General features: G+C 35.6%; 6 protein-coding genes and 1 long non-coding RNA gene across 13 annotated transcripts; 5 read left to right on the forward strand and 2 right to left on the reverse strand.

The window, feature by feature from the left end:
• The first annotated feature begins 9,340 nt into the window (after window positions 1–9,340).
• On the forward strand, window positions 9,341–36,715 carry LOC140964206 (uncharacterized). 3 transcript variants are annotated; one of them, XM_073423780.1, is made up of 35 exons: window positions 9,341–9,548; window positions 9,655–9,743; window positions 9,883–10,652; window positions 11,089–11,378; window positions 11,791–11,899; window positions 12,101–12,196; window positions 12,311–12,373; window positions 12,472–12,531; window positions 14,054–14,122; window positions 16,205–16,289; window positions 16,422–16,474; window positions 16,546–16,644; window positions 16,713–17,945; window positions 18,314–19,294; window positions 19,366–19,701; window positions 21,032–21,290; window positions 21,395–21,617; window positions 21,733–22,123; window positions 22,941–23,090; window positions 23,208–23,429; window positions 23,923–24,144; window positions 25,768–26,425; window positions 27,199–27,467; window positions 27,550–27,897; window positions 28,168–28,580; window positions 29,040–29,466; window positions 29,772–31,070; window positions 31,242–31,502; window positions 31,583–31,873; window positions 31,965–32,435; window positions 32,664–33,095; window positions 34,144–34,422; window positions 35,023–35,574; window positions 35,654–35,863; window positions 36,019–36,715. In XM_073423780.1, exons 2-35 carry the CDS (start codon window positions 9,686–9,688, stop codon window positions 36,136–36,138), a joined length of 11,799 nt encoding a protein of 3,932 aa, XP_073279881.1. In that variant the 5' UTR covers window positions 9,341–9,548; window positions 9,655–9,685; the 3' UTR covers window positions 36,139–36,715. The 3 variants fall into 3 exon arrangements, with proteins under 3 accessions (XP_073279881.1, XP_073279882.1, XP_073279883.1); XM_073423781.1 differs by having other exon boundaries at window positions 9,341–9,743; window positions 11,089–11,214; window positions 11,293–11,378; window positions 36,019–36,713; XM_073423782.1 differs by lacking the exons at window positions 9,341–9,548; window positions 9,655–9,743; window positions 9,883–10,652; ... (4 more) ...; window positions 12,472–12,531; window positions 16,205–16,289 and having other exon boundaries at window positions 14,101–14,122; window positions 36,019–36,706.
• A 658-nt stretch (window positions 36,716–37,373) lies between these two features.
• On the forward strand, window positions 37,374–38,536 carry LOC140964210 (uncharacterized). Its single transcript, XR_012172843.1, has 2 exons — window positions 37,374–37,451; window positions 38,303–38,536. It is a non-coding gene; the product is annotated as an uncharacterized lncRNA (long non-coding RNA).
• A 1,217-nt stretch (window positions 38,537–39,753) lies between these two features.
• Window positions 39,754–40,849, forward strand: LOC140964209 (thaumatin-like protein 1b). Its single transcript, XM_073423786.1, has one exon. The coding sequence runs from the start codon at window positions 40,118–40,120 to the stop codon at window positions 40,847–40,849; it is 732 nt and encodes a 243-aa protein (XP_073279887.1). The 5' UTR covers window positions 39,754–40,117.
• LOC140964207 (calmodulin-lysine N-methyltransferase) lies at window positions 40,805–45,320 on the reverse strand. Of its 4 annotated transcripts, XR_012172842.1 has the most exons (9): window positions 45,115–45,290; window positions 44,854–45,043; window positions 44,511–44,590; window positions 43,537–43,597; window positions 43,340–43,455; window positions 42,776–42,908; window positions 42,237–42,498; window positions 41,178–41,296; window positions 40,805–40,858 (listed from the first exon to the last, which is right to left on the reverse strand). XR_012172842.1 is itself a non-coding variant. In XM_073423785.1 (8 exons), exons 1-8 carry the CDS (start codon window positions 45,206–45,208, stop codon window positions 41,576–41,578), a joined length of 996 nt encoding a protein of 331 aa, XP_073279886.1. In that variant the 5' UTR covers window positions 45,209–45,320. The 4 variants fall into 4 exon arrangements, 3 of the variants coding, with proteins under 3 accessions (XP_073279886.1, XP_073279884.1, XP_073279885.1); XM_073423785.1 differs by lacking the exons at window positions 40,805–40,858; window positions 41,178–41,296 and adding an exon at window positions 41,576–41,647 and having other exon boundaries at window positions 44,854–45,031; window positions 45,115–45,320; XM_073423783.1 differs by lacking the exons at window positions 40,805–40,858; window positions 41,178–41,296 and adding an exon at window positions 41,576–41,647 and having other exon boundaries at window positions 45,115–45,291.
• Window positions 45,321–45,854: 534 nt separating this feature from the next.
• Window positions 45,855–49,932, reverse strand: LOC140964491 (oligopeptide transporter 7-like). Its single transcript, XM_073424328.1, has 6 exons — window positions 49,742–49,932; window positions 49,072–49,651; window positions 48,077–48,646; window positions 47,132–47,387; window positions 46,856–47,038; window positions 45,855–46,655 (listed from the first exon to the last, which is right to left on the reverse strand). Exons 1-6 carry the CDS (start codon window positions 49,785–49,787, stop codon window positions 46,041–46,043), a joined length of 2,250 nt encoding a protein of 749 aa, XP_073280429.1. The 5' UTR covers window positions 49,788–49,932; the 3' UTR covers window positions 45,855–46,040.
• A 2,338-nt stretch (window positions 49,933–52,270) lies between these two features.
• LOC140964356 (26S proteasome non-ATPase regulatory subunit 4 homolog) lies at window positions 52,271–56,831 on the forward strand. Of its 2 annotated transcripts, none has more exons than XM_073424053.1 (10): window positions 52,271–52,426; window positions 52,529–52,642; window positions 52,790–52,895; window positions 53,323–53,437; window positions 53,536–53,745; window positions 53,821–54,130; window positions 54,705–54,828; window positions 55,604–55,707; window positions 55,836–55,904; window positions 56,553–56,831. In XM_073424053.1, the coding sequence occupies exons 1-10, from the start codon at window positions 52,415–52,417 to the stop codon at window positions 56,595–56,597; spliced, it is 1,209 nt and encodes a 402-aa protein (XP_073280154.1). In that variant the 5' UTR covers window positions 52,271–52,414; the 3' UTR covers window positions 56,598–56,831. The 2 variants fall into 2 exon arrangements, with proteins under 2 accessions (XP_073280154.1, XP_073280155.1); XM_073424054.1 differs by having other exon boundaries at window positions 56,559–56,831.
• Window positions 56,832–61,662: 4,831 nt separating this feature from the next.
• On the forward strand, window positions 61,663–64,543 carry LOC140964355 (protein EARLY-RESPONSIVE TO DEHYDRATION 7, chloroplastic-like). The gene is made up of 4 exons (XM_073424052.1): window positions 61,663–62,683; window positions 62,900–63,066; window positions 64,091–64,175; window positions 64,244–64,543. The coding sequence occupies exons 1-4, from the start codon at window positions 61,779–61,781 to the stop codon at window positions 64,428–64,430; spliced, it is 1,344 nt and encodes a 447-aa protein (XP_073280153.1). The 5' UTR covers window positions 61,663–61,778; the 3' UTR covers window positions 64,431–64,543.
• The last annotated feature ends 2,018 nt before the right edge of the window (window positions 64,544–66,561 follow it).

The raw sequence follows: 66,561 nt of genomic DNA on the forward strand, positions 1-66,561 counted from the left end.
ACTATTCCATATGTCAAAGTACAATGGTCCAATCACACCGAAAAAGAAGCTACTTGGGAGTTGGAAGGAATGATGCGAGAACAATATCCGAATCTCTTTGAAGATCGAGTATAGCCAAGTTTCGAGGACGAAACTCCTCATAAGGTGGGAAGGATGTGAAGACCAAAGAATTTGAAGAGCCACATTAAGAATTTGAAGAGCCACATTTGAAGAGCCACAAAGCCAAGCCTTTAAACCACATTTTCAAGCCATGAATTCAAGGAGGAATTTGAAGAGACATAACAACATGTTAATGGTGTTTAAGGCCATCAAGAAGGCCATAAACATGGATGTAATGGCCTTGAATGAGAGCTTTTTCACCTCCCTTCCATGAGCCTATAAATACCATGCATGATGACCAAAAAGAAGGCACAAAACATTCACAACATTCTGAAAATTTCAGCAACTCATTCTTGTCCATTTTCGAAGCATCGCAGTAGCATAATTCTTGTCCGGTTCGACGCAGTCCAGCAGCTTTCGTGTTCGAATTTTAGTTGTCTTTCCCTCAAATCTTTGAAGATTATCATCAAGTAAGTGGGTTTTTGTTATACTTTTACGTACACTTGCATTTCATGAGTGTATTACTTGATATATATATCGACATACTTGTTCTTCGTAAGTATGTCCACATTTGCTCAAAAAAAATAAATTAAGTATGTTTCTTGAAATTCGATCGGCATGATATATTCGTTCCTATTTGTTATGAAAATCTTTGAACAACTTGTTGATTGATATTCGTTATAATATTTGAAAGCATGTTTGAAATCTTTGAAATGCACTGTAATGATTCGAATTAGAAATGGCAAGGAAATTCCGATATTTGATATGTTTTGTTTAAGGCCCTGATGCGGTGGGTTATAATAACCGTTCTTTTGGCCTCGCCCCTTAGAGGAGTAACATATAGGGGACTGATCAGTAAACCATGAAAAAGGAGATGATTTTCAGTGCTATGTTTGTATCTTGTTCATATTCGATTCAACATGCTTAAGATTGAGATTATAATAATGTATTCGTATAATTATAACCTTGATATTCGTTATGCCCGATCGGCCCCCATTTACTGAGTATTTCCCAAGTACTCACCCCTTACATTCCCACCTCCAGATAAGAACGAGAAACAAATCGAAGATAAAGAACAAGAATACTTTTGGGGATGGTGATGAAGTCAATCCAATTCAAGACCAGTCTTATCATTGTCTCTTAGTTATATTATCGTGTTATACGCTTCCGCATTTCGTTTTAATCGCATTGTAAAGACGATTATTGATTTATGTAATAGACTGGCTTTTGGCTATTTGATGTACTACGTGGCTTGTTGTTATACGGTTTTAAATTGTTAAACAACGCCGATGACACGTCTCGATTTCGGGGCGTGACACATCTTGGTTGCGATCTTCGAAGCTTTTTAAATCTCTGGCACGCAATTCCCAAATACAAGTAAAATAAACCATGCATCATGCATATGATGATTCTACGTTCAAAATGCATACGAATTAAATTGTATATAGTTTGGTTGTATAAAATTATCATATACTTCTGCCTTTCTGTTTATCTTTCAGCATTTTTGTGCCATTTCTCTTTTTCTTCAACGGTTGGGGGATTGATTGTTTATTATTCATTCGTCTAATACATAAAATAGCATTTTACCTCAAATGATATTGAGTTATTATCATAAAAAAATGATGGTTCGATACCAATGACTTATAGCGACAAGATTTAAGTTGAGATCACGAGATCTTAAGTTTGTACCGAATTTTAAATGATGTTATATTGGAAATGGAGTCAATACATAGGGTAGTGTTGTATGAGGTTTCCAAACATCTAATGATGAACCTCATGTGTTTCATATTTGTTTGGATTTTGCTGTTTATTTACAATTCTTTCGCAACATGCATTGGCCATTTTCTATGGGCCTAAGTTTTTTAAAACCTTGCAGAAGATAGGAACATAACTTGGACTGATACATTTTTATATCACCAATTTCACCTCTTTTTAATACCAAATAAATTAAGTAAATACTATTTTTAATTATAAATATATCGATTTCGATTCCTATTTTTGTGGATCTCGTGCGTATGAATGTTTTTAAATTCTTTTTCACGTAATTTCTTTTTAATTTTTTTATTTGATAAAGTTCTGGTATCATTTATATACATGGATTTTAAAGTAGTCCAAAGAAATCCGGATTAAAAAATGAATAATTTATATTTACAAATGATAATCATTTTAATTCGCTACCTGGAATATTTATTTGGTTAGATGTACAATCATTATCACAATTTTCAGCTAATTTTCAATGCCAAATGGAAAATATTTTGTTGTTGTTGATCATATTTTTCAGCAAGAATCTTATAAGGAAATTGATTATTCTAATCTATTTCAAAGTCATAATTTTAAAAATGACATTCTTTATTACATAATTTGCATTATGTCTTATATAATTTAAAAATCCTAAAATACCCTTTTTCTATGACCACACATGTTCCGTTTTCTTGATTCATTTATTTAATTATCTATTTTTTAAAGAATTGATTTAACATTTGTTCTGTTTTATTTAATTTATAAGATATTAATTTTTTTTAATATTACTTACTTATATCAATAAATATATTGTAATAAAATTGTGAATGGTTAGTTTGAATTAGTGCATACGAAAACACCAAAGTTATAATATTTTAATTACGATTGTTGCTCATGAAAATAATCAAGTCAAATATTAAAAAAAAATTTAAAATCAAAATTACAGCAATCAATTCTAGGCAATATATTCTAATGATTTGACATAAACAAAATTAGTAACAAACTGATTTTGTCATAACCCATATATCTACTCACACAGCAATATCAATATAAAATCAATTTTTTCTACGTAAAAGTTAAGTGGAAAAAAAGAAATTCATACTTGCTTAAAGAAATATGATTGATTTATTTCACGGCCACCTCTATACGCACGAAATTGATGAGATAATAAAATAAAGAGTTTGAGATGAATAAATTGATAGTTAATAGGATTTAAAAGATAGGGGATATCTTTGTAATTTGATATGATAAAAAGATTATTTTGGTAAATTAATTTAATTGAAGACTAAAATTGATTATAGCAATTGTGTGAAGTCTATTTAGGTAAATCTCTCTATTCGATTCTTCTTAAAAATAAATATCCAATTAACCCAGATGCATGACGAATATTAAATCGAAGAAGCTAAAATTTAATTGAGCGGATGGAATCGAAATTATCAAATAAAAGTTTATATATATAATTTTTTAACTCCAATATTAATCATTTACCACCAACACTCAAACCCGTGAATCCGCACATGTTTACGTATACGCCATCGATCCAGAAAATAAAAGGAACGGATAAAAAAGAAAACGTACAGACCATTAAACAATTGATCATGCATGAATGCATGATTCAGCCACTCAAACCTCCTTCACATAACCGGCAACTTCTGAGCATCGGCCCACCGGCGGTGCCCGTCCTAGCTGGTGGCCGCCGACTTCTTCAGAAACTCGATGCAGTCGGCCACGGCTTCGCTGTGGTGCAGGTCGTCCGGGTAGTAGCCAAAATCAGACGGCTGAGCTGATGAACGGCCAGAGTTATCATGTGTGTGTGTTGTGGCGCCGCCCTTTGATAGAGCCGAGAACATGATGAACCGAAACACGGCCTCCCTAATCCGGTCCAGCAGTGACAATGGCGAAAGCGGCCGGCCGGGTTTGCCAGCCGCGGATCTCAGCCTTGGCTTACAGAATGGATTTTTGATCATGATCGTTTAATCATGTGTAGTTGACACTGTGTTTTATGATTGATCTTGTATTTAGTTTGTTCTGTGGCTGTGGTTTAATAATCCTTATTAATTTGTTTTTATTATCTTTATTATAAAGAAAACGGTACATGAATTGGAATTAGACCAAAACTCATGTTGCGATACTCATCTCCGACCTGACTCGATCCGATCCAACTCATAAAATATATTACGTTTTATGTCAAATTTTTTATTTTTTATAATAAATATGAATCGGTTCGACTCGTTTAACGGATATAGACCCGTTAAATCGTGATACCTATTTTTGGAATTAATAGAGAAATATATATCGTCTCACGCCTATTGTGATATTAATTAAATTATTTTAATGAATTATTATGACTATATTATTTAATGTGAAATGTGGGGATGCATATGAGGCGAATCCAATGAGATAAACACGTGAAGTTGTTCATTTTGATTAAATAATTCATATTTTATATGTCTCGTATATAAATGTGTCTCGAAATAAATATATATACTTTTTCATATTAAAAAAACATATTACATAATATATTCTTACACCGACGATTTCCCAATTGTTCCCGGTTACTAAGCTGCAGTTGGTTTATAGTAGGAATAATATTACTAATATTTTAATTAAAATATGACAATAAATAATAAGGATGATGTAAAAGTTAATAATTTATTTTTTAATATTTATTGTAATTTGTTTTTTTTTCACTCTGCAGTTTTTATTCTCATTATTAATGATATTATTTTTTTGAATTAATAACTGAATTCTTATTATTTTGTGTTCACAATTCTAACAATTGTATTATATTTTTAAAATGTGTGCATTTATATTTTATTATATTAACTTTTATTTTTAACATTGAACTTTTCATCCAACCACAAATTTTCATCTCTCTCTTGAGGCTGTAGCGTTAGGTGCCGCTCGGTTTGAAACATAAGATAAATAAATGATATATAATTGAACAGATAAAAAACTGAAATATAAGGATAAAAAATATTATGTTATAAAATTTATGGTGTTTGATATGATTTTAATATAGTGGATTAATTTTGTATGCTATCTCAAAATGATCAAAATACCCTCAATAATATTTCATTTTTATATCGATTATTTTTTTATAACTCGATAATAATAATAATATTTTTAAAACAAATAAAAATAAATAAAACAATGAGCAGTGAATCGTCAATCGAGGTTCACGTTCTAATAATTCTGTTATAATTTTTAAATGTGTATATTTATATTTTATTGTATTATATTATATTTAATTTTTTAACATTGAAATTTTCATTTAGCCACAAATTTCCATTTTCTCTCTCGAAGCAGTAGCTTAAAAGAAAAGAAAAACAATGATAGAAAGTTTGACTTTATTTTAAAATTCAATTTTAAGGGATATAAAATTAAAAATACACGGCCAAGAGAAGATGAGTTATCTTCGTCTTTGTGTGTACGATACGGACTGCATGCGGGTAAATGAAATAATGGTTGTTTACTAATTAATTTGCCTCTTTCATAGTACCATTCAACAATATAATTGTTATAATCTCCATCTTTCATTTTTATATAGCATGTCAACTTTTGTTTGTTTATTTTTTCAAAATGATTATGATATAAAATCGTTACAATAATTTATTTACAATCAAACAACATTCTGAACATAAACTTTTACTTCCTCGATCTCACTTCTAATTGATGTAATAAAAAAAATGTTATTACCCGATTGGAGAAAATTTGGGTAGTCGTGGATATCTAAGTGACCGGCTGATACTCGAACGAATCCAAAAAATGGACTTTGTGTATTGTTAACTGCATCACAAAGTAGAGTGAGTGGTGTCAAGAGTTGTCCGGTGAAGACGCTCTGACGCTCAAGTCAGTATTTACACAATAAAAGTTCCACATAACAGAGCATTTGACTGGTGGTAGAGATTTTACTTAAAAAATAAGGTGTCTTGAGTTATTTGCATATTTTTGAGGATTTTTGCGGCTTTAAACTCTTCGGGCCTAGTTGAATTTATGGGCCTTAATAAAAAGCTCTAATAAATAATTAAAAATATATTAAATCCAATTTAGTACGCTAAATAATAAGCCCAACGTAGCTGATAAATAATAATTGGGTTATAGCCTATCATAAGCTCCTACTCTCGAGTGGTGTCAACAAGCTTGGAGTAGTCGAGAGTAGATGTTCTTGGAGGACTGTATCCTATAGTTCCATTATGAATTAACAGTAAAGTTGGAGAATGATTCAAGAAAAGTTGGAGAAAGATTCAAGAGAGCTCTGATAGTATAGTTTCAATAAGCTTTATTAGTATAGTTTCAGAAGGATTCTATTGATTGCAACATTTATAAATTGACCGAGAAGAGTATAATTCTTATTGGGTAGTGTCGATCACAAGTAGCAAATGCACTACCTCGGATGGTGGTCCCGGTAGAGGCAACGTCAGTTGTAGGTAAGCGAGGCACTGCCAGTGATAGCGGCGTCGTGGGCGGTGATGCTCGAGGAAAAAATTTGACCATGGATGGCAGCAGGGGAGGTTGTTTTGTTCGGGGGTTGTGGCGTGGGGAGAGTTGTGTCGCGGGTGGCACTACAATTGCATGTGGGCGGAGGAGATTCTATCAGTATGATTTTTTTTGAATTTTTTTATAATCATTATAACTTGATTTTTTTTATATAGTTACCATGACTTATTTGATTTATTTTTTTTACAACCGTAATGATTTTTCGTATTGTTTATAGCGCTATGATGTATTCGATTTATTTTTTACACTCGTTATTACTTTTTGAATTTCTTGTAGTCTATATGATATGTTGATTTTTCTTATAGTCACTATGATTTCTTTCCAAATTTTCGCTACTATTTTTTTGATTTTTCATAGTCACCATCGTTATGACATTTTGAAATTTTTATAGTTGTTATGACTTGATTTTTTTATAGTTATCATGACTTCTTTGATTTATTTTTTTATAGTCATTGTGCTTTTTTAAATTTTTTTATATAATCTCTATGATTTGTTGAATTTTTTATAGTCTCTATGTTTTGTTGAATTTTTTATATTCACTATGTCTTACTAAATTTTTTTATAGCAGCTATATCTTGCTAAATTTTTTATAATGACTGCGATTTCTTCGATTTTTTTATTGTCTCTATGACTTTTTTTGTTGTTTATAGTGGTTGACTTCTTTAATTTATATTTTTTTAGTCGTTATGACTTGTTGAATTTCTTATAGTGTCTATGACTTGTTGAATTTTTTTTATTTTATAGTGGATATGATTTCTCGCCAAAAATTTTTTATAGTCGTGACGACTTCTTTGATTTTTTGTAGTGGCTATGACTTTTTAATTTTTACAGTCGCTAAGACTTCTTCAATTGGTCGCTATGATTTATTGGATTTTTTTTATAGCAGCTATGATTTCTTCGATCTATTTTTTACAGTCAATATGACTTGTATTTTTTTATAGTTTACACGACTTCTTATATTTAATTTTTTTTATTTTCGTTGTGACTTCTATTTATTTTTTATAGTCGCTTTGACTACTTCAATTTTTTTTATAGCCGTTATAACTTCTTGGTGGAATTTGTGAATAGTAACATTAATGCTTAACTTGGAATACTTAGGAGTAGATCATATTCCTAATTTTTTGATTCAAAGGAAAGTCTCGATCTCACCATGTAGGTGGTGAGGTTGACTTAAAGTTCAATGGTTCAATTATCTTGTAGGGCTGGCCAAACCTCTCATGCATGTTTAATTTTTACATATTATCTGTATTTATGATGTCTTAGTCAAACATTCGTTCAAAAGAGATATATTTTCACATGATAAAAAATACTTCGAGTAATAAGTTTTGTAAACTTTGAAACGAAGATTAAAACTTGAATGATTCCCACCTGCAAAACAAGAAAATTGAAAGTAATAAAATATTCTAGGAGTCGGTATCTTTAGGTTTTGAATTTCTTAGGTTGTCATGACTTTTAGCCGTATGTTCTATTTCATCTTATTTTTCTCTCTCATTTTGTTTTTCTCAAGTAATGTAGTTCAATAGCTTTCTCAATGCATATGTATTTTTCGGCCCTCTCCAACAACTCTTCCAAGGTGTTCGAGGATTATCCCGTTATCGATTCCTTAAACCTCTCGCGCGAAGGTTTTGTTTCATTATTTCAGCCAATAGCTCGTGGTTAACATGGAGAACTTCATAGACAACTAGTGTGAATTGTTCTACGTATTTTCGTAGGCTCTTACCTTCGTTCTTAATTATTGTCAATAAATAAATAAGCTGTTGTCTGCATATATTTCTTGTTAATTGAAAATTGACAGAGAAAATGTTGACAGAGTTGTTGTAGGCTATCAATGGTTCCCGGAGGTAGTTTGTTGAACACGAGAGTTCACAACCTGACAAAGTAGTTAGAAAAATCTTATAGTAGGTGACATCACTTATGTCATATAAATATGTTTTTGCATGAAATTTTTTAAGGTGATCTTATGGATCACTTGTTCTATCAAAGTTCGACAAGTTTGCCATTTTTATTCTAGTGGGCAGTGACTCTACCAAGTTAGAAACAGTAAAAAGAATACGTTCAGCGGGGTCAAATTTCTGAAAGGTTCCATCCTCATTCAAAGTACGAGATCTTTGGTCGTGAGTGGCATGCATGGGCCTTGATCACCGTAAAAGGGCGCAATGTGCACGACTATTAGCTTTGTCTTCCATATGTGTTATCTTCTTCTTGGCATTACTGGGCACGACACGATAGCTTTCATTTTAACTATGTTTTCTTTGATGTGTCTTTTTTAGAGTCACGCGTTGATGACTTCCTGCTTGGGGTTATTTTGTTAAAGCTATTATGCTTATGAGATGCGACAAACTAGTCCATTATTTTTGGTTGCAAAGCATGCATATATCTTCTTTATTAGCGCCATCAATGCATCTTGGGAGTTGGGTTAAACACAACCTCGATTGTTGTCAAGAAACATGACATTCTTTGTGATCAACATCTTGAGAGGTGTGTGAACGAGTATGCATTCTCAAATGATGCGATAACTTTTCTCACTGACGACGCCAAACCGATATAGCCAAAAAAATTATATTACTTAATTGGAGAAAATCCAGGTAGTCCATGGAGATTCAAATTCTAGCTCTTCCAGAGTGGTATCTCACTGAGTGGACGGATAATACTCGAACGAGTCCAAAAGACGAACGTTGTTGGTTGTCACTTGCATCACAAATCAATTTGAGTGGCGCCGTATGTTGTCTAATGCTCCGACTAAGTCAGTATTTGCTGAATAAAAGTTCAAGATGACCAGAACATTTGACTGGCAACAGAAAACGTACTTTAAAAAAAATTAGATGACTCGAAATTTTTTTTTTGAAAAGTTTTGCTAGCTTTAAACTTTGTGAACCTAGTTGAATTTGTCTAATCCAGTGGACTAAAAAATAATTGTGACATAGCCCATCACTAATAATAATAAAAAACTAATAATTTCATGTTGTAACTGTTATATGCTACTACTAATGATAAAAAAAAAAAATACAAAATGCGAGTGTGCTGAAAAAACATTGACTCCATGGATGAACTCCGACGGCCTATTTAAGGAATCGAAACCTGAAATGAAATTTGGTACCATAAATTCCCGGCCGAGGGACTGTTCTGGGGGGTCTTCTTTCATGTCCCCGGAGTGATCGCTGAATCCGAAACCCTAACCCTAGACCGTAGCATTCTGGAGTCCTCAATTGGTGTTCTTCACTTTCTTGAATTTACGGCTGATCAGTTCTTCCCATTTTATAGAGCTAACGAATCATCCATCCCTCACATTTTTTTCTTTTTGATTTTAATCTATAGTTTCCAGGGTTAATTTCAGAAATCGTTCAATATGAGTCCTGTTCAGAATTTCGAGCAACACTCTCGTCACCTTATAGAACCCGACCTACGTATGCCAAGTTTCCCTTTTTTGCTTTTATCTATGCATTTACTACATGGGTTTTGCGTTTTTGTTTTCATGGACTAATTTGTGTTTTCGTTACTGATCTTTTTTTCTTTTTTTTTTGTTTTTCATAATATTTGGTGCAGCAATTCAGACACGGCTACAAATGGCAAATGAGGTGCGGGACAGTCTGGAGATATGCCACACGGGGGAGTATTTGAATTTCTTGAAATGCTATTTCCGTTCGTTTTCTGCAATCTTGTATCATATTACGAAGCCCCAGTTTGCAGATAATCCCGAACACAAACTGCGCAATATTATAATTGAAATTCTCAATCGGCTACCACACAGCGAGGTCCTGAGGCCCTTCGTTCAGGAGCTGTTGAAAGTTGCTATGCATGTGCTCACCACTGATAACGAGGAAAATGGATTAATTTGCATTAGGATTATTTTTGACTTACTTCGGAATTTCAGGCCAAGTTTAGAAACTGAAGTACAGCCCTTTCTGGATTTTGTCTGCAAGATTTACCAGAACTTTAGGGCTACTGTTATTTACTTTTTTGAGAGTGGGGCTATGATTTCACCACCACCAGCCCAACCCTCCACATCAGGCTCTTTGGGGCCATCTTTTAGTGGTGATGATGTTAAGCCAATTGAAATTTCTGATCAAATTGGTCCCTCAAATGGTTATATTGGGACTGCAGGGCAGCTTAACCCAAGCACAAGGTCTTTTAAGGTTGTCACAGAGAGTCCGCTGGTTGTCATGTTTTTGTTTCAGTTGTATGGAAGACTTGTTCAGACTAATATTCCACAACTCTTGCCATTGATGGTGATGGCAATCTCAGTTCCAGGCCCAGAGAAGGTTCCTCCCCATTTGAAGAATCATTTTATTGAGCTGAAGGGCGCACAAGTTAAGGTAAATATTGCATTGTTTTTATCCAAACTGTGCAAGTTATTATCTGAATCTCCCACCAATTCAATATATAGTTAGTTGCTTATTTTGAGATCACAATTGGTCAGATTTGGCGTCATATTAAGATTGATGGTATGTAACTTTACATGTTGCAAAGCATTTGAGGCAACTGAAACCTGCAAGGTAGTTTAAAGGGGTTGTTAACGGTATATGTCTGGTCTATTCTGAAATTCAAATTAATTTTTACCGATGATATTCAATTATTGATTTTTCTCTGTTAGAAGTTGAGGTTTAAGAAATTGCTATGTTTGCTTTTTTAAGTACGGCTTGGTTCTGATACTTATGGTCCCTCACACAATCAATGGTGCTCTCATTAGCCTCATTTTCTTTAATCTGACATGTTTTTCGAACACTCTCTTCATTAATTCTTCACGTGCAGACTGTTTCTTTCTTGACTTACCTCTTGAAAAGTTTTGCTGATTATATCAAGCAACATGAAGAAAGTATATGCAAAAGTATTGTGAATTTGCTTGTCACGTGTTCTGATTCTGTGACAATTCGGAAGGTTGGTTTTTACTTGTTCGTTTGGTTTTTCATTTTTTTATTAACTTGGAAATTGATGTATAGAAATTGTTTGCTCCAGGAATTGTTGGTAGCTCTAAAACACGTACTAGGGACTGATTTCAAAAGAGGTTTATTTCCTTTAATCGATACACTATTGGATGAGAGGTATACTTTCTACACATTGATCAGAGTCAGACTAGGCATTTTGATGACTCTACTTTCCCTCTCACCTTAGCAAGGGCATGATTTTATTTGCTAAGCTTACTGCGTTATTTACTCCTAATTAGGCATTTTGATGACTCTACTTTCCCTCTCACCTTAGCAAGGGCATGATTTTATTTGCTAAGCCTACTGCGTTATTTACTCCTAATCCATCATGTTTGTAGGATTAAGTGTTAGATCTGATTTTGCAACTAATAAATTCCGTTTCACATGCTAGCTTGTTTGGACAGCAATTGGTGGCGATGTCTTCTTTATGCTGCTTTAGATACTCATTAGCATACTTTATGTTCACATTTTCTGTTTTTTGTCTCGGTGCCTTTCTAGTAACATAAAGTTGATTTTCGGTCCACATCAGAGTTCTTGTTGGAACTGGACGGGCATGCTTTGAGACCTTACGGCCTTTGGCATATAGTCTTTTGGCAGAAATTGTTCACCATGTCAGGGGAGATCTTTCTTTGTCTCAGGTATTAATTTTTTTTACTAGTATCTAATGGTTTAACCAGGGAAAACTAATTTGTTTCTTTTCCTTCCTTTTTTAGTCTTTGATTTCGATGCAAAAAACAATTTTTGCGCAAGGTCTTCCTACTTAATTTCAACCCGTTTATTTTTACTGGGAACTTTGCATGCATGGACTTTGTTAATTCTTTTGGTTACTTGTGCTGCAGTTATCACGGATTATTTACCTGTTCTCGAGCAACATGCATGATGCCTCATTATCCCTGAGCATTCATACCACTTGTGCTCGTTTAATGTTGAATCTGGTAGATATTCAAAATCAGTCTTTTAATAGTTTAAGCGTCTTAACCATATTATTCTTCCCTATGTTGTAAGTCATACCTACAGTGAGTTTTCCATTTCTATTATGTCATTCCAAGGTGGAACCAATCTTCGAGAAAGGTGTGGATCAGACATCTATGGATGAAGCTAGAATTTTATTGGTAATTTTAGTGTCCCTTGTTATTTTCCTTGAAGGAATCTGATGTTATAGCATGTGGTGGGCATACTTTCTTTATAACTGACTTGACTTGTCTCCCAGGGCCGAATATTAGATGCATTTGTTGGGAAATTCAACACTTTCAAGCACACTATTCCTCAGGTACTTCAACTATGTTAAAGTTCATTTTTTAAGAAAAGATTTTTGGATCTTTGCCGCTGATTATACAGAACTATTTTATCCAACATTAGCTTATTTTTGGAAGAAATTCACCTATTCAGTACATCTTGGAATGCTTTCAGTGTTTTAGATCACAAAGGTTCATTTTTATCAGTTCTTAACCAGGCCAAATCATTCAGTGATACTCCTCTAAAAGGCTGGGAAAATGCAAACTGTATTTGCATCTCATGATTCTTTTGCATGGACATTTATGTTTCAGTTATGTCAGAAAACAATCACGAATTTTCCTTTTGAAAACTCTATTTAAATTTATCACAAAAGAAAAGAACATTTTAATATATTTTGGTACGTGGCCTACTGATATATTCCATTTGCTGCATGATCAAAGTAAGTATCAAATTTCAGTTTGGCCATAAAGCATTCGAATTCGAAAAAAGATTGTCAAATATGGAATCCTTTGAGAACCAAAAGGAATAATACTTCAATTTGTTAGCGTCCTGTTCTTCGGTCTTTGAATTTAGAGGTATTTACATAAGAATAATAAGAATTATTGGTTGGTCGGATTACTCAGAGAGATTTGATTTTCAGCGTCAAAAGACAAGTAATTGTTGTCCTAGTATTTCACTGCATTCTGTAATTTTCCTGCAGAAGAAATGGTGTTATAATAATCTTCAACATAATTTGGCTCGGTTACCTTTATAAAAAGGAGAGCTAACATAAGATAAGACTTGGAAGTCTTTTTCAGTATCTTCTTCTGTTCTAGAAAGGAAGATACTTCTATTCTACTCACTTTCTGTTCCTGTCTTGACACATGCTAGTATAGTTATGATCATATCAGTTTTGTTCAGTTACAAATGCAGATTTGAGGTTTACCAAGCACAAAACTCGATCGTTTACTCCTTTCTTATGATCTATTTTACTCCGAGTCTTGTTTTGTCCAAGTTGTCTTACTTGAGTTGAGACGAATAAACCAGATACTTTGAAATAATTTGTGTTTTATCATCCAATCAAAACTTGTACATTTTTGAGCTTCAATTCAGCTAGTTGAAGAGCCAGAGTCCAGCAAACTAAAGCATGAAATAATTTGAGCCTAATTTGCTATGCTGATCATAATTTCCAGAGAACTGTTGAAAAATAGAATAAAGGAGGCAAAAATGTTAGTGTGGGTCATATTCTTTTGATACTTAAATACTGCTTTTGGAACTAATATGGAGAAGTCCGATGTATGGCAATTTATATCTGTTCCAACGTTATTTAACATTGTGTAAGAATTCATTGATCACTTTGAATGATTACACACGATTTTACTATGGATTCCTAAAGATGGTGTATAAATTGCAACGATGTTCCTTTTGGATTTTCAAACTTATGACATTGTTTACTCGTCTAAATGCATCAAATATATTGGGATTAATTTTTGCTGTCTCTGGTTGCTTTTATCACAAGGCAGTTACTTGTCACCAATGACTTATTTAATTGGCACATGTTTTAATCTGAATGATAGCTATTGGAAGAGGGAGAGGAAGGAAAAATTAGGCCCACATTGAGGTCTAAACTTGAAGTGCCAGTGCAGGTAATTAACTCAATACTTTGAGTTGATCTTCCCGTCTCATCAGTACAGCTTTTTGATTTTTTTTGGATTATATTCTCCTTTTTATGTGTTTTTTTAAATCTCATAATTTATAGCTGGTTTGATTTGATGGTTGAAATGGTTGAGAAAGACTTCAAGAAAATATGGATTCTCATATTTGTCGAACAAAATACCAATCCGGGTTTGAGTTCGGGTTGGAATTCTGATTCAAGTGAACAAAGAATAAGCCTCTTTATTTCTGATTCTAAGACTAGTAGTTCTAGCGGTCGACTCGGCTCTTTCAAATTGTTTCTAATTATTGGGAAAGGGTTGTTGTCCTTCTGTTAAATCTCTTGCCTATGTTATGAAGTCTCTTGAAGCAATTATCTGTGCTAATTATTTTGTTCCCCATTTAGTGAGTAGTGACTGAAAACTTCCATAGAAATATCTCTTGTTCTAAAATTTTTTGAAATTTAACCAAAAAAAAGAATAAAAGCAGGTGGGTGGCCAACCAGATACAACCGACTGAAAATTTCAGATGTTGTATAGAAGTTGAAGAATGATTATTTCATTCCAGAATAAAACTTCCCAAGTACCAGGATGTTAGGTGTTTTGCCCGATAGTGAAATTTTTCATTCCGAATGAACCTGGCACCGGCCACAAACGACTAGGGGATGTGTGTATTGGAAACATCTCTTGTATATGATAAAAGGAAAATACTTTGTGAGTTACTATGTTTTAGAATATTGGCAAAATCCAGTTTATATTTGAAGCTTCTATCCAGAAAAAATAATTAGTAAATCCAGTTTATATTTGAAGCTCCTCAATTGTTATGAAAAAGTTTGTTGACATTCTTATAGGCTGTGAGATGAATTTGGATCTCATTTAGCTGGTTGTTGTTCATCACATTATAGAAAACTAATCAGTGGGTGTCTGTTTGCGGGGCCAATGCTTCTCTTCTTGCTTGGACATGATGGTTTGGCTAGTCTACTCAATCAAAATTTTCCATTGAGCATCTTGCTAAGTGAGGGCCTGTGAGGCGTAGCTTTGAAGTTGGTTAAGCTCCATTGATTTGGTTATTCTGCACTGTTTACCAATTTTCCATGAATTGGTAAACAGTAAAGTGGTTTTGAGAAAGTTACCGACCTCTGAGAAGATGTAAAAAAGATGACCTAGGTGTGCTCTGTGCCCTAATTGGTGCGTGTTGTGTTGGATGGAGACAGAAACTCAAAACCACATGTTGATTCATTGTACTTTCACAAGTGCATTGTGGGCTAGGGCTTTGGAAGAATTGAGATTGATTTGGGCTGTGCCAAAATCGACACAAGTTTTATTCGCTACGGATCTTGAACAACTTTTCGGTATGATGGGCAAAATATTTTGGAGAGTGGTAGTTCATGACATTTGTTGGTCGGTGTGGCTAGAGAGAAACAGAAGAATTTTTGAAGACATTGAAGACACGGGGGGAGAGTTTTTGGAAAAGATCAAGATTAAAATAGTTACTTGGATTGGATCTAATGTAGAATTTGAGAATGTTTCGATATCAGATTTACTGAGAAATTGAACTTTTGTGTATTGTTGATTTGGTTAGGATATTGTTAAGCATTTCGTCGAAAGTGGACCACTTGTCCACTTTATGTACTTGAAACCTTTTAATATTTAATAAAAGTTCTTTTTTTTAAAAATTTCCATGAAACATCCAAAGGATTTAAACATTTAAAGAGTGTGCAAAGTTGGCTTGTTTTTACCACCCCAACTTAAGAAGCTGAAACTAGACTATATTCTTAGCTGTGTGGGAGGACTTCCCCAATTTGTTTTAGTTCTTGTTAAACTAAGATGAAACGGAAGTTTTTGTGGGGACCTAATTAAATAGTAGATGGAGAGTTCTGTACAATGATAGCAGTTTTGACTTTGACTTCGGCGTTTTCAGCAGTATGATTTGTAATTTATTTTCTTTAGTTTTTTTCCTTTTAAAATAATATATTATCTTGAACAGTTATGTCAATAATATATGTGTATTTCTGATTTTGCTCTTTCATTTCTTTTAGTTTTCTTCTTGTTTCCTAATCTTTAGTAACGATGTAGCAAGCCGTCTTTAATCTGCCCATGCCTGTTGAGCATTTCAAAGAAGTCAACGATTGTAAGCATCTGATAAAGACCTTGGTTATGGGTAAAATCTTTTATCCTTTCACTATCCCGATAAAAGACCTCACACTCCATAAGTGGAATAGATTTAACATTCTTTTGGGGCAGAAAAACTCATGAATGTTTCAGGGGCTCACCTTTTTGACGCGATTTGCAGGAATGAAGACAATCATCTGGAGCATTACTCATGCGCATGTGCCACGATCACAGGTTTGCGAGTTCTCTTAGTTTTGTTATTTTCCAACGCACAGCGTTATTATGGTATTATCTAAACAATATAGGTGTCACCCTCCACCCATGGGACCACTCAGCATACGCTTGCATCTACGTCGTCAGGTTCCTCAATGTCACAGCCGTTCAGAGGGATGAGAGAAGATGAGGTATTGTTTTTAATATCACTTTTCTATGCCTAACTTAGTGTCATGAACTTATGTTTTGAGTTTGATAGGTTTGCAAAGCCTCTGGTGTTTTGAAGAGTGGTGTTCATTGTTTAGCATTGTTCAAAGAGAAGGATGAGGAGAGAGAAATGATCCATCTGTTTTCCAACATTTTGGCCATCATGGAACCACGTGATTTAATGGACATGTTTTCTCTATGCATGATGGAGCTTTTTGAATGCATGATTTCTAATAGCCAGCTAGTCCACATCTTTTCTACTCTTCTACAAGCCCCCAAAGTTTTTCGTCCATTTGCAGATGTTTTAGTTAATTTTCTTGTTAGCAGCAAACTTGATGTTATAAAACATCCCGATTCACCCGGATCAAAACTTGTTTTGCATCTCTTCCGATTTCTATTCAACGCTGTTGCAAAGGCTCCTTCGGACTGTGAGCGTATTCTTCAACCTCATGTGCCTATTATAATGGAGACTTGCATGAAAAATGCCACAGAGGTTGAGAGACCAATCGGTTATTTACAACTTCTCCGAACAATGTTTCGTGCTCTTGCGGGAGGTAAATTTGAACTTTTACTTCGGGACTTGATTCCGATGCTGCAACCATGCTTGAGTATGCTGTTGGCTATGCTTGAGGGACCTACTGCTGAGGATATGGAAGAAATTTTGTTAGAGCTTTGTTTGACCTTGCCCGCAAGGTTGAGTTCACTACTGCCTCACCTTCCTCGTCTTATGAAACCTTTGGTTATGTGTCTCAAAGGAAGTGATGACCTCATCAGTCTGGGTCTAAGGACACTTGAGTTTTGGATTGATAGCTTGAACCCTGATTTTCTGGAACCAAGTATGGCAAATGTCATTTCCGAGGTTATTCTGGCGTTATGGTCCCATTTAAAGCCTGCTCCATATCCATGGGGTGGGAAATCATTGCAACTTCTTGGGAAGTTGGGCGGTCGTAACAGACGTTTCCTCAAAGATCCTCTGGCACTTGAATGCAAGGAAAATCCAGAGCATGGGCTACGATTGATTCTCACATTTGAGCCTTCTACTCCATTTTTGGTGCCTCTTGATCGGTGTATCAATCTTGCTGTGACTGCTGTCATGCATAAGAATGCTGGCATGGATGACTTCTATCGCAAGCAAGCACTTAAGTTTCTTCGTGTATGCTTGTTTTCTCAGCTAAATTTACCTGGACTTGTTAATGACGATAGATTAACATCAAGACTGCTGTCTAGTTATCTAGGCTCTTCAGCTGATCCATCCCGGAGAAGATCTGCAACATCTGATATCAAGGTAACATAACAACACAATGATGCATTTGTTCACCTATTCATCATATCCTTTTACTTTATCCGCATGTTTCATGTTCATTATTTCTCTTTTTTTATTTTTAGTAGAAATTTAATTGTTGAATTATCATTTTCTGTGAGGTTTAGTATTGGTCCATCCAGTCTACCCTTTTTCTTAGTTGCAGTGCTCTTCACAGTGTTTCTGTCTTTTATCGGTTGGGTATTTACCTGCTCTAGTTTTCCCCACTGAGACGCCAGAGACATTCTATAATTTTCTGTTGTTTGTTGATGTGATCAATGGGATACTGTGTAAAACTTCTTTCCTGGAATTATGTTTGGTGATCCATCAGTTAAAATAATGTTTTCGTGCAGGCTGACTTAGGTGTCAAGACAAAGACCCAGCTTATGGCCGAGAAATCTGTGTTCAAAATTCTCTTGATGACTTTAATTGCCACAAGTGCAGAACCTGAGCTACATGAACCCAAGGATGAATATATTGGTCATATATGCCGTCATTTTGCTATAATATTTCATGTTGAAAGCTCAGCATCTCAGAGTATAATTTCATCCACTTCTCTTAGCAGTCCTTTGCTTTCAACGAGTACCAGCTTGAGCTCAAAGTGTAGGCATACCACTTCTCTCAAAGAATTGGATCCTACAATATTTTTAGATGCTTTGGTAGAAGTACTGGCTGATGAAAACAGGTTGCATGCTAAAGCTGCATTAAATGCATTGAATATGTTTGCTGAGACGCTGCTGCTCCTTGCAAACTTGAAACATTCCGATATAATGATGGCCAGAGGTCCTGGCACTCCTCTGATTGTCACCAGCCCCTCAATGAGCCCTGTATATGCACCTCCTCGAGGCACGCGTATTTTTGTATTTGAACAACTTCTACCAAGGCTGTTACATTGTTGTCATGGTAGCACGTGGCAAGCTCAAATGGGAGGTGTTATGGGGCTTGGTGCGTTGATAGGAAAGGTTACAATTGAAATTCTATGTCTTAATCAAGTTCGTATTGTTAGGGGTCTATTGTATGTGCTCAAAAGGCTTCCTACATATGCTACTAAAGAACAGGAAGAGACCAATCAGGTGCTTATGCAAGTTCTTCGTATGGTCAACAATGCTGATGAAGCAAACAGTGAAGCACGAAGGCAAAGTTTTCAAGGTGTTGTGGAGTATCTGGCATCAGAATTATTTAGTCCTAACTCATCTATTGATGTGAAAAAAATTGTGCAGTCATCATTGGCACTTTTGGCTAGTAGGACTGGGAGTGAGGTTACTGAGTTGCTCGAACCTTTTCACCAACCTCTTATCATGCGGCCACTGCGGTCTAAGACTGTTGATCAACAGGTGAAGTTGGTGGTTGTTGGGGATTTGATATCTTTTGTTAATATTACTAACTCATTTTATGCTACTTCCAGGTTGGCACTGTCACTGCTTTGAATTTCTGCCTTGCATTGAGGCCTCCCCTTCTTAAGTTAACACCAGAGCTCATTAACTTTTTGCAAGAAGCTTTACAAATAGCAGAGGCTGATGAAACTGTTTGGGTTGTAAAATTTATGAATCCAAAAGTGGCCACATCCTTGAATAAACTTCGCACTGCTTGTATTGAACTCCTTTGCACTGCCATGGCCTGGGCGGACTTTAAAGCTCAAAATCACTCCGAGTTGCGAGCTAAAGTAATTTCCATGTTCTTCAAATCGTTGACAAGTAGGACCCCTGAAATTGTAACCGTTGCCAAGGAAGGGCTACGCCAGGTTAATTAGACTTATTTACTCAAGTTTTACGTCTTTTTTTCTTTGACTTGAAAGTAGAGAATATTTGTGTTCGATTTGGTCACATATTTTCTTATACTCATAGGTTTTGAGTTTCCTACCCGCAATAATAATCTGTTCTGTATTGTTTCATTTATGTAACTGCTTTCATTGTTCATGTGGTTATTGTAGATCAATGCTGTGTTGAATTGTATTATAAAGGCTAGTTGTTTTCTTCAGTTCTTATTGTACTTTTCTAACATAGTTGGCACCAGCTATATAGAACCTCCTTATTGGCGTTCTATCCAGTTAAACGGGTTGAGTTTCAGTATTAATTTGTCTAGGATCCCATGCATTTTTGGATCTGGATTCTTTAGTTAGTTTTATTCTGATTTGAATATATGTGGATTTTGTTTGCCACTTCTTACTAATTCTTTTTCATTTTCTTCTTTTTTTTCACATTTTTATGTCGCACGACTGTTATTAAATGCGCAAGGTACCCAAATACACATGTTCTATGACCTCATTTGAAGACATCAACGATAGAAATTTATCGAAATGACGTGCATTGAGAGTTTGAGACAATATTTTGGGCATTAGGTGTTTGAAAAATTGTCGTATAGCATAATGTTTTAAATTTTGAAACCATAGAACAATACCAAACCAAACACTGTACTATACATCAGATTTTACATAGACTATCATGTTAGATTTTACATATGGTTCACGACTCTTTCGCCTAAGGAACATTTCACAAGCAAAATATGAAAGAAGGATGAATTGGATTTCGTTTAGAATCATTTGACCCTTAATCTGAGGCGTGGTTTGCGCCTTGATGTACCGTTAGGCTCAAGGGCTGCACCGCGCTATATCAAAAGCGTAGGTGCGTGCCTCCGGCCTGTACACTGATTTCAATTTAGCATCTTATAAGCTACTGTTGTGAAGTTAAAACAAATAAATTTATTTTGCGGTGGCTTGGAGTATGTAAAAATGTATTTTACCATTTACTTGAAATATCATGACATGATTGCTCATTCTTCAAGATTTGTGCTTATTCTTCCTATTGTTTCCTTTATTATCCAAAAGGAAAATGAATATAATTAAATTTAAACTTTTTCATAAGATTTTGGTAATAATTTTTTTTCAAGACCTATACGACGAATCTTTATTGTTAGAATTGAGTGACACTGTGCTCAAGTATTGTGCCTAATATTAATATGCAATAGCTTTCCGGCTTCGAGTGCGTGTAAGTGTTTAGTGTATATGAACTTCAATCTAATTCATCTTAATGATTTTCTTAAAATTTTTTTCTTTCAACTCTATCCTGTTTTAGGTTATTCTACAGCAACGAATGCCAAAAGAACTCCTCCAAGGCAGCTTGAGGCCAATATTAGTTAATTTGGCACATACCAAAAATCTCAGCATGCCTCTGTTGCTAGGTCTGGCTCGGTTGCTCGAACTTCTATCTAACTGGTTCAATGTTACATTGGGTGGGAAATTGTTGGAACATCTTAAGAAATGGTTAGAACCTGAGAAACTTGCCCTGTGCCAAAAGTCCTGGAAGGCTGGAGAGGAACCTAAAATAGCTGCGGGTGCGTAATAATTGTACTGCATGACCATTGATAGGCAGCCATGCTGAGCAGATATCCTTAGGATGTATTGCTGTTTAATGATATTCTTCTTCAACTTTTTGCAGCTATCATTGAGCTCTTCCACCTCCTTCCTTCTGCGGCTGGAAAATTTCTTGACGAACTTGTAACTTTGACGATTGACTTAGAAGCCTCGCTCCCTCCCGGACAGTTTTACAGTGAGATAAATAGTCCGTATCGTCTTCCACTGACAAAATTTCTTAATCGTTATGCGACAGCTGCTGTTGATTATTTTCTTGCTCGATTAAGCCAACCCAAATATTTCAGGAGGTAATGTCAAGATAGATGATTGAAATTTGCTCTATGTTTAAATTTGTTGTTGATAATTTTCATGTATTCATTATGTTATATCCATGTATTAATTGTGTTATATATTTTTATCCAGGTTGATGTACATAATAAGATCGGATGCAGGCCAACCCTTGAGAGAAGAACTTGCTAAGTCACCGGAAAAGATAATAGCTAGTGCTTTCCCCGAATTTTTGCAAAAAACTGATTTAGCAACTACTCAAGGGTCTTCCAATCCATCTAGTAACTTAATGAACAATGAAAGTCTCGTTGCCCCTACATCTGAAGAGTCTGTTCATCTTGCTATCACCTCTGGTGCAACATCAGATGCGTATTTTCAGGGTCTTGCTTTAGTTAAAACTCTGGTTAAATTGATACCTGGCTGGTTGCAGAGCAATCGTGTGGTGTTTGATACATTAGTTCTGTTGTGGAAGTCCCCGGCTAGAATTTCCCGTCTACAAAGTGAGCAGGAGTTGCACTTAATACAAGTAAGTTAAAAATGGGAGTCTGAATAGTCCATCTTGAGAGCTTATTCTCATTATCTAGAGACAAATTCCGCTCCTCTATTTCGGGTTAGATTTACTAGCATGATTGTGATATCATGTATGTATGGTTAGCCATATATGCTTTAGTCTTTCTTTTCTTTCACATATAACAGATACCCTTGAGATAAGTATATGTTATTCTAGAAAATGGTAATGGTTATTTTTATGAGTTAAACCCATCCTCCAAGACAATAGTATGAACTAACTGGCGGTTTGCATTTGTTTGCTGAGCGTTGTATAAAATGGAGGTCTTATAGAGAATACAACTTTTACTTTGACGTTCTTGTACTCTTTTCACAAGGTTTTTTGGAGCACGGGTTTTAGATAATCTTAATATGTTGAAGAAATGGCGCACCCATTGAAATTTGCCAATTGTTGGTGGTGGGAGGTTGTCTTTAACTCAAATCGAATAAGTCATTTGAATAGTGTTGGGAAAAGATTAATTTGGGAAAAGATTAAGTTTCGGGCATTTGCTGGATTGAGAAACATTTAGAGTTTAAGAATTTCTCGATTTAAGAATTAGTAAGGGACTTGAGTTATGTAACACTTTCGGATCCTAAAAATCCAAATATTGTATGTTGTTTTTTTCTAAAATAACAAATGGTGGGATATCGACACAAGCTACATTTGATAGGGGACAATAGAAATGTGAAAGCTGCTGGGAACTTCTTTTGATCTATGAGTGAATAATACCTCTTTTGATCTATGATATTTCTTACTTGCCAACTTACTGATTGTTGCAATCTTCACACATTTGCAGGTAAAAGAAAGCAAATGGCTTGTCAAATCTTTCTTGAACTACTTGCGTCATGATAGAATGGAGATCAATGTGTTATTCGATATTCTTGTCATCTTCCTGTTTCAGACTCGCATAGATTTTACTTTCTTAAAGGAGTTTTACGTTGTTGAGGTATGTTAAATGTGTAACGCAGTCCTGACGACTATTTTATAAAATCAATTAAGAGTTTGTATTGTTTTTGTTTCACTATGCCTAAAAGTTGAACTGTGGTCATCATATAATGTAAAGGTTGCTGAGGGCTATCCCCCCAACATGAAGAAAAGTATTCTACTTCACTTTCTGGACATTTTCCAACTAAAACAGTTGAGTCACGATCATTTGGTAATCGTGATGCAAATGCTCATTCTTCCAATGTTAGCTCATTCTTTTCAGCATGGTCAAACTTGGGAAGTCATTGATGCAGCCACAATCAAGACGATAGTTGACAAACTTCTTGATCCTCCAGAAGAGGTAAATGATCCTTTTTATGATATTGGTTCTTTTATATGATTTTGACTTGTTATTTTCAACTACTTCAGCCACTTTGATAATATTGTTGCTATCGTAGTCCGTAGAAGATTGAGCTTGTGCGAACTCATCCTGTCCTTTAGCATGGATGCCAGTTTGGTATATTGTTGCTATCTCATCCTGTCCGTTTAGTGTCTTTTGACTAACACTGATGAAGGTTTTATTCGGTCTTTTCACAATTCCAAGATCTGGTCTATAGATATATATTTTGTCATTTTTTCCCTGTTGCATTTTACTACCGTCGACATGCTCAAGTAAAACTGATTGCTTCTCTTATTACTCCAATGTTGACCAAGTGAGATTTTCACATTGTCTGCTAGATTTTGGTCTTAATTATGATTTGATTGTAGCTGCAGTCATCGTCCAGACAAGGATGTAAAGGTATAGATTTATTTCATTTTGAGACTGAGTGTTTCATTCATTTTTATATTTCTAGATATCTGCTGATTATGATGAGCCCTTGAGGATAGAGCTTCTGCAGCTTGCCACTCTGCTTCTCAAGTATCTTCAAAATGACCTTGTTCACCATCGAAAGGAACTCATTAAATTTGGCTGGAATCATCTCAAGCGTGAAGACAGTGCTAGTAAGCAGTGGGCATTTGTCAACGTTTGCCACTTTTTGGAGGCGTACCAAGCCCCAGAGAAAATTATATTGCAGGTGCTTCCACCAGTATATCACCATATACTTCAGTTTTTAAATAATGCCCTCCTAATGTTTTTCTGAATCATATAATTACATGGTTGAATAGTAAAAGAACCAAAACATCTGACTTCTGAATATGGATGCTTCATAAACCGTTGATTATTATTATTATTATTATTATTATTATTATTATATGAGTGTTATTAGTTTGGGTTTGTGTGAGGTTTTGATAGTGCGAAACGAAGATTGCAACTTGTCGATCGGGTTGGCATCATAACATGTGATATATAAACATGAAATTGTCCTCAGGTTTCCTAAAAAATAAATTGTTCTCAGGTGCAATTGCATGTTATTTTAGCCTATAAATATCAATTATTTTTTCGTAACAGTCAACATAGTTCATAACTGATTTGAAACTGCTAATGTAGTCAGCTTTTTGTCACCATATTGTTGTATAGATGCAAATAACAAAGTTCCTCTTCGAAACAATATGAAAAGTTGGATAGGTTTTAATCTCTTTAATTGGTCTTTTTAACCATCACCTGTGCAACTATGGAGAAATGTTTTTGAGCCTAATCAAGAATTGCTGAAAAAAGATTGGTCAAGGTTGAGTTGAATTCTCCTATTTAAGAAGGCAGCATCATGCTTTTTTCTCAGTCTAGCTGCTGTAAGTTTAGGAACATAGCTCGGAAAAATTAACATAATGCTCCACCGCTATTATGTGTAGAAAATGGTGAGATATTAATTTGACACTACTGAAGAATATCGTAGCCCGCTGATAAATTTTTTCAATGAGAATGGATTCAATTAATATTATATTCAGTTCAGTTTTAATGGGAATATTTTCTTTAAAAAGAGCTGCTGGGAACTTCTTTTGACACTGTTTATTAGTCATTTTGGTTGCAGAAAGGTATACTGACTGGCTGGTTGTCTAGACTAACCAGGGTGGTTGAATAGAATTCTTTTTGGAACACTCTTAGTTTAAATGTTTGGTTCAATAATTTTTAAGCACACGGTGGTGTGGATTAAGCATGAGAACTGAACTTCAGAAATTTCTCTTTCTACAGTGGGCAATTATTCTGTAGTTATACCTTCAATTCTCTATATGTCGACCTTTAAAAAATTGTAATCTATTTTAATAAGAAATAGTAAACTGTTACCGAGATAACATTTAGTGTTACAGCTGTCAATGGATATTTTCTTGTCTAGCTTACAGATGTACATTGGATGATAACTATTCTGATGCAACCTCGACATCTATGACTATTTATAACCATAAACTATTTGTGAAAATAGATACAGATGTATATTGATGCATGCACGTTCTAATATAACAGTCCTTTCTACTCTTTCTATCCACTTCTTGGGTAAATTAGATTTGTTCTAGTTTTTGTTTATTAATCTTAATGCTTTTATGTCTCTATAAAAGTAAATGAGGCGCGGCAATTAGTTTTGGAGGAGTTGGACAATTAATAAAAAAATGGCATTACACTGCCAGGTAGTTTTACTGCATGCGTCGAGTCACCACAACTATATATTCTCCTTGAGCTATCTTTATAGCAATTTAAAATTGCTACACGTTTGCATTCTTGTGATTGTTGTCAATTGAGCAATTGTATTTACGGCTTAAAAATACAGGTCTTTGTTGCCCTTTTGAGGACTTGCCAGCCAGAGAATAAAATGTTGGTCAAGCAAGCCCTTGACATACTCATGCCAGCACTTCCACGCAGATTGCCTCTTGGTGATTCTCGTATGCCAATATGGATACGTTACACTAAGAAAATTTTGGTTGAGGAAGGTCACTCTATTCCTAATCTTATTCACATATTCCAGCTCATTGTTCGACACTCGGATCTTTTTTACAGTTGTAGAGCTCAATTTGTTCCCCAGATGGTAAATTCTCTCAGTCGTCTTGGCCTTCCTTATAATACTACATCAGAAAATAGGCGTCTTGCTATTGAACTTGCTGGGTTGGTTGTAAATTGGGAAAAACAGAGGCAAAGTGATGTGAAGAAAGGAACTAATAGTGATGGCACAGTTCAGGGTGCTGATGGACTGCATCATAATTCTGCTGTTGTGGATCCCAAACTTTCTGTTGATGTATCTTCATTTTCAGAGGATTCATCTAAGAGAATAAAAGTGGAACCTGGTCTTCAGTCTCTCTGTATCATGTCACCTGGAGGTGCCTCGTCGATTCCTAATGTTGAAACTCCTGGGTCTTCTGGGCCACCTGATGAAGAGTTTAAGCCTAATGCTGCAATGGAAGAGATGATAATCAATTTTCTTATTAGGGTATGTCTCAAATTTACATTGGATTCATATATTATTGAAGAGATCTTACGATTAACCTGGAGTAGAATTTCGATCTTGCAATTTGCAAGAGGCTGTCAGAGTAGAATCTATTTTTGTGTGTGTGGGATTATCAACATTTTTGTTTCAGTTACAAATTGATTACAAACATTTTTCTTTTCGATTTCCTTTAGTTGATATGTTCTTATTTTCGAGCCAGCCGCTGTGTTATCAGCTTTTGCAGATGTGCTATTTGACGTAATCATATCTTTTTTATATATAGAATAATTCCTTTTTCCAATTTGCGTTACTGTTGTTTCCAAGTAGGTTGCCGTTGTTGGAATTTGGACAAATGGGAATGTGAGTCATGTTGCTGTTACTTCCAAATATATAACCATGTGGAATAATTGTCTAGTAGACACATTTTTTCAGTGAAGCATAAGTTGTACCATGAATATAGAGATCATTAGTGATATATATATCTCTCGAAAAGCAATTGCACATAGATTCTCTACAGTATATATGTTGTTCCTAACTAAATGTTCTGCATCTCAACTTCAGCTACTCTGATTGTGACATGCAATGTATCTTTTAGTGAGTTGATTCACTTTTCTGAAAGATATTCACGATTAATTTTATCTGTGTTTTTCCTCTTTTACTTGCTTATGTATCTGGGCTAGCTATTGCTAGCTTATTAGTTTGACAAGGCTTCATAATCTCCATTTTACATTGTGTGTTCCTTTTTTGTGGTGTTATCTAGACTGATAAACAACCAACNAGCATTGGTAATAGAACCTAAAGACAAAGAGGCAAATAAGGAGGCAAGTCTCATGTATAAACAAGCTTTGGAGCTTCTTTCACAAGCATTGGAAGTTTGGCCCAATGCTAATGTAAAATTCAATTATTTAGAGAAGTTGCTCAGCAGTACACCATCATCTCAGTCGAAGGATCCATCTACTGCCTTGGCCCAGGGTCTAGATGTGATGAACAAGGTCTTGGAAAAGCAACCCCATTTGTTTGTGCGAAATAACATCAACCAGATTTCTCAGGTAAGTTTCTTTGTGCATCACGATTTTGTGTTTTTTCGAAAGACAATGTTTGATGGCCCTTTTATTCATCTACCTTTGGCAGATTCTGGAGCCATGTTTTAAGTTCAAAATGCTAGATGATGGAAATTCCTTGTGCACTCTTTTGAAGATGGTTTCTGCTGCATTTCCTCCTGAAGCAATTAGCACAACTCAAGAAGTGAAATTGTTGTATCAAAAAGTGGAGGAACTTGTACAGAAGCACCTTGCAGCGGTTGCTGCCATTCAGAGTTCAGGTGAAGATAATTCTGCTAGCATGATTAGCTTTGTGCTTCATGTCATAAAATCCTTAGCAGACGTGCACAAAAACCTTGTCGATCCTTTCAGTTTGGTTCGTGTCCTTCAGCGCCTGGCACGAGATATGGGAATAACTAGTGGTTCTTATACCAGACAAGTAAGTTTCTTCTTTCAGCAAGCAAATGTTTTTTTTTTTTTTTTTGCATTATACCATTGGATGTTTTTAGATGATATCTGACCAACATGCTTGAATCATGATTACAATCTTAGGATGGGTTCGTGGTTTTTATACTCGGAATGTTTCAAGGTTCAATGAAGTTTGAATATTAGTTTTTTATGTTATTTATATTTCATGTAGTGCATTCAGTTGTGTTTGTACGACATTATCATACGATACTTCTTTAAACTCCATGATTTATGCTTCCAGGGCCAGAAATCAGATCCAGATTCTGCTGTCACTTCCTCTCGTCAAGGTGGTGATGTTAGGAGTGCCATTGCAAACTTGAAATCTGTGTTGAAACTTATCAACGAAAGAGTTATGAGTGTGCCTGATTGCAAAAGATCTGTAAATCAAATACTCAACTTGTTGCTATCTGAGAAGGGCACTGATCCTTCTGTGCTTGTTTGCGTTCTGGATGTGATAAAAGGTTGGGTTGATGATGATTTTGGTAAATCTGGATTATCTGCTGTGCCTAGTACATTTATCACTCCAAAGGAAGTCGTTTCATTACTTCACAAGCTTTCACAAGTCGATAAGCAGATCTTTTCCCCGGTTACTGCCGATGAATGGGATCGGAAGTATCTTGAACTGCTTTATGGGCTTTGTGCTGACTCGAATAAGTAAGTGAATTCGTTGGTTTTTTCTAGACAAATTAATACATCTATTACTTTACTATATTATTAAGGAAGAGCACCACATAATATCTACCTTGGTCTCTTGGTATGTTTTTATATGATCTTTCTCGAATACCCCCTCTATAAATAACTACCTTCGATATTTTTATTTTTTCAAATTTTTAGAAAGTTTTCTTTCACCTAATTAATGATATACTATAATATGTTTTAATATTTAAAATTAATAAAACATATTTGATCATATATTTATATATTATATTATTTTAAAAAAACATAACCAAACATAAACCTCAAAAAAATATTTAGATAAAGAAAAATTTAAACGAATATAATTATATTTTATATTATTTACATAAAAATAAACTTTACATTAAATTTATATACATGCATGCATCCCGTGCTAAAAATAACTCGTAACAGTATATGAACTTAATTGACTTCCAGGTATCCTCTCTCTCTGGGTCAAGATGTGTTTCAGAAAGTGGAGAGGCAGTTTTTACTTGGTTTACGGGCAAAAGATCCCGAGATGAGGAGGAAGTTCTTTGCACTTTATCATGAATCTCTTGGGAAAACATTGTTCACTAGGCTGCAGTACATCATTCAAGTTCAAGATTGGGAAGCTTTAAGTGATGTTTTCTGGCTTAAACAAGGCCTCGATCTTCTTTTGGCAGTATTAGTTGAGAACAAACCAATTACGCTGGCTCCAAACTCTGCAAAAATTCCTCCAGTTTTGGTATTGGGTGAAAGTTCCAATTCTGGTCCACAGCCAATGGCTCTTGATAATCCTGAAGGCTCGGATGAAGCTCCTCTGACACTTGATAGCCTTGTGTTCAAACATTCGTTTTTCCTGAATGAAATGAGCAAACTACAGGTACAAATTCCCGTTTTTGTTGCCCTTTTTCTTCAGTAATGCCATCTCTTTCTTAACTTTTGTTGGTAAAAGAACTCAAGTTCGCGGTTATGATTGTGAATCATTGCATTGATGCGCTTCACTAATCATAAAAGTGTTCTCATAGTTAGGACAGTGGGTCCTCTCATCCTTCAAGTACAATGTGGCTTTTGACTTTCTCACACCTAGTTTGGCTTTGGCTCTACTGTTTTTTGGTACTAAATTTGTATGTGTCAGGTAAGAAACAGTTTTTCTACTAGTACTTATGAAAATGATTTGCATTATAGGTTCTGGATCTCATCATCCCGCTGAGAGAGCTGGCCCACACAGATGCAAATGTTGCTTATCATTTGTGGGTTTTGGTGTTTCCTATTGTTTGGGTAACCTTACAGAAGGAAGAGCAGGTGGCACTAGCTAAGCCAATGATAGCTCTATTATCAAAAGATTATCATAAAAAACAGCAAGCCCACCGACCAAATGTTGTTCAAGCTCTTCTGGAAGGGCTTCAACTAAGTCACCCACAGCCACGGATGCCCAGTGAGCTAATCAAATATATTGGAAAAACTTATAATGCATGGCACATTGCATTAGGACTGCTTGAAAGTCATGTAATGCTATTTTCGAATGAGGCTAAGTGTTCTGAATCCCTTGCTGAGCTTTATCGGTTACTCAATGAAGAAGATATGAGGTATGGTTTGTGGAAGAAACGATCAACTACATCGGAAACTAGGTCTGGTCTTTCACTTGTTCAGCATGGGTATTGGCAACAAGCCCAAAGCCTTTTCTATCAGGCTATGGTAAAGGCAACTCAAGGCACCTACAGCAATACAGTACCAAAAGCTGAGATGTGCCTTTGGGAAGAACAGTGGCTCCATTGTGCTACTCAACTTAGTCAGTGGGATGCACTTTCTGAATTTGGGAAATTTGTTGACAATTACGAGATACTTCTTGATAGTCTCTGGAAACAGCCTGACTGGGTATATCTACGAGATCAAGTTCTTCCGAAGGCTCAAGTTGAAGAAACTCCAAAACTTCGTATTATCCATGCTTATTTTGCTCTTCATGAAAAGAACATCAATGGTGTACAAGAAGCTGAAAACATTGTGGGAAAGGGTGTTGATCTGGCTTTGGAACAGTGGTGGCAATTGCCTGAGATGTCCATTAACGCCAAAATACCTCTACTGCAACAGTTTCAGCAATTAGTAGAAGTTCAAGAATCGGCTAGGATTATTGTGGATATTGCAAATGGAAACAAACTTTCTGGAAATTCTGTTACTGGTGTTCATGGTGGCTTATATGCAGATCTAAAGGATATCCTTGAGACATGGAGATTGAGGACACCGAATGAATGGGACAATATGTCTGTTTGGTACGATTTGCTTCAGTGGAGGAACGAATTGTATAATGCAGTCATAGATGCATTTAAGGAATTGATAAACACAAATTCACAACTTCATCATCTTGGTTTCCGTGACAAGGCGTGGAATGTCAATAAACTTGCCCACATTGCCCGTAAGCATGGGCTGCATGATATCTGTGTTTCAATTCTTGAAAAGATGTATGGACACTCTACGATGGAAGTTCAGGTCCAGTTGATCGTGTTTTTATCTTTTATTTATTCTTATAAATACTGCTGCCAGCCCTTGTAGCCTGTAGGTTATGGTGGAGAGGGAATGGAGGCAGAGGTGGTAAATAACATTAATACGTTGGTCTTCAATTTTTTATTTCATTATTTAACGTCATTTAATTATTTGCAGGAAGCTTTTGTAAAAATAAGAGAACAAGCAAAAGCGTACTTGGAAATGAAGGGAGAGCTAACCAGCGGTCTTAATCTGATCAACAGCACTAACCTGGATTATTTTCCCGTCAAACACCAGGCTGAAATTTTTCGCCTCAAGGGTGATTTTCTGTTGAAGCTTGGTGACTGTGAAGGTGCCAACCTTCAATATTCAAATGCCATTACCCTCTTCAAGAACTTGCCCAAAGGATGGATTAGCTGGGGAAATTATTGTGATATGGTATGTGCTCTCGTGTTCTAACATATATTATTTCTGTTTTCATGGTAACTTGAAATAATTTATTCTGATCTTTTGTACAGGCCTACAAGGAAACCCATGAAGAGAACTGGCTTGAATATGCTGTGAGCTGCTTCCTTCAAGGCATCAAATTTGGAATTCCAAATTCTAGAAGCCATCTAGCTCGGGTCCTGTATCTTCTTAGTTTTGACACACCCAATGAACCTGTGGGACGGGCATTTGATAAATACTTGGAGCAAATACCACATTGGGTTTGGCTTTCTTGGATTCCCCAGTTGTTACTGTCCTTGCAAAGGACAGAAGCTTCACATTGCAAACTTGTTTTGCTTAAAATTGCCACTGTATATCCTCAGGTAGATATATTCTCTTGAAAACGAGGGTCTGAAAATATAATTCCGAAATTGGGTCTTCTAAGTATTAATACTCTCTTGTTTTAAATTTTAGGCACTATATTACTGGCTTCGAACATATCTGCTCGAACGCCGTGATGTTGCAAATAGATCTGAATATGGTAGAATGGCTATGGCCCAGCAGAGAATGCAGCAAAATGTAGCTGCTGGATCTGTTGGGTTGCCTGATGGAAATACAAGAGTGGCTGCTCAGGGTGGGGGCTCATTGGCTTCAGAAAATCAGCTTCATCAAGGAGCTCAATCTGCCGGAGGTCTTGGATCACATGATGGAAGTAGTTCTCAGGTGCAAGAACATGAAAGATCAAGTACTGCTGAAAGCAGCATGCCGTCTGGGACCGACCAGTCATTGCATCAAAGTTCATCTGGTAATGATGCTGGTCAAATTGCATTGCGACGTAACGGTGCCATGGGATTGGTTGCCTCTGCAGCCAGTGCATTTGATGCTGCAAAGGACATAATGGAGACTCTTAGAAGTAAACATACCAATCTGGCTAGTGAACTTGAGGTAGGACCTTTGTTTAATTATTTGTACCAGTCACTTATCTTCAACTTGTCATGTTCAATTTGAACTGGATGGAAATATATATCAGGGTATGCTAGCAAAGTGCTTTAATAATTCCGGAAGCCTTGCTGTTTTCATCACGTTGTGGTCTTACACACAGCTAGAACAATCTTTTGAACTTCGCCTTGCACTGTTAATGCTTGACTTGATTGCTAATGTTTGCTTTTGCAGGTTCTACTCACAGAAATCGGGTCACGGTTTGTTACATTACCTGAGGAGAGGCTGTTGGCAGTAGTTAATGCCCTGCTTCATCGCTGTTACAAGTATCCAACTGCTACGACAGCAGAAGTTCCCCAATCTCTCAAGAAAGAGCTTTCTGGTGTTTGCAGAGCTTGTTTTTCGGCAGATGCTGTTAATAAACACGTTGAATTCGTGAGAGAATACAAGCAAGATTTTGAGCGTGATCTTGATCCGGAAAGTACTGCTACATTTCCAGCCACCCTTGCTGATTTGACTGAACGATTGAAACAATGGAAAAATATTCTCCAAAGCAATGTGGAAGACCGTTTTCCTGCTGTTCTGAAGTTGGAGGACGAAAGCAAAGGGTTGGAAGAATTTTATGCTGTTGATGTTGAAATTCCAGGACAATATTTCACTGATAAGGTACATCAAGTCTACTTAATACTTGTTTTGCTTATTGGCCACCTGGGAATTGGAGCCTCATTGCATGCCTCAATCTATTAGAGGCTAATTTTTGTGGTGTAGTTTTCAGACTGAACTTCCATGTTATATTTTTAGTATCTTAGACATCGAACAAGACTACTAGGAATGTCTTATTGGTCTTGTTTTGGGTCCAAGTTTGTCAAAAGTGAGCACTTTGTGTCGACATTATTTTGAGCTAATTACATGACACTATTTTGTTTCGTTTTATGCTGCAGAATAAATTTATTAGCATGATCTGATTAAGAATAATTTTTTTGAGTGTTTGATTGCTCCTTAGTATCTATTTTTAAGCTTCGGGCGTTTAGAAATGAGCATACTGTGTCGAAGTAGAATAACCCCCAACTATTTTCTTCTCTAAATTGCTTTCTTTTTCTCACGCATTTTCAATATTTGACGAATTGTATGGCAGGGATGGTTGGTTCATTTTTGTTCAGAACAAACATATGCTTTCTAGTTATTGTGAAATTAAAATTATTGACCAAGACATGATGGCAGTGCCTGTATGCAGTATGATGCCAAGTTCTTTTTATTGATTGCACTCCTCAAAATGCTACAATTCCATGCTCTAGATGTATGGCTCTTTGGGAACTATGCTAACCATTTGGAATTGATGTAACGAAGTATTTTCGAATATTAGATTGCACTGAAATTATTAAAATTTAGTAGTCTTCTGGGGTAAAAAAGGGCTGAGAAACAAATTGCTCTTTTTTTTTTTTTGAGAATACAAATGGCTCTTTTGATATTTTGGTTTTGCAAACAACTGTCCACTGGGGAATTGTTGAATAGTAGCTATATGTCGACAAGAGGAAGTAAAGCTGACCTGGTTGAATATGCTTTTATGATTGTATATGTAACTAATAGGTGCCAATTATGTTGCGGGTGATAAGAATGCAATGCAGCTGGGTCGAATATCACTTTTATGTAACAGTGTATACTGGATTGCCTTGTTTTTTTCCCTCGTGTTTTTTTTAACTCTGTGATTATCTAGGAAGTTGCACCTGATCATACTGTGAAGTTAGACCGAGTGGGAGCTGACGTTCCAATTGTGAGAAGGCATGGCAGCAGTTTCCGTCGGTTGACCCTGATGGGTTCTGATGGTTCTCAGCGCCATTTCATCGTTCAGACTTCTCTGACTCCCAATGCTAGAAGTGATGAAAGAATCTTGCAGCTTTTCCGTGTAATGAACCTAATGTTCGATAAGCACAAGGAATCGAGGCGTCGTCACATTTCTATTCACACCCCAATCATTATTCCAGTGTGGTCACAGGTATAGTGTTAGTACTGAGGTTACGTATTTTCATTTACTTTGGGACATATCAATTGGCTGAAAGACATGAAAACTATATGTGGGGTATGATACATGAATTTCATGGATTAGTTCCTCCACCAAAACAAGACAACGGGGGCATTTCTCTCTCGACAATGCGACAGAGATTACTTTACCCAACTGAAATGAAAGGATGAAGGCGAAATGCAACTGACATATCAGCCAGCTAAAATCGTTCTTGTATATATTAATCATATTCTTGCTGGTATAGTTTAGTGGTTGATGTGTTATTTATGATACTTGGATTCTAAGAAGGTATTATGAAATAACTTCTCAAAATTTGTTGTATAGTTATCACCTTAAATGCATTACTGCCTTAACAATGTGACTTAATTTATAGATATCTCCTTAAATGCATTACTGCCTTAACAATATGACTTAATTTTGTATTAAATCTACTCATAGATTTCCTGCGCATGTTTCAACTATTTCCATTTTATTGTTGTTCATTTCATTACACTCGCGGGCTGAAATATGCACAGAAGTGATCGAGAGGCAGATTTACCAATCACATATTTCATTATTTTATTTGAGGCGTAGGTCCGGATGGTTGAAGATGATCTAATGTACAGCACCTTTCTGGAGGTATATGAGAATCATTGTGCTAGAAATGATCGAGAGGCAGATTTACCAATCACATATTTCAAAGAGCAATTGAACCAGGCCATATGTGGTCAGATATCTCCTGAAGCTGTGGTTGATCTCCGGCTTCAAGCGTACAATGATATCACAAAAAATTTTGTGACAGACAGCATACTCTCGCAGTACATGTATAAAACTTTGGTTAGTGGAAACCATTTATGGGCATTCAAGAAACAATTTGCTATTCAGTTGGCTCTCTCAAGCTTTATGTCCTTCATGCTACAAATTGGAGGAAGGTCCCCCAACAAGATTCTGTTCGCCAAGAATACTGGAAAAATTTTTCAGACTGATTTTCACCCTGCATATGATGCGAATGGAATGATTGAATTTAATGAATCGGTGCCTTTTCGCCTGACAAGGAATCTGCAGGCATTTTTCTCTCATTTCGGTGTGGAAGGTCTCATCGTCTCAGCCATGTGTGCTGCTGCTCAAGCAGTGGTTTCGCCTAAAGTGTGTAATTTTTGTTATTTTATTATATTTAACTTTTCAAGTGCTTATGATATATTTCTTTTAAAATATTCCACTGCAGCAAAGTCAGCATCTGTGGCATCATTTGGCTATGTTTTTCCGTGATGAATTGATATCTTGGTCCTGGAGAAGACCTCTTGGGATGCCTCATGCTCCTGTTGTCGGTGGTGGTGTTTTGAATAATGTCGACCTAAAACAGAAAGTCACCACAAATGTCGAAAATGTAATCGATCGGATCAATGGAATCGCCCCACAATACATCTCCGAAGAGGTATGCTTTTCACTGTTCCGAAATGCTATAAAATTCGTGCCAGATCTTTTGCGCTGGTGGTATCTCATTGTCTTGTGAAATTATTTGTGCTGCTGAAATATCTCTGTATGTTTTCTCAAAAATTCTCCCGACTGGTTTTGAATCTTGACAAACAGGAGGAAAATGGTATTGATCCACCGCAATCGATGCAGAGAGGTGTTGCTGAGTTGGTTGACGCTGCTCTCACTCCCAGGAATTTGTGCATGATGGATCCAACTTGGCACCCCTGGTTTTAATTTTTTTTCTTTTGGGGAGGCTGCTTAGGTTCAAAGAAATTATTTCAATCTGTAAATCCAGGTTAGTTGATCTCTGTAGTTCAACTTTGTGGTGTATGAATTGGGAAGTTTTGTAATATTCAAAAAGTAAGCTGTGTCTATATATATATATATATATATTAGCTTTCTTGTCATAACTTGTCTTGAAACATTTCATTTTTTGATATTCACATTCTTGATCTGATTCGATTAATTGTTTTATACGAGTGATTTTGTGAGCTAACCTCCGGGGACCTCTAAAGATTTAACACAGAGAAGAGAAAACGGACCTAAAGTATTATGCAAGGATGTGGTATCACAGACTAGAGTATAACAATGCCGCCGAGTTTACTATGGGTGTGTTATCGTTAGACTCTCGAGGTGGCTTCCATGGAAATATCGATGTTGGGTGCAGTGTAACTTCACTTTCTTCCCTCGCTAAATCGATAGTGAAAATTGTTTATTAGTTTCTTTCCATTTGGATGCACGTTTTCATATTTATCAGGAAGAAAATGTGCCAGCAAAGGATGCTCTTGCCTTTGAAGCTCGTCTTTTTTAAGGTTCCCCAAAATTTCATTTTCAGCATTTTGACGAGATATATTATTGCTTTCGTTATTAAACTCAACATTTTCTTTCTTTTTTTTGTAGAAAGACATTCGGTTCGCGATCTCTTTGATATGTTTTTGGAGATATTTGGGTCTAATGATCTTCATTACCTACTTTACTTTGTCTAGTAAAAAAAACACCTTTAAAGTAGTTTAATGGGTTTTTTTTCTTTAGTTTCTTTTAGCTCATTTTATTCAAGCTCTATTTGAATAAAATGTCACGGTAAATCATATCAGCAGCTATATCAGCTAAAAATATGTACTTAGAAGTAACAAATTCAATTATTTAAAGAGCGATATGAAAAAACTTTCTCTGAATCCATTATCTACGGGCATCAAATTTGATATATATCATGTCATTTTAGAAAATTATGGTGAAAAATCATGGGTAAATTAAATTAAAATCCTTTAGTACATGTTTATCTTAAAATTCAGTCCTTACAAGATATATTTTGTGATTTGCTACTTGATCACAAGTCACATGTAGTTTTAACTCTGCAAAACTAATTTTACTTTTTACCTTTTTATTATTAAACTATATTTATTAAATTAAAATCCTACATAAAAAAATCTATCGTTTTCTCCCTCAACCAAATCCATTTCCATCGGTTTCTACCCCAAGGAAATCCATCGTCTAATCGTACTCCATTTTGGCTTTGAAAAGGGCAATTCAAGAACAAGCTCAGCAGTGTAAGTCAACTGTCATATTCGATTTTAGTAAGTTTATGCTTCAAGTTTGACTGTGTTGTTTACATGTCATCCTTTTGATGATTTGTTTTATGTGTTTGATGATTTGTCATGCTTTTTTTTTTTTCTTCTAATTTTTGCTTCTTGGTTGAGACTTTCACTTTCTAAAGTTTTCGTGATTTTCTTGATTATGTTTAATTGATTTTGTATGTGACGAGGTATGTTACTTGATCTAGTGCTTCTGATATGTTAATCGGTGTTTCAGTATGTAAATGTAATAAAGTTTGGATTTTTTTGGATTTTTACGTTTTTTTTCCTTTTTGAATGAAGAAAACATCTTGATTTAGTATATCTAATTTTTTTAATCAATAGTTGTGTTCTTATAATCAGTAATGACATTTTTTGTGCTTTTGATGTCAGATCGTAAGTTGGTAAGTTGTTATTGTCGTTTTTTCTTGGATCTTTTTTATATTTATTTTATTATTTTATATGGGTTTTTGAATGATATTCAAGGTAAAATAGGCACGTTACCTAATAAATTCAAATATCTTTCAGTTTCAAGAACGACTTTAAATCACTTAAAACTCATCTTGTAGACAATTTATGGGTATTTCAGGCACCATATTTTCCCAAAATAAATACCTTTGCAAATTCGAGCTCTAAAAGACTTCTAACTCGACTCAACATTCTCAGTGTCAATTCAGTGCAAAGAACAAGTTCAATAGTTGGTTTGAAATGCATAGACATTAATAATATATCATTTCATGCAATTAAGCTAATTCAGTCGTTTTCTTTGTTATTTATTTTGAAAATGTCATACCAACATCTAATTTTTTTGTTTTAATTTCTTGCAGGTTTAAGCGATTGTTAAACCAAAAAACAGTACTGAAGGTTGTTCAAAAATAGCTACAAGATGTGGTGGCATTATGGTTTCTTACAATTACAAATACATAATGGTATAAAATTTCCATGAAGTGTTTCAAAAAGTGAAAAAATGAATACCTAAAGCGACACCAAAAGTACCTAGTTTTTGTGAAGTGCTATTTGATTTGGCCTCTTAAATACTCAAATATTCTTGAGAGGTTTTATGACAGATGTTCTGTTTCATGGAATGATGCGAGTTTTCATGGAACAATGTTGTTAAAATATGTTGTTTGGTCTCATGATCTTTGTTCAATACGTCAACTAAATTATAAAAACTTGATATAACTCAGGAATTATTTCATATCCATTCTTAAGACGAAGAGTGTTGTTGTCTATCAATGTAGTGAGGTTAAAATTTGTACTTATAATGATTCTTTTACTTGGAAAATACGGACTATGGTATGATACTATTAAAAGGAGGTCGCCTATCTAAGTGTGAGGACGAACCGTCTTGACGAAGCACTTATGAAGTTAAGTTGTGTTTCATGACCAAAATGAATACTGTCGAAAAATCAAAGGAAATGTTAGGAAAATTAGTGTGTTGATGTTATTGTCTGATTTTATACAACCCTTCAAAAAGTTCAAGATATTATGTTCACTTTCTGGCTTAGTAAATCCGATAGTATTTACTAAGAATTGTTCAAAGCCAAAAGCCACATATTCTGATGTAATAATTTTCAGTGTGAACTCTCTTTCGACATCGCGTGCATTCATGCACTCATTTCATTCACGTGAGATATTTTTGGAAATTTAAGCTTAATGAATTAATTGAGCAAAGAAGACAAGAAAAAAAAACTTGAAACAAAAGCATTGAAGGAAAACCCACACTCCCAAGCGTTGCTTGGGAATTCCAGGTAGCCCAGGGGACCCCAAGTGTTGTATGGAAATTACAGGCAGCGTGGGGGTGCCCGAAAATGACGTCCCTGCAATGTTTGTGTTGTTTCGTAGAATGATGCTGAGTTTTCATGGAACAATGTTGTTAAAAAGTGTATAAATGTCACAATTTCGAGATACGTGACTTAAATATCAATTAATCTGAATAAATTAACATGAAGAACGCAACAAGAGAATCGTCGGTCTGACTTCTGAAATTAGTCAAATTCCACAATCATGAGTAAACTTGTCGGAAGAAGCTTCTGAGTTTCCACGTATTCGACTCTGCCTAATCTCGAAATTGTTGCCACTTTGCTCTCCGAATCCTACTTCTTTTACTTTCCATTATTATATACAACAAATATATCCACCAAAGCAAACACTAGTTTGAAATTTTCAATTCATGCTAGGATTATGCTTTCCAGTCAAACATAATAATCTACCTATAATATTTTTTGTCGTCATATTGAAATTTCCTAATATATTTTGATGAATTGAATAAGCCAAAAGAGTTCATATAAATAACTTAAATAGTAACTTGTGTCTTTGTTCATTACCAAAGATCCGAGTTTCAAATACTTCCACCGTAGCTTCAAGATTACGGCTACAATATTCAACTAAACAAACATTTCAACCATACGATTTAACAGAAAACACAGTCGTCAAATATTCACTTTTCAAGTACTCAGTTTTTCCCACAACGACAAAATTCATTCTTCGCATTCATTGCCCTTTTCCCTTCTTCATCAAAAGATGGCTGAAGCACACAAGTTCCTTAAATCCCTTCTCCTTTCAGGTCTCCTTCTAGCAATGCCAGGTATTTAATTAATTCCACTCAGTTGAATATCTTTTCATAATATTTTCATGCAAACATGTTCGCTGTGCGCAATGCAGGTGTGGTGTGTTCGGCGATATTTACAGTAGCGAACCAGTGCTCCCATGCTGTGTGGCCGGGGATATTATCAAACGCTAATTCTTCCCAGCTTTCATCCACCGGATTTGTGCTCAACTCCGGCGATTCGGTTTCTATATATGTACCCTCTTCTTGGTCTGGCCGTTTATGGGGACGCACATTTTGTGCCCAAGACCCCACCACCGGGATTTTCAACTGCATCACTGGCGATTGTGGCTCCGGAAAGGTAGAGTGCGGGGGCAACGGTGCGGTGCCTCCAGCTACCCTGGTTGAGTTCACCCTCAACGGCTTCAGCGGGCTTGACTTCTACGACGTCAGTCTCGTCGATGGGTTCAATCTACCTGTGTTGGTGGTCCCACATAATGGGGTCGGAGGCGGGAACTGTACGTACACGGGATGCAATGCAGACCTCAACGTCGCGTGCCCTCAGGAGCTGAAGGTGGTGAGCAGCAGCTCGGGGGATTGCGTGGCGTGTAGGAGCGCCTGTGAGGCCTTCGGGGATCCAAGATATTGCTGCAGCGGCGAGTACAGGACGCCGGAGACTTGCAGACCGAGCAAATACTCAGAGTTCTTCAAGAACGCGTGCCCCAGGGCTTACAGCTACGCATATGATGATAGGAGCAGCACATTTACCTGTGCTTCATCCGATTATGTCATCACTTTTTGCCCCCCTCTTTCCGTCGCCGGGTAACTTCAAACTCTTGAATTCCCGATTAAATAATAAATAACTTCAAATTAAATAATAATTAAAAAAATCCATTTAATTGTCTTTTAGAATTAAAAGTTCCTCGACAATATTCATTAAATAACTATATTGATCGGTAATCCTCTGATCCTGTCTTTTTTGCAAACCAAACACAATCCCAATTTTATTTAGAAAATTTTATTATTATACATAGTACTGGTCGGTCTGGAATCTGGATGCATTATTTATCCTATTTTATTTATTATTAGCAAAAATAATTGATAATTTTGTGCAGTAAAAAGAAATCAAGAGAAGGGCAAGTAAATGTGCCCACCCGTGTGTCAATTGTATCCGCTGCTGCTCCCTTGCAGTTCACCTCCATTCTCATCACCTTTGTATCAGCTGTTTGGCAGTTAGTCAGGCCATCTACTTAATCTTATATTTGGAGTTCACCTGAAGCCCACACAACTCATAACCCAAGGGAAAATGGAGCGTGTCGAAATCTTTGGGCTTAGATGAATGAAACCCGGCCCGATACACCACTTTGAAATCAGTGGTAAAAAAATGCACATCTCTCAGCAAACAACGGAAAGAAGGAACGCAAAATCAATCCCTAGTTGGTTTCAAGTCGTATTTGTTTGTTTGTTTATTTACTACTACTATTTGTTAAAATAGACTTAAGGGCCCTCTGTATATTTTGGCCAAAAAGTCCCTAACCTCAATTACTTAAAATTATATATATATAAAAAAAATTAGACTTACACTCCATCCTGTTTCAACCAGTTGACATGCCATGTATGCATCCTATAACATGATTCAGATATTTTATTTCACATATTGTTCTACCTAATATTTTGATTTTTGCATATGCAATTGGGTATCATGTATTTACTATATTTAACAACAATTTAGTATCCGCATGCCAATCATATATGAATGGAGCATGATATTAAGCATAATTACTTTTTTGATAGAACATGATACCAAGCACAATTTGAAATACAAAATCGTATGTGATTAAAAAAAACTGTCAAAATATGGATTAAATCAGTATAATAACCCAACAAGTCAGTCATTAAATCGTATCATATTTTACATATAAGATCATCAGAAGTGTGACTTAAAATATTTAATAAATATGTCACGATCATATGTTAAATCACTTTTATTGCGTATTTTCCTAGGAACAACAAACTAAAGTTCATTATAACGAAAGGTGGTGCCAATTCCTAAAAAGGCATAAAACACGAGGCATGGAAGTAGCTGCAAAGATCAATGCTTCAAATGTAGTAGTGTTTTTTATTAAAACGAATATAACGAATCTAAAAGCAATGAAGGCAACAGATATGAAATGGCAAAAACAAATGACAAGATTCTAGTGTTTGATACTGACCAATAAAGGGTAACAATGATCTGGCTCGTAGTTGGGCCAGGATTCATCGCCACTAAGAAATTCTTGATGACGCTTCCAAATGGTTGTGTCATAGTTCTCTGTTATGCTGAAGTGCAGGCCATTGTCCTTGACTTCAGCGAGAAACTTATCCAACGAATCACCTCTTTTGGGGCTAAAAAGTAGGGCTTCAGAGGGTTCATCTACTTTTAGCAAGCATTTGATTGTTCGAGCAAGGCCTTTGTGGAACTCCTTAAAGAAAGTGCTGCAAAATCAGAAAATAAAAAATTCTTGCTGGTCCAAGCAAGGAGACCAGTGAGATTGATACAATGATAAAAACGAATTTCTTCCAGGTATGTTAGGATTGCCCAAAAAGGTCCATGCTGGTTGGAAAATGGTAGTTTGACAAATAAAACCAAATCCCTCGTCACTAATGCAAGAGAGTGATTTCTCGTTTTACACATAATAAAATTTTAACCCTGTCCGGCAATATAAACAATTTATTGAGTGCCAGTCAGTCATATCATAGGACAATAAGTTACCAGTCACTTGCAACAATCACGTCAAAGGTACCATTGATTTCTGAGACTTCATGCTGATCCCAATGTAGCATCATTGACTTCACCTTTGTGTTGCCAAATGATGCAGCATTGGCGTCTATATTATGCTGAATATCTGCTTGTTAAGAATTCCAATTCTTGGTGAGAAGGAATTCACGATAGACATGCACCATTGATAAATGAAGGAAACTAGTGTGGTCAATCAGTATTGTCTCAAACGAGTTTTTATAAAATAATTCTTGACTTACAGAACATTAACATGCAACAAAGGTGCAGTGATATCATGTTCCTATCAATAATAATCTTCATTCAAGGGACAACTTTTTTCCCCAGAAAATTTCTAGTTTCCTAACTTGAAAATTATCAATGTTTAGGTAAGAAACTCTAAAGCACATTGCTCAAGAAAAGACAGAGCAATATCTTCATTTGGAGCATGCTGCACAAAGTTAAATGTGGAAGCTACATTTGCTGCCAACGGCAGATGATCTGATGTGTTATAAGGGCTCACAAATTTCACTAAGTTATAAGACCTAGTCCAAAGGATACAATTAACTACTTGAGGATTTCCATCTGATATCAAAAGTTCAGATACATCTGTGACCATTGCAATAACTAAACCGGCTAACCCATAGCCTGCTCCAAGTTCAATTACTCTTTTATCTCTGGAAATTTTGAGAAAGAATGAGAATTAAACCAACGAAAACACCACTAGACTATAATTAAATCGAGAAGAAGTGATAAACCTGAAGCTATCACGGCGTGACAAGGAATAATAAGCAAGTACATCCTCAGAAGGCCATTGACCTATTCAAAAACAAAAACAAGTCTAAAATAGTAAATTCTGGAGAAATAACCACTCAATTTTGACTGTGTTTGGAAAAAAACATCCTGATTATAGCTGATAGTGATGGGTATTGCATCAGAAGCAGAAAAATCGCTTACTTAAAATTCTTAAGACGCAAATTTCAAATGTGATCTGATGAATCACAATGACAATTTTTTCCTTATTCCATCCACCTATAAAATCACCTTTCCCTCGAGGTGAAAATTAAGAAAAAAAACTAAGAAAATCCACATAACAAAAATTGGACTCAATTGATTCCCAATGGTCTGTTTCGCACCCAACATTGTTGCAACACATGAATAAGAAATTGACGGCTCAAATCACCAAATTCTCTACCTGGTCCACTTAAGCAGGGCCGTTCACATCCTCTTCCACTTCTTTTATCCCTATTGATTAGCTTATCCATAACAATCATGTACTCCAACAAAAAAAGTGGTAAGAAAAGGAGGTGACAAAATAAAATCAAAAGACAACATGGATGAAGAGAGAAACGAATTGAATAAGAGAGATATAGAGACTAGAAAGAATTTTAATAAATTTTTATGATTCTGTTTCCCTCTCAAAATGAGATTAAAGAAGCTTCTAGAATACTTATAAATAGATATGAGTGACTTTCTTCGTTTACACACCTAGATGTTAGTTGTGATCACCCAACATATTTCTTCATTTCAGTTCTAGAGCTGATATCCCAAAAAGCTAAGTGGGTACTACACAAATAAATTTATGAAACAAAAGTGGCACAAGACTAGCTAGCTCGAATGCTAATTGTAGTGGTAAATGGCAGATGAGAATGGTTGCAAAAAGATCATAACTTTTATTATATTCGCACTGCAACAAAATGAGGATGAAAACGAGATAATATGTTCTACTTACAGACAATTCCGGTGTTGTCAATTTTGTATCTATTGCAGACTTCAAAATCATTGAGATCCGCACAATCTTCCAATCTTTGACTGCGTTAAGCTCCACAAGTAATCAATTGTCACTCCCCAACCAACACAGCTACATAAAGCATCGTTACAAAAACAAAATCCTATTGCGAGCTGCATTAAAGTCGGAACAATTCCAACGAAATTGATATTCCAAACACACTTTTCACAGTCGCTAGATTTCTTAAACCGCCAATTAATAATGAAAGAAATAACGTGTCCATAAATAAAGAAGAGAGAATAAACGAAATATTAAAAGAACGTAAGTGAAATTTAACTAAACTAACCGGAGAAAAAGCTTCGGAGCACTAGGAAGAGGCAGCATGTAGCAGAAACAAACATCTCTATGTCTTTCCATCGAAGAAAAATCTGGATTCTTCTCTCCATCTTTATCCACCAAACGGAAAGGTACCAAATTGAAACCAATTTTCGTCCTTCGAGAAATTTGATTCGAATGGATCGCTTCTAATGGATTTTCTACGAGTTGTTCGCCATTAACAGAATATCAAGGTATCACGTGTATATGGCAATATTCAATAGGTGCTTACCGGAACAAGATGAGCGCCGAAGAAGGGCGCGGCGGAGGATTCGCCACCGCAAAGAGGAAGACGTTGGGGTAGCTTTGGCGTTATCAGTCTCCATTTGAAGCTTCGATGAGCAAATCAAACGATAACTGTGGCAAGTTTTTCTATTTTCTCTAAACAATGTTATAAAAAAAGAAAAAAAATAATCGTTTGTTTGTTATATTTTTAAAAAATATATATATTTGCACTTGGACTTACCAATCTCGACCTACATAATAACTTTTTCCCAATTACTCAGATTTATCTATTTACAAATTCTAATTGAGGGTTTTGTTAGGACCAATATTGAAGAATTCAAAACATGATTTAACTGTTAAATTTGAAATTTGTTTTGAAAATATTGTTATGGTGCTAAATTAAACAAATATTCTCGTATGATTTCAAAGAATATCATCACTCATGAATTTCAGAGTTGTTTAAGTAAATAAATGTTTAGATAATAATTATTAGTATGATTTCATTACCAATATTTCTTCGAACAAGTATATCGCATGATTTATTCAATACATACTGAAATATATGATTTCATTTATCCAGTGTGCAATATATATAAAATAAAGGCCACGTAGTTCATTATATTAAAAAAAAATAAAAACAAAAAACATACTAAATATTCAATACTAGATATATTTTCTTTCAAAAAAAATAATATGTTTTGATAATCATAATAATAATCTTCCAAGGTAAAATGTTAAAAAATAGAATTTCTCAAGCAACCTTATCCATCTGATTTAACTATTAACATGTTCAATTGCTTATACAAATTTCAAATAATAACATTAAACAGTACATTTTTATTACCCTTTTCTACTTGTACAGTGTGGATACAAATATAACAAATTCAATGAAAAGTAGTCCGAAGAGCGCCATGAAAAACAATACAACGCCACTCAAACAACAGGACAGCCTTTTACCACAATGCCTTCGGCAGTTGGGCAAGAAGCTAAAGGGCAACCATCTGTTTCGCTTCCCCACCAGTCAAGCTTCATGCGTTCCATTCCCAAACATAAATACAGAAATACCCCCATAAACGCAAGCCCGGCATCCAGAGCCCCCGAAAGCACGTAATTGTGTCGACTCCACAAGTCACGATAGTATCTGTATGCAACAAAGCCAGAGGCAAAACCGATTATAATCCAGCTGTTGTAGTTTACAGAAGTTGCCGGTGGCATGTTAATTATGGAAACCAACAAAACGGGAACTGTAATATGTCTGATCCAGTGCTGGTTGCGAAATGCTTTATGTGCAAACCAAACTAGAAGGGGAGCTATGGCACCCACTAGAAAAGCCCAGTTGATTGTTGAATAATAGCCAAGATCACCAAAGATTCTTCGTGGCCCGATCAAACCCCAGATTACAGAGGCATCGTAGAATACGTGGTCGCTTGGGCATGTCCATGGGCTTCCTGGAGGAAGTGCTGTTCGGTCACAAATGTTTGGGACGGTGTCCATTAGCCACCATGCTGTTCCTAGATGAACTAATGCTGATATTAGGGTGCCAAACACCTGATTAACAGGCAGAAATGGTCAGATTTTGTGATGAATGTCTCAATTACGCAAGCACAATTTTTCCAAATATTAAAATTCCACTCCCTCGATATCATGGAATCACCCTCTAGCGCTGTCTTGCTCTCTCGCTGATATTCTTAAATCCACCTCTGGTCACCCCTCTATTTGTTTAGAAGGAAGAAAGGAGAAAAACGAACCTGAGCCATGAACATTGTTCTCGGAGGTATTTTCATGTAATGTCCGAGTTTCAAGTCTTGTAGAAATGTTAGCGCCTGTTTCATGCTGATGTAGCCATACACCTTAAAGCACATGTTGGCAACTGGATATCCAGGATACAGGAAACCAATTATGTACTCTGTTATCACGTTCAGCCCTGGTGTCTGATAAAAAAGGCTTAGATTTCAGAAATAGAAGTTCAATATCTCATCCAATATCAAACAATTTAGATTTAGCTAGCGGCATATAAATCTCACTTGGTTCGTTGTGGCTGTAATAACTCCCACTGGAAGAGTAAAACTGAAGGCAATAACACACGCTAACAAGACACCCCACCACGGTAGCTGAAGTTGATCGTTGTAGTAATGGCAGATAAGTAAGGTTGCTAAAATGTTTACCAAAAGAATGCATATGAACCACCATTCAGGAACTTGCTTGTATTTTTGCATGAGCTTTGTGTGTACATCCATCTTTTTCTCCTCAAACGCTGACTTGCTGAGCAGCCATAGATCTCTAAGTTAAAAAAAGGCTGCACTTTCAGAGCACAGAAATACACTGTACAAGCATAATAATACAGGCTGCATTTTGCTGTACCATCCAAGATAGTAGCACATTAAAAAGTAGCAAGAGTTGTATATGGAGAGATACTTGGCAAGAAAGAGGGAATTGGTGGGGTTAGGGTGTTTTGAGTTCTCATAACTTGAAATGGGAAAATAAAATGAGACCCAATTTAGTTGATTATTTGGGGAAAAAAATTGCGGTTTTAATCAGCAAGGAAGATAAAACCTTTATTAGGACAAAATGCAACCAAATTACGTGATTTCTGTAGTATCAAGTGGTTATGCTTTATAAAATACTACGACGGGTGATAACATTTCAACTCAAATATTTTAAAATACACAATAGTTAAAATGTCATGTTTTCATTCTTGTACAATATAGGCTGCCACATATGACATCAGGAGCAATCATTGCTACTCGATGTCATGTTATCCAGGAGAATTCCAAGATAGTAAATAAGATCTAGGTGGCTAAAGGAAAGAAGTTCCATATGTTCAATAAGCTCATAAGTTTTTGACAACTGTCAAGTCTCTAACTTAGAGGAACGTTTTAACCCTTTCTATATAAATGCAGTTTAATCAAGGTAGAGAGTGAATAAGTAATACTGCAAAACTTGTGCATAAGCCATTGTACTCGACATACCTGCCGTGAAAGAGGAGGACATGAACAATGGTGGCAGTGAGACACGCAAAGCTAAAAGCATACGTCATAGCAAAGAATGTGCTGAGATAGAGATGCCCTTCACGCTCATATGCCTGCAAGTCAATGTGGAAGTTTGAATCTATAATGGCAGAGATGTTATATTGTTCCCCAGTTGACGTAAAAAGATCATCCGAGAATATGGGAAACGTCTTTGCTTTGTAGACGTCGAGCCAGTACATGATCGGGGTGATTACATACATGCAAAGAAAATATCCAACAGCAATGTTAGCAGTAGCAAACCATGGGCTAGCAAGTGGGCTGCCGAGGTATGAGGATATGCTGGACCAATCAAGTCCAATAGCACCGATTCCTAGACCATGGAGTCCGGAACCCAGCTGCTGGACTAAGACAGAAGAAGAAAATATCCAGCAAAGCCAGGAAACTGAAGTGAGTTTTGGGAAAAGGTATCCCGGGAAGACGTAGTAAGCAAAGCTACAGATAAAGGCAGTAAGGAAGAATTGGTTTCGCGTCAATCCACCCTTAGGTCTCTCTTCTTTCTCATGAAGTGCCCTGCCATTGGAATCTGGAATGATTACAAACCACCTCAATTATCTGATATTGTTGAATGCTGAAAATATATAACATCTCTTAATGTAGTTTTTACACAGTTTCATTGATTGAAAAATGAAGGTAAGACCTATTGATTAAACAAAAAGTAGGATGCATTGAGGATAAAAAAGAATATTTTCGTTCTCATTAGCCCTTGCACATAATCTGCATTCTGTAGCTCCAACGACCATGATGTAGAAAAAGTGAAGAGGATGATATCTCACGCAACCACAAAATACACAAAAGGTTTCAAAAAGTAACTCATAGTTTTCATTATTTATGATCATCAGACAACTTGCATTAAAGTTTTATGGCAGATCAAAATCACAGCGAATTTGAGTTAACTGCTGACAGGACTAATTGAAGTTGAGTAGAGTGGTAGGAACCTGAAGAGAGAAACCTGGACCAGATTTTGGGGCCACCACATCGAAGCGGGCTCGACCAAGAACCTTCGGAAAAGCCCGGCCCATCCAAAACCCAGAATCTGCGTGGTCAAAACCACCCCCAAAGACACCCAAAACGTCATCCTCTGCCTGTAAAAGATCTTCACCGCGCTCACGATGTGAATAGAGTAAGGATTGGAAGCCCCGGAATTCGCAAAGATTGTGATCAGCACGTGCTCCTTCACGTTGAACGGGCCTGGATTGAAGCTGAATTCCCACTTTCGACCCTTGAAGAAGACCCGCCGAGTGAACACCACCGCCATCAGGTGTCCGAGCGGGACAACCGCGATCTGGGCGGATATAGCAGTGATCGACAGCGGCTCGCGGCGGTACCAGAAGAACTGATTGAGGAAGGAGAGCCCAACGCAGGCTAGGGAACCCAGTACCCACAAACGGAAGGTGACAACCGGCAGCTCCGGGTCGTCGGTCAACGGGACGGTGAGCGCCACCTGCTCCACAGACGAGTTCTCTTCTTCCGAAGAGGATGCATTGGCCGAATGGCGTTCGGGTTTGATCTTGTGAACTGCACATTTTCACTTAAATCAGTTATTCAAATAGTTCGTTGACATGATGAGCATAATCTAAGCGAAAACCAATTGGGATTCTGACTTACTGAGTGGGGCGGAGATTTCTTCTTCTTCCTCATCAGTTCCAATCATCTCTGCCGTTGGCTTGAATCAGTCGACCGAAGATGATTTCCTCGAGCAGGAGGGAGAAGATAAATAATGGGAATCCGCCATTTTTTTGTGATCCACGTGACTTTCGGTCATCAGTGACGTAAAAAATAAATTATAACAATTGTTATAAAAAGTTCAGATAGTAAAGTAATTTAATCACGAAATTGTCTGTTCATTCTAAAGTCATGTACCTGGACGGGTACTGGAGTAAGGGGGTGATGTGGTTTCAAATTATTTAATTTTTTTAACGTCAGCCTTTAACAATGTTTTCACAAGAGCACCCTAACACCCACTACCCCCCACATAATCAAAAATCTTAGTGTTCATGTGCCACATATTCATTACATTAAAATATCTATTCTTTCACATTCATTTTAACATTCACACTCATTATTTGTAGGTCCCGCTGTCCACTCATTCATCTTACTCTTACTTTAAATTAAATAAATTCAATTTCAAATTTTTTAAGAAATTTAAATTATTATTATTTTATATTAATAATAATATGTTTTTAAATAACATTAAATAAGAAAACAACGTTTAGCAACGGTTTGTGGAAATCCGTCGCAAATAACGACGGTTTACCGTCGCTAAATGTCCAATTTTTTTTTTTAAAAAAACCGAACAGAGGGACGTTCATAAAAATATATAAAATATAATTAAAATAATTCAAAATACGTGGGGTCCGTGTGTCAGCAAATCAGCGATAGTTTCTATAAAGCTGTCGCTAATTGTCCAATTTTTTAAAAAAATAAACTGACACAGGGGCGTTCAAAGAATTGAACTGTCACATACCCTCTCTCCTGTGAGTGGGTGCCCTAATCTATTTATTTTAATTCATTATATTATATTGTTAAACTAATATTTTCAATAAAGATCAAAATCCAAATAATCTTATATATATAACCAATAAAATAAAATTTTAAATGTAAGGAATAATTTTTTAAAAGAATTTAAAAATAATTGAACATGTCAGATAAGTTTTAAATAGGTTCACCAGTTCAAGACAGATCCAACATGTTTTTGATCAGTTTTGATATAAAAACGGTTTATAGTATTGTTTCGAACCGACTACTTCGGTTCAGTTTTAAAAATACTAGTTTAGAATTTCAACTAAGTAACTGGGCTTATGTTTCTCAAGAAAAGTTGATTTAATTTCTAAACGTACTAGGTATAAAGTAGCAGTTATAAATTAAACAGGGTTAATGACAAATAACGAAAAAAGACATATCCAATTTTTATTTCTTCTTTTCTAAAATCAAAGTTCCTCGTGACGTGGCTTTGGAACCCCGCCCATGTTATCCACATGCTTGAACTCCTGCAAAGGATTGCTACATTATTGTAGTTAAAAGCTATGAAAATATTCAGTAATTTGCGCTTAATATGCGTGAACACGTGGACTGGTCCGTAGAGAGAGAAGTGGGAATTAAGCAGCATACAAACAAAAAGGGATGAAAATACATATATATGTATTCTTTTAATTACTTAATAATACGTGAAGTTTAAACGTTTTTTTTATAAGGAAAAAAAAATAGTTGTGTGATTTTTACCGAATATCAAGAAAGCGGTGGCGGGAACTGAGGAGGTTTCGAGCCACATGAACATCAACCGTTAAAACGTCTTATTCTGAACTCCAATGATGAAGCAAACGGATAAGAAATCCGTAGGTTGAAAATAACCTAAACGTGCCCATCAAAATTTTCGGTAAAATGTGTGTAGTTTTGATGTAATTTAAAGGAAACATATATATGTGTGTGTACGTGCGCGTCAGTTAACGAGATTCTTGTACTGAAACAATTGGCTGTTTGATTGGTTTGCGACTAAGAAAACCAACAGCCAAAAAGTCTTGTGGGTGTGTTGAGTGCTTTTTTGGCAATTAGCTACGTACTAGATATGTAAATAATCGAAAAAACTATTAGACGAGTCCAATTCAAATAGACGACTATAATCACTATCCTAAATATGTATGTAATGGTGAACATTTATCAATATATGTGAGGTCCATTAATTTTCGAAACATCTATCTTTAAATATATCTTTTATGTAGCACCCTAAGGTAGCATAAATTTTCCCAAGTTACCTAATCCTCCAGTTTGGGTTTTATATCAATTAAATTTGTATAATTTAGAAGAAAAAATTATTTGGTTATATTTTTAAAAAATCATAACTTTTTCATATTTATCTTAATTTAATATGTTTTTTTAATAATTATAATAACAGGCCTTATGAGCAGTTTGGTAACCAAATATGGCCCGGTGACCCAATTTTTTTTAACTTTTTTATCCATTAATTTTAGATAATTTTTAAGTAATTTAATATTAATTAATCTGAATATCTCAATATAAAAAATTGCAAGATTTCAAAGTTTAAAACATGATAAATTAATAATGCTAGGTCTGCCATTGCTTGTGGGCTTACGATGTGGCCCATGCCAAATTTTGGGTTATAGCCTCATATATGGCCCGCTCCAGTAATCACACTATATCCGAACTCCTTCGAAAAAAATAAACCCAAATTCTTTCGTGGAAACGAAGCTATCAAGGAAAGAAAAACCTCAGGACACCGTCTTTCCATTTCTTCGATCAATCCGATACCAATTCGCAACAATCATGGTGCTTGAGGTCTGTTCCGAGATTTTCATACTTGTTTTTATCATCCTTAGGATTAGGGTTTCATTGTTTTCCATTTTTTTCTTTACCGTCGTTTTCTGTAAAAACAAATAGGCGACAATGATCTGCATTGATAATTCTGAGTGGATGCGTAACGGTGATTACTCTCCCAATCGATTTCAAGCTCAAGCCGACGCCGTTAATCTAATTTGTGGAGCTAAGACTCAAGTATTTTATTAATTTTGTTTTCACTGATTTCGGTTTAAATATCTCCCCCTTTTTTTTTCTCGTGAATAGGGATCCTATTTTCTTGTTAATTCAAGGTGCTATTAATTAGGTGATTTTGATACGTTAAGTGGTTTAATTGTATTGTAGTCCAATCCGGAGAACACGGTCGGAATATTAACGATGGCAGGAAAAGGTGTTCGAGTATTGGTCACTCCAACTAGTGATATCGGAAAAATCTTGGCTTGCATGCACGGTCAGCCTGAATTATTGTATATACCATTTTAAATGTCTCATGGCATATTTCTATGTTAATTTTTATTATTATTTTGCACTCCATGACTGATGGCGTGGATTATTCGAAGCTGAGAGTTCTAGAGTTGCCCCAAAAGGAATTAGGTTTGGTCTCCTATGATGATATATGGGTGTGAAAATGAATAGAGGTTTTGGCCGATGGATTAGCATAGTGGTGGTATAGTTGGATTCTCAAGGCTTAGTGTTTGGACTTTGCATTTGAGTATACATTTGATGTATGAATGTTTTAAGAAATATTGGGGTAAAGTTGGGTAATTGTGTGTCCTGTGTGGAGCATGCAAGTTTAATCTAGTTATCTTCTATCTTTTTTGTGATTGCCATTTGCCACATTATTGGGACTGGATGGACACCGTTCTTTGTTGTTTTAGGCTTAGAAATTGGTGGCGAGATGAACTTGACTGCTGGGATCCAGGTGGCGCAATTGGCTCTCAAGCATCGACAAAACAAGAAGCAACAACAAAGGATAATTGTGTTTGCGGGAAGGTATAACTCACCTTTATGTGAATTCGAAGTCCTTTTTTTTGTTTTTTCCTCTCTTTTTTCATTTCAACTTTACATATTGTTAATTCCTGTGTTTTTAGTCCTGTTAAATATGACAAGAAGGTGCTAGAGTTGATTGGAAGAAAATTGAAAAAGAACAGTGTATCTCTTGATCTTATAAATTTTGGTGAAGAAGATGGCGAAAAGGCTGAGAAGCTTGAGGCATTACTTTCAGCAGTTAATAACAATGATAGCAGTCATATTGTTCATGTTCCTCCTGGTCCAAGTGCTCTTTCTGATGTGCTGATCAGGTGATTTGAGATGCTATCTCTGTCAATTCAAATTTAATGTACTTTCTTAGTTTTGACATTATTTCTGTCATTCAGTACCCCTATCTTCACTGGTGATGGAGAAGGGGGCAGTGGTTTTGCGGCAGCAGCAGCTGCAGCTGCCGCTGGTGGAGTATCTGGGTTTGACTTCGGTGTGGATCCTAACCTGGATCCCGAACTTGCTCTTGCTCTTCGAGTTTCAATGGAAGAAGAGAGGGCAAGGCAAGAAGCTGCTGCAAAGAAGGCTGCGGAAGAAGCTGCAAAACAGGATGTAGGAGAACAGCAGTCCAATTCACAAGATGTAACCACGGCTGAAAATGTAAACTCAGGAACCACTGTGCCTGAAAACAAGACACGCGGTCTAATGGTTGGAATCTCTTTTGCGATGACTCCTTTTTAACATAATTTTATTTAGTATAAAAATGAATAAATTTTTTATATGGAACTATATTAAGCTCTATTCTTCAAAAGTTTCTTATCTTATCTGGTACTCGTGATCATGGCGATTATTTGCGTGCTTCTTGAAGTGTTAATGTTTTGCCTTGTCCAAAACAAATTGAAGAGGGATAAATTTTGTGAGAAACCTTAAATTAGTCTGCCTTATTAAAAATAATAAAGAATTTAGCAAATGGGTCACAGGTAAACGAATTCTCTTTATGTACTTTTTGTTATGGGGTTGAGAGTATTGCTACGGTTTGTGGAACATGCATCAGAAGAGATTTTATTTGGTTTTTAAGAAATCGCCCATAGTCTCATTTATGTGAATTGCAGCCATCGAGCGCAAACTTCAGTTTAAAATGTTCTTTTTTATTCCCTTTTTCACTAAAACTATTTGGATGCTTGAGTTGCTGAACAATTAACTTTTCAATATTGGTGTACTTACGCATGAGTGCTATGAGGCAATTGACTGGGTGTAACACTTGATTGTGATTCATTTACAGGATGATGATAATGCACTGTTACAGCAGGCCCTGGAAATGTCCATGGATGAGTCTTCCTCTGTTGCTGTTGTACGGGATACCGACATGTCAGATGCATCTGCTGATGATCATGATCTGCAACTTGGTGAGAACTTGTGTTGTCTTGGTGATCTCCCTTTTTTATTTGTTCAACTTGCTGAATATTTTCCTCGTCATTCTTTTTCTGTTTGCACCATTTTTTGAATTTTCTTTCTTCTGCTTTTCTAGGACGAGGACTATAATTTGCATTGGATAATGAGAGACATATGGTGGTCTATCTTTTAGGTTTTGTGCCACATCTTCTTAGTTTAAACCTTAGAAGTGTTGCCTCTTTGCTGAAGTTTGATTAACTTGTTGAGGCACAGAGTGACTATATGCTTTACTTCTCATCTATATATTTCATGTAAACAACCTCCACTCCAAGAGTTTTTTTTAACCTTTTTCCGATTTTCCTTTTATCTATTTGCCCAATGTTTATTCAGTCCTTATACCTCTAAACTATATTTAGCTTGATGGAGAGGGGAGGGGGAGGGGGTGGGGGTGGTTTGGTACATTGACATGACTTCCCTCTTTTTTTTGCCCTTTCATGGCTATTTATTTACGAAATACCACCTTTGTAAAATTGATGTACATCTATTGCCCTTTGGTGGCTATTTATTTACGAAACGCCACTTTTCAAAGTTGTTCTCTATTTTTTATTTCCACATTAAGGCTTTTGTATTTTTTAAATTTTATCATTTATTTTTTCCTTTTTGGGTTTTTCGTTACAAAAAACGGACTATGCGTGCACTCGGGTACTATTTATAACACTTGGTCTTATTTGAAGTTTTATGCCCCTGACTATATTTTTTAATATATTTTCCTTGTCAATGTTCTTGTAGCCCTCCAATTGTCTGTGCAAGACAGCACAGCTGATCAAACAAACCAAACAGATGTGAATCAGCTGCTTGGAGATCAATCCTTCATGTCCTCCATCCTTGCCTCTGTAAGTCTATTATGTCAGAAGTACAGTTTTAGTCTGCTGATTTAATGAACTCTTAATCAAGTAATTGAGATGAACTAGAAGTGAACTGCGACTCTATTGTTTGTTTAACGACCTTCTTGCTGGAACAGCTTCCGGGAGTTGATCCAAATGATCCCCATGTCAAAGATTTACTTGCTTCCATGCAGAGTCAATCTGAGGTGAGTTTGATGATTGATATTGGCAAAAGCTAACAATATTTAGATTAAAATTTATATAGAGGTTCATCAACAACTTAAAAGTCTCTTGGTATTGGTTGCTGCAGCCTTGTATGTATTTGTGACCTATTTTAACAGTTACAGTAGATGGATGATGAGGTGTCCAAAGAAAAAAAATTTGGGTTAATAACAATAGTTTCCGATGAAATCCCAGTCTCTTTTGTTGGAAGTCTAACCTGCAAGAATTAGATTTTAGTGCAAACTTATCATGGTCCTGTTCGGTACCTTTGTATTAGTCTTGTACGATAACATCTATATCCTTGGAAAATTTTTCTTTTCCTTTTCTGTTTGGTTTCTATTTCATTGGAACATTTATAGTTGAAGAAGGATGCTAAGAGTGATTTTTCTTTGCTTAGCTTTGGTCATTAGAAGATAATTGACCATGGTGTTCTATAACTTATTCATCTACGAGACATGATGGTATCTTCGTTAAGAAATCAAACCATGAATATGGTTTTTTTTAAAAAAAATAATGAATTCCAGTATGAATACTTTTTAATTATTATTATCATTATAAAATTAGTATACTGTTTTTCTAATGCACATTTTTGCGTCCCTTGTTCTTTTAATAATATTATCTTGGTCCTGCAGAGCAAGGATGAAGACAAGGAACCAAAAGAAGAGGAAAAGAAGTGAAGTTGCCAAACTTGATATCCACCATCTGGTATAGTTCCAAGCATCTCTGGTTCTCCTTTTATAATTGATTTGTACCAAAACGACCTTTTGTGATTGATAGAGGAGAAACTCTTGGCAATCTTTATATGTTTCTATTTGTTCCCTATCCTTTCACAATCATTTGATGCCTTATATCATCCTGTAATGTGTGGTCGGATTAATCTATTAAACAGATAACTTTTCTTCTCTGCTTAACCAATCATTGTCGGAGGGGAATGTGGTGATGATAAATTAAGTAATACTGATTTCGGACGAACTAATCAATTTGGATGGATGTTGAATCATGTCTTTTGGTTATTTTCTTGATTTCAATGGCTAGCTTCTCCGGTTAAGGATGACAATGGAGCGGGCATAGGAAATCCAAAACCCATCCTCGTCTTCATCTTCGTCCCAATCTCTGTTTTTTCTAATTGGTGATTCCCAACCACGTTCTCGTCTCTGCGGGGACTAAGTCCTTATCCCCGTCCCTATACCCTTATTTTTATTTGGGGAATCCCCGTTCCTGCTCCAATTGAGCGCGCGCGTGTGTGTATATATATATATATATATATAATTCTGGGGGTTTGGGGCTGGTCAGAATAACCTGGTTGAAACTTAATGATCACCGACTGCGTCAACAACCGGTTCTTTCACCAGGCAGGGCAGCGTGGATCGCAATCCCCGTTTGAGGCGGCACCACGAACCCGTTGGAAAAATTGTCATACACTTCCTCCTTGCTTATATCTTGGTGTTTTTTGTGTTTAGTTCGGGTAAATTGTATACAACCATATTGTGAAATCTTAAAAGAGCTAGTAATCCTATATCTGTTCAGGGGGCGTGGACCGCAATCCCCGTTCGGAGCGGCACTGCGAACCCGTCGGTAAAATTGTCATCCACTTCCCCTTATATTAGGATGCGTTTTGTGTTTAGTTCGGGTAAATTGCATACAACCATTTTGTGAAATCTTAAAAGAGCTAGTAAGCCTCTTGAAAAGTAAATAGTTGTTTCTCCATATAATTAAAGTATAACAAGTAGAATGAATGTAAATCACATCATTATTATTATTTAGTTAAAGGTGTGGTATTTTAATTTGATTTCTTTGATCATCTTATAATGTTATGTTGTGAAAACTATTGCAGTTCCTTGTAAAAGCATTAGTTGTATTATTTTAATGACAAATTTCGTATTTTCAAGCTTATAAAAGTGTGAATTTCAATTGTTAAAAGTTTTAAAAATACATATATATATATATACATATATATATATATATAAAATTATGAAATTGATGTTATTTAAATTTTTTTTAAAAGCATACGAGGTTAGGTGTATATTTATTTTTCAATGAGTTATCAGCAATTATATTTATACTAGTTTCTGACATGTTTGGCATGCCCATTTTATGATCGTCAGGTCTACAGGCATGACATGCACATGCCTCATGGGATGATCAAATAGTAACGCTTAATCCATGTAAGACTTAATTAATTACCCATGACTTATGGATGTTACGTTCATCAGAATTTCTATTTAACGAGTTTAATCTACCTTCAAATAAAATTTAAAAAAAAATATTGATAATGGGTTTCTCCAAAATAGCAATCGCCATTCTGTTGGTGCTTCTTCCTCTTGCCACGGCAAGAACTATAATACCAGGTAAGATTAATTGAATTTATACCATCAAAAAGTTCGTAAATCTAACTCATCGTGTGTATATAGCAGTTAAATCTACCTCTTTTACAATTAATTTTTTTATATATAAAATTGAATTTCACATTCTCTATTAGTTTAATTTCCTATATTTATTCGGTGCATATATGATTCACAATATGTAATATAATATATACTACTTGCCAAGAATAAGACTCAATATCCTAGTTTCATCTCACGTTTGATTCGAGTTGTACAAAAATTAGAGTCAAGAATAATCATATTATCCGTAATGTTCAACTTTATTATACTCTTATTATAAATCGTTTATCATCTTATCTCACGAGTCATTTGGTATGTCAAATAATAATTTTTCGACAGAGAAAGGACTTCCTACAAACAAAAAATGCGGGATCATCTACGGATTCTACGATGAGGATTGCACGAAAGATTGTAAAAAATTGGGTTTTCCAATAGGGTTGTGTAGCTGGGATCGTTGGGCATTCTGGAAAGACATTTTATGTTACTGCCACTTCGAGTGATGATGCTCTTGCAAATTGGTTAATTATGATCTAGATCAAAGTAAAAGTTCTTCTATTCAAAGGAATAAATAATATATGTGTAATAAATTTGAATACGTATCCTGTCTTTAATTATAAATTAAGCCTTTTTTTAATTGAGTAAGCTGTGCGCTCACCATTGCCAAAAAAATTTAGAGTATGTCTCTTGTGAGACGGTCTCACGAATCTTTATATGTGACTCTACCGATATTCACAATAAAATGTAATACTCTTAACATAAAAAGTAATACTTTTTCATGAATTACCCAAATAAGAAATTTGTTTCACAAAATACAACCCGTGAGACCGTCTCACATAAGTTTTTGCCAAAAAATTATTTCACCGTTATGGTAATTAAATAATTAAGTATCGTAATCTTATAACGAACCAAATAATTAATTACATATCGAGCCAATGGTATATCACGAAAAGTTATAACTAAATATATCGTGGAGTAAATAGTATTTTGGTAAACAAATTATTGATAAATTGACGGATTGATACATGAACAATGACTGATACGTGCTCATACTAAAAAGTAAATTTTATCTCTAATATAAATTTCTTTTAAGTCCAATTAATATTGTTGCTAAATTAAAATATATAGACATTTTATTTTTTAAGATAATTTTGTTGTTTAGTTTTTTAAAAATAAATTAAAATTATATTTTATAAATAAGAATAATAATATTTGTATAAAAATATTATGATTTTTAATAATAAATTATATATTGAAAATTAGAATATATTTTTAAGATATTTACAAATATATAATACGATGGTGTTTTTTTCCCTATTTTATATTATAGTTCATGTAAAATATATTTATTCTTATTATTATATATCAATAAAATTAAAAATCAATCATATACACTGATAAAATATATTTGATATATTGATAAAAATATAATAAAATAAATATATTTTTTATATTTAATTTAAATAAAAGTCTAAAAATAACGAAACTTAAACAAAAATCTTAAATTAAGTGTAAAAACTTTTGATAGTGGTTTATAACTTTCACATTTAACATTGGACAACGAATTCGTTAAAATGAACAAAGAATATTGGAGATATTGTTTACCTATTTTTATTAATGTTCGATTACGACGTTCTGCTATTCATATGTGGTGTTGCTGGAGGAGTCCATTGTAAGATAAATCTCATTCTCTTTCGAATAGTTTTGAAACTCAATACATGTGTATACTCCACATCAATCCGATCAAATTGTTATGATACTTTTTTCTAATTGTTTCTCTACTTCAACTCTAAATTATTTGAGTATTTCAAAGGTTTCATACTTATATTTAATCAAATACGTACACACATACACAAGCATCGAATAGTCATCCATAAAAGTAATAAGTAAGAATGCTCATATTTCGTACTAACACTTAGCGGGCTACTTACATCCGTATGAATCAAATACAATAAGTCATGTGCACGTTTCACTTTCATTTCAAAAGATATCTTGGTTATTTTTCCTTTCACACATGCTCACAAGTTGAGAATTTATGTTTCGGATAGACGAATTAACTATCAACGATGAGACGTGAATATTTTCAATGTAAAATAAAATAGAAGATAACTATAAGTTGGAGATTAAAAGGGCTAAGAAGGACTTGCATGTGGAGTTGTATACGTAACATATCATTCAGTAAGAATAAATGGCATTTGCTTGTACATTATTGCATGGCATTTATTAAATGTAGGACTAATTTATTATCCGACTGTAATAACAATGAATTGGGATTTGTATTTAAGTTTTATTTTTATTACCTAATCTCGAAATTGAAACAGTACAATAAAGATAAGAGTGAGATCAAGCGGGGAGGGGTGGGGGTGGGGGTGGGGTTCCCGGTGAGATCCTTGGTATTGCGGAGTATTGTGTCGACAGTGGAGATACAAAACGGGACGTGCCGGTGGGTTTTCGGTGTGGTACTTCTGGAAAATGTTTTCTTGTATTTGCGAAAATTAAATTGGGACTTGATTAGGTGGTGATTTGATTTAAATTAGTAAATGTTCTTCGATTTAAAATGAATTAATTTATTATATATATATATATATATAATGAATTTGTGTATTCAAACGACTGTTGTATTCTGTTTGTGAGACTCTTTCACATATTTATATCCGTGAGATGGGTCGAATTGATCTATATCTTAATAAAAAAACTTTTTCATGTGTCGTTGGATTAGATATGAGTTTTGTCTTACAACATTGATACGTGAGACAGTTTCATAAGAGTTTTTATTTAGAGTAAGTAATGAGAGACGGTTTCACAGATCTATATCTGAGACGAGGTGATATGATCTATATTTATAAAGAAAAATAATACATTTGACATATATCATGGATCGAGTCGGGTTGTAAATTCGTCTCACAAAATTAATATATGAGATGATCTCATATAAAAATTTTGTGTTATTTTATAATATTTAACTAGTGATCGTGTAATCGATTTTTTTATAAAAATTGAAAATTCTCTATTTTTAATAAGTTTTTAGATTTTTTTATATAAATTAGTTTTTTTGTAAATATTTTATTAACACAATGTAAAAAAAAAGTTAAAACTAAATTATTTTTAATAAGTTTTTTAGATTTTTTTTCTCATAAGTTCAAATTTGGGGAAGTTGGTGAAAAATCTCCGATCAAAATATTTTTTTGGTTTCACTTCCTACCCACAAAATTGTGGTACTATGTCATACAAAATGTGATACACTTCATGTAGAAATGTGATACTAAAAAAATACCTAATAACTGAACACAATTTCCCGTTAAAATTTCGGGAAAAAAAAATAAAAATGAAACATTCGAATGAACTGAACTAAACTGAGCGAAGTGCACTGTACTTTGCTTTGTACTGTACCGATCTATCGTTTGATTATTCCGCGGATCTTCCGCCTCCTTACCCAAACTGAAAGCTTTACGGCGCGTCCCACTAAATTCAACGCCAATGTACCCTCGAATCAGCGATCCAAACCTCGGAACTTCTCCGTCCCGCCACAATTCGTCCTCCGTCGGCCTCTACCCCACCATCGACACGAAAGACCTCGTCGAGAACCTTTTCCCTGACGGAAATGAACCCGAAACCTATCCTTATCCTCCATCCGCTCCTCCCGAGACCATCGAGGAAACCTTCATTTCGATATCTGCGGCCATCCTTCACTTGATAGATAGTGAATATTCCGTCGAGCTCGCCACCGGTGATCTCCGGATCCTCCTTCTGCGCCAGGGTAGTAACACTGTTGCTGCCCTCGCTGCTGTATCCGACGACATTCAATGGCCGTTAACCAAGGACCTTTCCGCAGTCAAGCTGGACTCTTCACATTATTTCTTCACCTTTAAGCCTCCACAGCGAACGGAGGACTCAGACTCCAGCGACGAGGAGGAGAAGAAGAACCTCAACAAAAGTAATAACCCAGGGAGTGCAATGTTGAGTTACGGGTTGACTATTGTTTCCAAGGGCCAGAAAGGTTTGCTGAAGGAGTTGGACGTGATTTTGGAGACTTACTGTACTTTTTCAGTGCACAAGGTGAATGAGAAAGCTGTGTTGGTGGAGGGGGGAGTGGCGGCCAGAGATGTATCGGTAAATGATTTGAAGACTGACAGGAACAAGAAGCAAGCAGTAGAGGGGCAGTGTGCGGCATACTGGACGATCTTGGCGCCAAACGTGGAGGAGTATAGTGGGACAGCGGCAAGGTTGATTGCGGCAGGGTCAGGGCATCTGATTAAGGGAGTATTGTGGTGTGGGGATGTGACCGTAGATAGACTTAAGAAGGGAAATGATATTATGATCAAGAGGATGGCTCCAGGGGGTACAGCTGAGATTGATCCCAACACTTTAAAGAGGATCAAAAGGTTTGTTTTTTTATTAGATGTCAGCATTTGGATTGTTTCTTGATTTTTTAGGTTCACCACATCAGTTAATAGCCGTATGGTCTTCCGATATTGTCTTCTTAGCTTGTTTTTCCTGCACACACTGGTCTCACATTAGTCATTATAATATCCAGAGAATGATTTCAATTTTGGATGCATATGGGAAATAATTTGTTTTCATTGGCTTGTCCTCTTCAGGGTAAAGAGGGTAACAAAGATGACAGAAAAGGTTGCATCGGGGGTCCTTTCAGGAGCTGTGAAGGTTACAGGATTCTTCACGGGTTCCATCGCTAACTCAAAAATCGGAAAAAAATTCTTTGGTTTATTGCCGGGGGAAATTATCTTAGCTTCTCTAGATGGATTTAGTATGTGAACTATCCATTCCATTGTACTTTCTTCTTGCTGTAATTCGCTAGGCATTCTACTTTGGAGGTTGGGTTGTTACTTGTTAGCATAGTTTCAATCAATCACTGAATGTTTCTGATTCATCATTTCACTTTTAGAACATGAGATTTAGTGATTTTGTACACAGACTCAAATACATTGGGCCTATAGAGTCAGGACCATTCTATTAATCATCAAGAATACACTAGAAAAGTAACTTGAAGAATGGGAAGGATTGAAAAATTGGAGGGGAGGATATATAAGACAAGAGTTTGTTAGTGGGGATTATTCATGCATCGTTTTTCCATTTATTTGCTGGCTGGCTCTAGGGCAGGAGAATTGTTGTCTTTACTCTGGTAAAAGTGTTGTTTTCCTTGGCTGAGTTCTTCGACTCAGATGCTTGCTTATTGTTTCGATTTACTTTCAGTTAATATTTGTTGCCAAAATTTTGTGAATAAATGTTCAATTTCTGGTTGAGTACAACTTTTGAGTTGGTGAATTAGGTCGTAACAGATTTCATTATCTTCAATCTGCGAGTTAGTAATTGGGCCTTTCATGGTATGCCCATTTACAATCTAGGAACACAGAAAAACAAGAAAAAACAAATGAAACATCTAAAAGATGGACTGAAGAAGTTGGCATTGGTCTGCACTTTACTTCAAGAGAGAGAATAGTTTTTTTAAAAAGGGAAAGCAGATAACCAGCCAGTTTAATGATTTATCGAGGCAATGATCTACCTATAATGACAATATGACTTTCGGTGAATATCTACCCTATTTTTCCCCCTCCTTTGGGTCCTTTCGACAGATTCAGATGGTGCACCTTGCTTTAATACGTATCGTCTGGAAGCTAGTTCAGATAATCCTGCTCTAAGCCTCTTACGGAGTGAACCTTCGCTCTTGGATTAATTTTAGCTCTCTGGTTGTTTCATCAGTAGCGATTAGAGAAAATTGCTAACTTGCAGCTCACTTTTGTCTGATCGGATGTAAATTTATTTTATGACAGGCAAAATCTGTGATGCTGTTGAAGTAGCTGGCAAGAATGTGATGTCAACCTCTTCCACTGTGACAACAGGACTTGTCACCCACAGGTAACTTCACCATATTTGATCTTGATTCCTTTTGCCTACTGTGTAAAAATTTGTTACCCCTTTTGAAGGTATGGTGAAGAGGCGGGTAAGGCGACAAGCGAGGGGTTAGATGCTGCAGGGCATGCCATAGGAACTGTGTGGACTGTGTTTAAGATTAGGAAGGCACTCAATCCGAAAAGTGTACTAAAGCCCACTGTTCTGGTCAAGTCAGCTGCGGAATCTGCTGCTACTGAAATGAAGGGGAAGCGCTCCTAGTAAAAGATATTGTATTGTTAAATTGGTTCTGAATTGCTATCAGATTCTCTAATGTTAAGAAACGGTACCCAAAATAAAGGGATACATTTTTTCTAATTTTTTCTTTTAGAGTCTCTATCTGTTTATTGCAATCATATTTTGAATTAGCTGCTGTCACAAAGTGGTGTGCCGGATCGACCTTGTAAATTGCTTTTCCATTTACAAAGGATCCTCTTATATCCGAAATTTAGTTTTAATTTATTATTTGATCACTATCATTTTTGTGTATGAATTAGTGAGATTTTTCTCAGCGAAGTCATCTGCACCCTGGCGGTGGAGTAGTTACCGAAAGCCTTTGAAGTTCAGGATAATATTGTCATGTCAGTGATGGAATTATGGTCATGAACTACCCGAGTTATGGCTCAAGGATTCAAAAGGTAACTTTTTGGCTGTCCTACGAGATTGCTTCAACTCATAGCAATCTTATACTTCACCACCTGCGCATATCCGTTTCGACATTTTTTTTATCTTTCATCAGATGGGATTTTTCTCCTGTGATAATTAGAAAGACAATAAGGTTTCTTTGTTTAACTAGAACTATTCCTCTTGTTGGCAGTTGCTTTTCTTTTCTTTTATGCATCCCAACTCTAGTGCACGACAGAGATATCTGTTGCATGTGTCTGATGCTGTGTTTATATATATATTTTTTATAAATAGGGATGTGGGGATTAGCTATATGAACTGCCTATACCACCCACACAAGTGAGATTTGAGTCAAGGACCCAGTTTTGGGCCTCACCCTTGTCATTAGGCTAATATGAATATATAAAAATATAATTAGAACCTACAACTTTGGGATTTAATGCAGTTTCATTCCATATAATTGGCCTGCCCCATAACACCTCAACTCTAATTCATTGAATCCTGCTCTTCAAGAAAACCAATCATAAAGTTGATACGTACCTTCAAATGCTCATCAACCTCAGAGTCAAATAATGTGGATTAGTGATAAGTTTAAGAATAATTAATACAATTAAGGTACATAATTTTTATTTACGAATGCTCACCCCAACTTTTGTCAGTCCAGCTATTTTTAATGAACTTCGTAGAAGAATCTAGACTTGTGGCATATCTTCGCTTTCGAGTGATAGCGCAGATCTTAGCTTGGTTCATGAACCTATAAAGATATGCTTAATCGGATCAGGATCAGAAATCGTTGTAAATTATGTATATTCGTCTCCTGAAAAATGCATTTAAATTGTTGTGCTTTCTTGCTTTATTGTCCATACTATTGTAAATTATAGACTTTAATGGCGTGGTATCCTCGGCATTTCTCAACTTGACAATATTGTATGAACTCATGGTTATCGCTAAAGTAGCCATCTATATTTTTATAATCAATATTTAATCTACTACAAATGATTATATTAGATCTCTTATTTTTTACTTTTAGACACTGGAAACCGACCAGTGAGCCACACCAGAAACTCGGCTGATGTTGATTGTGGCGTCATTTTGGCTTACATCAACATCTACTATCAACTTTAAGGGACTTCCTTGTGGTTTGTCTCGTTAAAATTAGAGGCTTGCACCCATTTTTCCCATAGTGAAAGGCTATGCTCCAACAATGAAAGAACTTCTGGAGTAGTATAGAATCAGTTGTTCAAATACATGTTGAAGGTTAAATGATTCCTATGATCATGAACCTAGTCAGTATATATATATATATATATATTGTTAGGTAAGATTTTATTTAATGTGGTGGGACCCACATTAAATAAAATAATAATAAAATCTTTTCCCACATCGATTGATTTTAAAAATTGGACGAGGGAATTAGTTATAAATAGAGCTCAATTCCTTCAGTTATTGTATCCTAAAATCAAAAGCTTTTTAGCTTTGATAAATAGAGAGTGCATAGAAAAAAAGAGTGTATTTTTTTTCTTGAGTGCGGGAATTCTCTTGTATGAGTTAGAGAAATTATTTTCTCGGTATACTCGGGTTGGGAGTGTGAGAAATATTGAGTGTATTGGTGTATACACTTGTTGTAATATTTCTTCCGGTTATAAAAGTTGCAGTGCTCCGTGGACGTAGCCTATATTGGGTGAACCACGTAAATCTTTGTGTTCTTGTTGGTTATTTTATTCCGCAA

The sequence above is a fragment of the Primulina huaijiensis genome, chromosome 18 (genome assembly GCF_012295235.1).
Source record: "Primulina huaijiensis isolate GDHJ02 chromosome 18, ASM1229523v2, whole genome shotgun sequence".
Classification (NCBI taxonomy): Eukaryota; Viridiplantae; Streptophyta; class Magnoliopsida; order Lamiales; family Gesneriaceae; genus Primulina; species Primulina huaijiensis.

What these genes read in the sequence shown, in the direction of transcription:
- LOC140964206 (XM_073423780.1), top strand. Translation starts at nt 9,686, where the DNA reads ATGAGTCCTGTTCAGAATTTCGAGCAACACTCTCGTCACCTTATAGAA. An exon ending in GATAAAGACCTTGGTTATGG is followed by an intron (nt 16,290 to 16,421) that starts GTAAAATCTTTT and finishes CGCGATTTGCAG; the next exon opens with GAATGAAGACAATCATCTGG. An exon ending in GACAATATTTCACTGATAAG is followed by an intron (nt 33,096 to 34,143) that starts GTACATCAAGTC and finishes GTGATTATCTAG; the next exon opens with GAAGTTGCACCTGATCATAC.
- LOC140964209 (XM_073423786.1), top strand. Translation starts at nt 40,118, where the DNA reads ATGTTCGCTGTGCGCAATGCAGGTGTGGTGTGTTCGGCGATATTTACA.
- LOC140964207 (XM_073423783.1), bottom strand. Translation starts at nt 45,208, where the DNA reads ATGGAGACTGATAACGCCAAAGCTACCCCAACGTCTTCCTCTTTGCGG. An exon ending in GCTCCGAAGCTTTTTCTCCG is followed by an intron (nt 44,591 to 44,853) that starts GTTAGTTTAGTT and finishes AGCTTAACGCAG; the next exon opens with TCAAAGATTGGAAGATTGTG. An exon ending in ATCATTGTTACCCTTTATTG is followed by an intron (nt 41,648 to 42,236) that starts GTCAGTATCAAA and finishes ATCATGTTATAG; the next exon opens with GATGCATACATGGCATGTCA.
- LOC140964491 (XM_073424328.1), bottom strand. Translation starts at nt 49,787, where the DNA reads ATGATTGGAACTGATGAGGAAGAAGAAGAAATCTCCGCCCCACTCA. An exon ending in AGAAATCTCCGCCCCACTCA is followed by an intron (nt 49,652 to 49,741) that starts GTAAGTCAGAAT and finishes GAAAATGTGCAG; the next exon opens with TTCACAAGATCAAACCCGAA. An exon ending in GTCCTCCTCTTTCACGGCAG is followed by an intron (nt 47,388 to 48,076) that starts GTATGTCGAGTA and finishes TTTTTAACTTAG; the next exon opens with AGATCTATGGCTGCTCAGCA.
- LOC140964356 (XM_073424053.1), top strand. An exon ending in TGTCCTCCATCCTTGCCTCT is followed by an intron (nt 55,708 to 55,835) that starts GTAAGTCTATTA and finishes TTGCTGGAACAG; the next exon opens with CTTCCGGGAGTTGATCCAAA. An exon ending in CCATGCAGAGTCAATCTGAG is followed by an intron (nt 55,905 to 56,552) that starts GTGAGTTTGATG and finishes TTGGTCCTGCAG; the next exon opens with AGCAAGGATGAAGACAAGGA.
- LOC140964355 (XM_073424052.1), top strand. Translation starts at nt 61,779, where the DNA reads ATGTACCCTCGAATCAGCGATCCAAACCTCGGAACTTCTCCGTCCCGC. An exon ending in ACTTTAAAGAGGATCAAAAG is followed by an intron (nt 62,684 to 62,899) that starts GTTTGTTTTTTT and finishes TGTCCTCTTCAG; the next exon opens with GGTAAAGAGGGTAACAAAGA. An exon ending in ACAGGACTTGTCACCCACAG is followed by an intron (nt 64,176 to 64,243) that starts GTAACTTCACCA and finishes CCCCTTTTGAAG; the next exon opens with GTATGGTGAAGAGGCGGGTA.